Here is a 67,562-nt window from a genome sequence, read left to right on the forward strand (position 1 = left end):
CAATTATCCTGCCTGCTCATGTCCTTTGACCATTTATTAACGGGGGAATGATTTGAAGGTGTCCTTCTTAAAGTCCTGTCTTGTATATCCATTCTTCCAACAGTTCTCAACTGTTGTTGTTGTTCAACAGTCTCCAGTCACTCCTCAGTATACCTTACTCTGGTTCTTTCTCCATCCTGTGGTTTTCATATCCTGCAGTTCTCATTGACTTCTAACTACTCACTCAAAAAATAAATAGGTCATTTAATTTCCCACATACTTAGCTTTGTCTCCAGAACCTGAATATCTATGTCATAGGTCAACAGCATAACTCCACATACCTCTATTTCTAAAGACTTCTCTTGAATTACATTTCCCAGAATTCTAGGTTTTATGCATAAAGGGTCTCCAAAGGGTCAGTAACATCTTTTCCCATATCTCATAGGCAGGCATTTCTTCTTATTGCCTAGTTGCCATATAGTAACTTATTATAATTTGATATGTTTTACCCACCCAGAATTTGGTGGTGTGACTCCCATGGATCAATAGGCTTGGAGACAATCCAATTTCACCCCAAGTTGTCTTATAGTCTATGTTGATTACATGTGAGGCACAAAGGCAAGGTTATTCAAATTACCTAGGGTTGATTAGGAAAACATTGAGAGGGAGTAATGACAAGGCAGAACAATATGTAAATCATGTTCCACTTGTATAAATAATGGTTTTATTAAGCAAAAAAGGGGGGATTTACTTGGTTTTTAAAGGAAGTACTCTGGCATGTATATGGAATGGGAAACTGGACCATGAAATCTTAGGATGTATAAGCATGAAAAGTGTGTTTAACCCAATACGATCCCTGATGCAGACTTGGGGAATGCATAAACATTATATGACTGTTTTCTGGTTTTTTTATTGACTTTTGACTCATAACAACAGCAATTTGTTTTTATAGGGAGTTTTAAAGTTTGCAAAGTGCTTTACAAATATTATATGATCTGATCCTCACAACAACCCTGGGAGAAAGGTGATTAAATTATCTCCATTTTACATATGAAGAAACTGAGGCAGAAAGTGGTTAAGTGACTTGCTTAGGGTTACATAGCTAGTAATTGTCTAAGCTAGATTTGTACTCAAATCATTCTGACTCAAGATTCATCACTTTATCCACTGTGGTACCACCCTGCCTGAAGACACAAAGAAAACACTCTCATGAAGGCAATAATATGTCTTCTTTCTGATGGTTTGTGAAGCAAGAATTGTTATAAGCGAGTGGGAAGAAGTAGTAGCAGTGTCAGCTTTAACCTCCATTGCCAGCTGCCTCTTTCCATGAGCAGACCAATTCACAGTCCTAACCATGACACTGTTTCTTTCACACTCTAGGTTCATTCTTTTCTTTCTCAGGTAAAAGACTATTGAAGATAGAAAGGACTGAACTTTGACCTGTAAGATTTTAAAGAATGAAAGAGCCACAGAAGGTCCAGAAACTGGAGTCCATAGCCAAGCTTATTGGCACTTGGGCCAGGTGAAGCCCCAGTAGTGCCCTGAAAATGACCAGTGAAAGAGTGGATTGACTCGGTGGCCTGTTTTCCAAGGGACTAGACATCCATTGACTCTGTTGCCTAGAATGTCCTCCTTCCTTAGTTCTATTCTTTACAATTTCTAAACTATTTTGAAACACAGTTTAGGTACCACTTCCTACTAGTGGTCTTTCCTGATTCCCCCATTTTTTGAGTTTTCTCTACAAACACCTTCCCTACAAAATTGTATTGCATTTATTTTGCATGTATAGGTGTGTGTGTACACACACACACACACACACAATTAATTTATCAGTATACACTTTGTCCTAGTAAAAACTAATCTCCTATTCTCTACAGACGTGTTTGTTTTTGTCTTTGAATGCCCAGTGCCTATCCCAGGGAGTGTATGGTATGCAGCGAAGGCTTAATAAAGGCTTATTGGATTGAATTGAATACAGAAATTGGAATAATCAATAAACCTGACTCAGACTGTAAGAACCACAAATTCTCACTTACTCAAATAGTACAAAACAAGAAAAAAGAGCATCTAGCTTATAAAAAGTATTCTGATCTAGGGTCTATCCATATTTCACCTAAAATCCGTAGTGGGCTATATATGTATAAACATGTTTGTATATGTGTATGCATATATGGGTACATAAAAACTCTATCTATCTATCTATCTATCTATCTGTCTGTCTGTCTGTCTGTCTGTCTATCTATCTATCTATCATCTATCCATCTATCTATCTTTCTATCTACCTATCTATCTATCTACCTACCTACCTACCTACCTACCTACCTACCTACCTACCTATCTATCTATCTATCTATCTATCTATCTATCTATCTATCTATCTATCTATCTATCTACCTATCTAGTCTACATTTAGGGCACCAACCTGAGGTGAAACAAGCCAGAAGAGCACGGCCTCTAGAATCAGAAGACTCTGGAAGGCAGAAATCCACCGTTGACACTTGTATCTATGACAATGGGCAAGTGAGTGCCCATTCTTCAGTTTTATCGTCTGTAAAATAAGGGGTTTAGAATAGAGGACCTCTGAAATCTACTCTAGATACTCAGATCTATGATCCTCTGAACTTATTATACTTCTTCCAGAGTATCTGGAAATATCCTAGAAACATTTATCATCTATATCAGTATTTAGGTAGAGATAAAACAAAGCAAAACAAAACCTCACTAAAACTTGCAATTTGTATGAAAGGAGATTGATTCTTTATGTTATAGTATAAGGCACGATTTTCTGTACCCAGAATTCTCATGACTCCGTCCTAGATCAAAGATTAGATTTACATTTTGAGATCCAGCGTCAAACTTAAACCTAAGAAGAATAGAAAGTTGGCCATCTTTTGTGATTTGAAGGCCACCATTCAAGGTTCAATGGCCTCCCTTCCCCTGCCTCCAAATAACCCACTAGTTTCTCATTTGTAGCTGAAGTTCAGCTAGTGCTCATTTCATTGAATTAAGTATTGGTCTCTCAAGGTTCTGATTTTGAACTTACAATCATCCTCCATCAACTCTGTGATACACACATACAAATATGTGTGTATGTGTGTGTCATATGTATATATACATGTATTGTGAATATACACAGTAATACATATACACAAACACATCTGCTATGTATATATCCACACATAAAATAGGTATATACAGTGGAGAGAGAGAGAGCACAATTAAGTGGTGTTGTAGATAAGTACCAAGCCTGGAATCAGAAAGACCCTTTCCTAAGTTCAAATCTGACCTTAGACACTTATTAGCTGTTTGTCTCTGGGCAAGTCACTTAATCCTGTTTACCTTGGTTTCCTCATCTGCAAAATCAGCTAGAGAGGGAAATGGCAAACCACTCCAGTACCTTTGTCAAGAACCCCCCCCCAATAAAAAAACAACAGAGTCAGATGTGACTGAAACAACAAAACAAAAAAAATGTAAACCAGGTCCCAGGATCAATTGGTATTGGACTCTTTCCTCTAATTTTGGAGGATTAGAGATCAGTGCCCCACTCCTATACAAGAGGTGAGATAGAGTTGGCAAGACTGAGAGAAAGGAGAGCTCCAACCTCTTTGGACTTTTTTCTTGGAGATACTTACTTTAGGCTCTTTCAGCTGCCATATTAGAGAAAATGAAAGATGCTATCTCCACTTAAGTTTGCTGAAAGGAAAGACTTTTGGAAGAGGCCAGCATGAGAGGAGCTGTCATATATATATATATATATATAAAACCATCTTGCCACAATAGAAACTATAGAAACTTCTAGGAACTTCCCTTCAGGTGAGTTTTAGGACTCTCTTGGCTTAGCTGAATTATGTTACTCCCAGTGGGAGAGCTCCCTTATTCTATATTATTTGGTATGTATTCTCCTATGTATACCATCTATGATTTCTGTTTTGCTATTGACTCAGATTAATGCTTTTCTTTGCTACTTCCTCCATGTTCATTGTCAAATTGGTATTGAATGGGAAAGAAGTCGAATCATAGATATAAAGGGAGTCAAGCCTTGGTATTCTCCTCTCACCTCCCAATATAGAAGCAGTCATCAGTTCAGCTTGAATTTGAAAATCAATCCCCTAGACTAAAAGTATTTGTGGAAGCAGATAGATAAAATTCTAGCCACAAATCCCACTGTCTTTGAAAATAACAGAGAAGCCAAGCCTCTAACCTCAACCTCCTATTTCCTCTCCTGCCAGGAAATCAAGTCTCCATTAGATAAGAAGTGGATTGGGGGGGAAGAGACTAGAGTTGTCTATTCTACCTGCCTTCAAGTAACACAATGAGAACTCCCCACCCCCGGTTGTATTAGCCCTAGAAATATAAGTATATACACAGACACATGCATACCTATACACATGCAATATATACACACATATTGTACATGTGAAATACAGAACAGACTTAGGGCATTAGGTGTAAGTGATACTTGAAGGGGTGAGAGAAGACAATGGAAATGAGAAGTGGAAATGCTGAAGATAAACTTTGCCAACTTCACAGTTTGGCCAGCTCTGATTACAAACCTAATATGTGCCCAACAGCAGTCAATGTACTTAGTGGAATTATTCACACAAGGCAGATTACCTTCTATCAAGTTGCTTGGCACTGGGTTAACACAAATTCCATTATCCACCACACCAGGGAGAGAGAGGAAAACAACAGGACACAGATAAAAAGTAGTGGGGTCTCCAAAGCTAGACAAATTTTTAAAAAGATTTTTTTCCTCCCAGCCCCTGATGGGCTCAGCCACTTTACATGAGACAAGTTTCAGCTGATTCTTATCAGAAGCAAGGCTTTACAAAGGTCCCCATGATGGAATCTTCTTATTCTGTTCTAGTCTGTATCTTGGAAAAGAAAAGTTACTTTCAAGTGATATCAACAAAAATCTCTCCCTGTACCAAAAAATAAGAAGGGGGGAAAAGAGTGAAATTCTATGGAAGTTTTTGACAGATCTCCATAGTACAAGGGCTGACCTCATACACAAGAACAATAGGTATCAGCTACATATTGCAAAATGTAGAAGAGCTTGGATTTGTATTCTTTTTTCTCTGAATCCAAATTCAGTGTTCTTCACTATCTTATACTTCTTTGAGGGCAGAGGCAGAAATATGTTTATATTCTTGTGGTATAATAACTGTTTTTGAAATGTGTGAATTCATTACTGAATGAATAACTGATGAATAACAGCTAGTAATGATTCATACAAAAAGTATGGATGAGGTCAATAACTATATGAAAATACTAAATTTGGACATAGGGGTTGTGGTAGTGGAAGAGGATAGATTATTTTTTCTTTCTCTCTTTTCCTTCCTTCCTTCTTTCTTTTTTTCCTTCCTTTTTTCTTCCCTCCCCTGCCTCCATTTCTTCATTTCTTCCTTCCACCCTTCCTCCCTCTCTCCTTCTTGCCCTCTCTTCTTTCTTTCTCTTTCTGACCTCTCACTCTTCCACTATTGAGGGGAAAAGCCAGAAAAAAACAAAGCCTTTGTTTTTTTTTTTATAACAAATTTTTACATTTATTATTTCTGGATGTGTTTGTCTTACTACTCCTCTTGTAAATTAATACTAATCTTGAAGTCCACTGAAAACCCTAAATCTATAAAACGTGAATTGTGATGTAATCACATCATTCCCATTGTATATTTGCAAATACATATGTGTGTATGTATAATTTGCACTAAGGTATTAATTAATTACACTTGCTTAACATTTATAGCTATTCCCTCTCTCCCCAAAGCATTGATATTTTAAAATGTTCTCTTTAAGATATAACACAATATTGGGGTGGCTAGGTGATGCAGTGAATAGAGCACTGGCCCTGGAGTCAGGAGGAGCTGAGTTCAAATTCGGCCTCTGATACTTAACACTTACTAGCTATGTGACTTTGGGCAAGTCATTTAACCCCAACTGCCCTGCCCTCCCCCCTACAAAAAGAAAAAAAAAAGATATAACACAATAGACCTTTAGATGCTATGCATAGATTCAATGAATGATTTATTTCTTTTTTGGGAGGAAGGTAGTAAACCAGATATCTATTTTATCTCTGCCCAAGAACAGTTCCACTCTCTCTAGAATAGGTGGACCTAGAATATAGCTGAGATTGGTGTGAAAGACAATTGCCATAGAGGATTTGGTTATCTAAACTTCCAGCTATTCAAGTACATTCAGTAGAAAGGAAATAGTTCAAAAGCAAAGAGGCAAGGGAAAACAAAAATGGGAAAAGGGAAGACAACTCAACAATGCAGTATTGGAGAAGAAGTTTTAGCTTGTCACAGAGTAAAGATTTACGTACCCAACATTTCATATAGCTAAGTTTAATTACTCAAAAGAGAGACTGGAGTAAGAGAAAGTATGAGGCAGGGAACCAACAGAGTGTATTGGTATCCTTGCAAGGATGAGTAAATTTAACTGAGTTTGAAGACGTCATTTCTTTCCCTTGGTAGGATGCATGCCTATTGCTGAATGAAGTTGAACCAAATATTTACTTTCAGAATGAAGTGGTCAAGTTATTTGTGCCCTCAGTACCACAACGGCAGTAAAGACCAAACTGAGAATTTCTTTTCTTAGTAATAATGGCAATACCACTCTTGCTGTTATCTGCCTATTCCAAATCCTACATGTCTTTTGAGGTCCAGGGCAAATCAATCCTTCTTTGTCTGTTAATACGTATTTAACTATAACAGCTCTCAGTGATCTCTTTGTCTTCAAAATTCTTTAGTCTCTCTGACCTATACTTTTCATTACTAGATTATATGCTTTAAGTGACTCAGATTTGTTTCTGAATTTACAGTTTTCAAAATGCTTTCCCATACATTATCTTATTTGATCCTTACAGTGTCCTAGTTAGTCAGGCAATACAGGTAATATTTTTCTCCATTTTATCATTGGAGTATTAGAATCATGGTGATTAAGCTACTTGTTCAACATAGTATTTATTGTAAGCAGGAAAGTCAGGTCTAGAACCACATAATCTGACTCCTAGTCAGGGATTCCAACTACTGCAACAATGATAGATCTTTGCTAATCATGGATATTTTAATTTTTTTGAAGACAAGGAAAAAACCTTATACATCTGCATCTCACACAACATTGGCTCATACAGGTTACTTACTACTTATTGAGGGAGGGATGGTACTAATGGGGGTGAGTTTATTCACTAATGGAAGCAAGAGATGGATTTGTAGTAAACTGAGAGGAAGAGTAATGCTATTCAAAGAATAGAGGCTATCCCTATGCACAGTGATACTTTGACCACGGTCCCTTTCTTTTTATTAATCTATGTTTGTTATCTTGTATAAGTGGAAAGGTAAAAGGAAAAAAAAATAAGGCCTCAGCTACATTCCCATAAGCAAACCCATTCTTTGTATTCTCACATCCAAGTATCCCTGGCCCTCGTTTGATTTTCCCAGACACTATCAATAAATGCTATTCCTGCCTCAGTTGAAGACAAACATAGATTGTTTTTAGGACTATATCTTGAGCCTCAGGATACACATGAGTTTCCTAAGGGCTGTTACTGTAGCAGGGTAAAATGAAGTGATAGAAAACATAGTCCTTGCCCTCAGAGAATTAATAATCTACAGGAAAAGCCAATATACAAAGTATATCATATACACGGGCACACACACACACACACACACACCCTTATAGCAAAGAGAAAAATTCCAAGAAAACACAAGCAATGATGTAGCAACCTCTTACAGTCTGTCTACTTAAAGACAGAAGAAATATAAAGTAAGGGGCCAATCAATGTAGTATAGGAGTGCTTGGAGAAGGCTTCTTTTCAAAAATGCCATTCCAGGCAGGTGAGACAGAATGACAGAAAGCATAGGTATAGGACCAAGAGAAATGTATTTGTGTGGATAGGAAAGAACACTCCATTGTGTGCCTGGGTGGGTGGGTGGAGTCTTAAAGAGAGAGGTTTGTAGAGGTATGCTCTGGTGAGTAACTGAGGACTGGGAAGAAGAAGTATGCATTTCATTAACAAGCATAGTCACTGAAGACATCCCTTATTCTCTTTTCAGGGACAGCAATAGACAGTGTGAAACACATACATCAAGCCATTTCCCTGGGTAAAAAAATGACAGTTGTTCAGTGTGGGGTTCATCTCTGGCATTTCGCATTTTCCACCCTACCCCTAGCAGCTGGAGGCTCCTCTGTAACATTCTTCTTTGCCAGTAAGGGTTCTGTTCCAGTGCTGTCCTTATTTGTGCCTTGAAAGGAGAGGCTGCCCTTTAGAATTCCCCCTGCCTTTTCTTATTTCACCCAGAGTTCCTCCCTCCCAATGTCTACCTCCCCACTAATACTTTAGAAAGGAGGAGAGCCATGTTTGTTGTTCTGATCTGGACACAATAAACATAGCCAATTGGAACTCACATGAATAATTTAATCACTCAGCAGAGACTAGGCCAGGATGAGAAGATGCAGCAGCTTCCCCAAATTAATAAAGGCTTTTATGAAACCATAAAATAGCCATAATTCAATCATTTTAAAAAGGGCACCGAATACAATGCTTATTAAATGCTGGGTGTCGCTGAGGTGTGCACAGGGCAAGGAGAGAATGGCTCACTCAGCAGCAATGGGCCAAATACATGTTTTCCCCCTTTTGCTGACAGGTACATAACCTGACCCAAGCATTTAATAAAGCTATATTTACTGATGTGTTTTTTTTCCCCGACTGGCTAGGTCAAGGGAGAGTGCTAATGAAGAAAATGATTGGAACAAGGGAGGATATATATATTTCTATTAAGCATAAGTGCTTCATCTCAGTACAAGAGGGCAGGGCTTTGCTGAGCTCCAATTGCCCTAATACTCCAGACCAGGTAGGACGGATTGTAAAAGAGCTGTATAGAACTCTTCCTTCTCCATCCCTTTGCCTTATTATGCCTTTGTAAAAGGCTCTGACATTCTTCTGAGGCCTATTTACCATAGGTTGATGTCACAGACTTTCCTGATGTCTAGAAACCCCTTCAGGTTCTTATTTTCTTTCCCAAGTTTGCTCTCCATTGCATTGTCAAGGAAACAGATGATGACAAAGAATTATAGAAACATGGAGTTGGAGCTGGAAGGGACTTTAGAGTACATATAATTCAATCACCTTAATTTTACAGATGAGGAAACAGAGTCCCAGAGAGATAGATTGCTTAAGGTCATATAAATAGTAAGTGGCAAAGCTGGGACTCAAATGTAGGTCCTCTGATTCCATTTTCCACCTTCCCTCTGCCCTGTAATTTTCCTCAAGATCATCATCTTCTATTGGAAGGATTCATGATATAACAGAGGGACAATGGATTAATAATTGAGAACCCTGAATTTTAACCCTAGTTAGTTGTAGACCTCAAAAAAGTCCATATCAGTAGCCTCCAGTGGCTTTCTATCACCACTAGGATCAAATCAGAAATCTTTTTTTTAGCATTCAAAGCCCATACATTGTTCTTGATGCCTTTAGAGTATTCTTATAGTTTAAATCTTCCCACCCCATGTACTCCACAATTTAGACATTGGCTTTCTTAATGTTCCTGAAATTCCATCTCCTGATGCTGAGAATTTTACCTGTCTCTTATCTCCCCCACCCCACCCTATCCCACCATTCCTAGAATGGTCTCCCTCATCATCTCTCCTTCCTGACTTCCTTGGCCTCTTTGAAGGCCTAGCTAAAATGCAGACTTTTGCAAGAAACCTTTCAGGATCTCCTTATCCGCTTTAATTCTAGTGCCTTCCCTCTGTAAATTTATGCAGGTATGTATGTATGTATGTGTATGTCCATACACACATGTTGTATATATGCATATATACCGATAACATATGCACACATACATACATACATACAGATAGATAGATACATAGATACATAGATGGATAGATAGATAGTTTTTCTGTAGGCAACATTTGTTGTCTCCCCCCATCATATTTTGTGCTTCATGAGATAATCTTTTGCCTTTTTTTTTAACCCCCAGATTAGAACAGTACCCGACACATAATAGGTACTTCTTCAATGTTTATTCGTTGATTGAATGAATCTCAGTTTCTTTTCCTAAAAAAGAAAAGATAAAATGATATGGTACTTGTTTTGCTGTAATGTTAATAGGAATTTTTTTTCCTGCCCCTTGGCCCCTTGATAGGCTTAAGTGAATTTGAGGACCTTCCATGATTTGAAAATATACTCTGCCCCATAATAGGCTGCATGTGATCACCTGGAGCCTGTGGTAGGAGGCTTGTTTTGCAGAAAGGCACAACTTTTGTTACTTTGTAGTCAAGTGGGTCAGGAGGGTTGTTATATTCTCTGAACCTCGAGAAAGCTATATGTACTCTGAGGTGAGGTTTTGCTTTGGGGATCACTTTGGGAAGAGTTTATGATTGGCCAGATGAAACTCTGGACAGCCCTTGAGCCCCCAAGCTTTGAAAACCCAGATGTTGGTGTTGCTCTCTCTGGTGACTAACTGTATGTATATGATGGTCAGACAGCTGGAAGCCCTGTCTGCTGAATGGTGTTATTTTCTCTGTATTTTTGTCTGCTTGTAACTTCTGTTTGTATTCTCTGAAGTTCAGGATGCTGACCTTTTCCCCTGAAGTAGGTAAATGATATATGTTTGATTGATTAAAGCAAGATTGTTAGCCTTTTTGAGTTGCTTTCCTTTAGAAAAGCAGATCTAAGAACCAGTTCTAGGAGCCATCCTGGGTGTGCTAGGGTGCTTGCTGCTACACTTGATAACATCATAAAATTTCATTTTTCTAATTTCTATGCCAAAGGGAGGAAGAGTAAGGGAGTTCTACAATTCATAATATAGTCAGGCTTGCATGAGAGGGATAATGCATTTGCAGTGATTGGTACATCCATTGCCTTGTGGCAGAGAACAGAGCCTATGCTAATTAAGAGAACCCCCATCTTGGAGTCAGAAGACCTAAGTCCTACATCTAATACCTAAATATAAAAGGCATTATGATATAGTGGAAAGAGGATTGACTTTGGAGGCAAAGTCTTGAGTTTGAATCTAGCCTCCACATTTTTCTACCTGTGTAATCTAAGACAAATCACTTACACTTTTCAGCTGTTCTTTGATCATTTGTAATATTAATAAAGGAGGTACCACATCTCACTGGTCAGATTGGCTAAGATGACAAAACAGGAAAATGACAAATGCTGGAGAGGATGTGGAAAAATTGGAACACTAATGCATTGCTGGTGGAGTTGTGAACTGATTCAAGCATTCTGGAAAGCAATATGGAACTATGCCCAAAGGGCTATAAATAATTTCATACCCTTTGACCCAACAATACCACTTCTAGGGTTGTATCCCAAAGAGATTACAGAAGTGGGAGGAAGACCCATATGTACAAAAATATTTATAGCAGCTCCTTTTGTGGTGGCAAAGAATTGGAAATTATGGGGATGTCCATCAATTGGGGAATGGCTAAACAAATTGCAGTATGAAATGAGGACCAGATGGACTTCATATTTACCTGGAGAGGCTTTTGCAAACTGATCTGAGTGAGAAGAGAAGAACTAGGAGAAATTTGTACACAATTACAGACACAACGTATGTGTGACAACCAACTTTGATAGACTGGACTCTTCTCAGCAATGCAGGGCTATAAGACAACCCCAAAAGACTCATGATGGAGAGAAATGTCTACATTCAGAGAAAGAACTAGAAATAACAGACTTTGATTGCAGATTGAAGAAAACTACCTGCTTTTTTCTTTTTCTTGTTTGGTTTTGTTTCCTCTTTCCCATTGTTCATTCCATCTAATACAATCCTTTAAAACCTGACTAATGTCTAACGTGAAAGTATTTGCAGATTCTATACTTGATTGCATGCTGCCATGGCAGGGGAAGGGGAAGGAGGGGAAGAAAATTTGAAACAAGGAATTGTCTAACTGAATCTTGTAAACTAAAAGTGAACGAACAAATTAATAAAGAGAAAAAAAAAGAATAAAATATGGCAGTTAGGTGTCACTGTGCATAGAGTGCTGGGCCTGGAGTCAGGAAGAGGCATCTTTCTGAGTTCAAATCTGGCCTCTGGCATTTAATAGCTGTGTGACTCTGGGCAAGTCACTTACCCCTAATTGTCTCAGTTTCCTCATCTGTAAAATGAGCTGGAAAAGGAAATGACAAACCACTCTAGTATCTTTGCCAAGAAAACCCCAAGTGGGGTCACAAAGAGTTGGACATGACTGAAAAACAACTGAACACACACAAAATGAATAAAATAATTCCTTTCTCTCATATCTCAAAGAGTACAAAAAGGTAATATATATATAAGAATGCTTTGTAACTCTAAAGTTACATGCCAGTTATCATTATTGTTGTTGTTGTGGTTCTGTTGTTAGAGAATAGAGTTGGACTTTAGAATGAGAAGGGACTTGAAGGACCATTTAGTCCAGATACTTTATTTTAAAGATGAGAAAACTAAGGGACGAAGTGACTTGTCAAACAGTTATTCTTGGAGATACTCAGCTCCTCTTTTTTTTTCAATCCATCTCCCATCTCCCCTTCTCACTACTCCAAAGTGACTAATTTAGATGAGTTCAAGAAGAAAAAGCACCATTTGGGACCATTTTTATGTATGCATGTATGCATGCATGCATGTAGTATTATGTGTATGTATATATATATGTTGTGTGTGCATGCATATGTATATATGATGTATAATATATCCACATATATTTACATATAACTATTTGAATATAATTATACATATTCATATCTTTACAAATATATACATGTTTATATATACATCTATAGATCTACAAATAGATTTAAATAAATATTAATTAAATCAAGAAGATTTACTTCTACAAATATAGACATATATTCTCTGTCATTCTCTGTCTCTACTTCTTTGTCTCTCTATATAATGCAGGTGTATACACACATGCATGCATACACACATACATACATGCACACATACATATGTGTTGTATATTCACTCTTAGAATGTAAGTTCCTTGAGGAAATTAGCAAATGATTTCACTTTAGTCTTTTTAAACATAATGCTTAGTACAAGATAAGTGACTAATAAATGCTTTGCAATAAATTGATTAAAGGAATGATGGAAGCAAACCAAAGACAAATTCCACTTCACAGTCCTGCAGAGGACTGACCCCACACAAGGCCTTTCTGATTGCTTGGCACATGATTTGAAGTACAGTCATACCTTGGGTCTTATCACCACAGTGTCTTCAGAAGCATGAAGGAAGAGGAGGAAGGAAGGGGCCCTTCTGTAAATAGAAGGATAGGTTTCTGATCCAGAGGGTTAGTGATGGCTTACTCAGAGAGTACTGCTTTTTACTCCATTTCTAATTCTGCCATTTATTGGGTTGTGTCCCAGAGCTGCAGAAAAGGATGCATTTTTTGCAAAGGTAATATAAATAAATGATGAGATGTGATTCAGAGATGGGCTCTTAGTGACTTGTGTGACCCATATAGCTCCCCCAACACATTCTGTTCTCCTTTTTTTCTAGCTCCCTGAAACTCCACTGTCATGTCTTGGGGCACTACAGGTGTTAAGTGATCACCACATTTGCCTAACTTCAAGTGACAAACTGTTAACTCTCATCCATCATAATCTTTCTCAGGGAGAGTTAGGTCATTAAGGGACTGAGTTTTGCTAATTTGATAATACATAATCAATAACAGAAAGATGTTATGATGGAAAGCTCAAAGGATTTGGAATTGGAAGACTAGGACTAGAATCCTGGACCTGCTCCTTGATCCCTGTGTGACCTCCCTAAAGCTCAGTTCACAAAATCTAAGAGTTGATTCAAATTTCAAAGGCTATTTAGGCTTATCCAGACCTAAAAAGAATACTTTCTGCAATATCACCAACAGTTGATTGTCTATCTTTTACCTGAAGACCTCCAGGGAGGTGGAACTCATTGGGTCCTGAAGTAATCTATACCATTTTAATAGCTCCAATTACCAGATAGGATATTTCCTCTTGTATAAAAATAAAATGTCTTTTCAATTTCTAATCATTTCCTCTAATTCTTTGGAATTGAGAAGAAGTCTAATCCTCTTTACACATTAATACTCTTTGAATATATAAAGACTGAAAACATGTTCTCCCCATGTCTTCTCTTCTCCAGGCTAAATATCTTCAAGTGAACTTCCTGTGACTCATTAGGAGACCCTCTTTTTTAAAATGATGGGACCGGATCAGATGCTGTAGTAATACCTTGCTTAAAATTGGAGGCTTGTATTAAATTAACACTGTTGACAGAGCGACTTGATGTCTGTCATGTATGCCAACTAGTCATATTCTAATAATGACATATTTTTAGCCTGGGATCAATGGTTCTCTTGCCTCAGGCCAAATTTCTAAGCTACAAATACAGAAAACATATGATGGTGTCTAAACAACTAAGCCAGTTCTATATGAGGCAATCTACCAGATCAACTTTCACAGTTGTTACCTTAATCCTTCCTTCAATTCTGTGTGCCAGCTTCAAGAATTATATGTTATAGCAATGTTTTAAATCACTATTTATTAGAGAAATGAAAATTAAAATATCTCTAAATACTACCTCATACCTATCCAATTGTCTAACATGACAAAAAAGGAAAATGATAAACGTTGAAGAAGATATGGGGAAATTGGAACACTAATCGATTGTTGGTGGAGTTGTGAACTGATGCAAGAGTTCTGAAGAACAATTTGTAACTATACCTAAAGGGATATAAAACTGTGCATACCCTTTCACTAGGTCTGTATCCCAAAGATATCATAAAAAAGAGAAAAAATATGCATATGTTGTAAAGTCAGTCACAAGCAGCTCTCCTGGGGACTGCTGCTGTGAATAATGTTAAGGATCTAATCACATAGTATAGTGAACTCTCTATTCAGCAATAAATTAAAGCAAAACATTCAAGAAATTAAAGCACAACATTCACAAAAATATAGCATAACAACTTATTACTAAGGTGGTCACGTAGTCTTAAAACATATCATTCAATAAGTCACAATCTCCTCAGTCAACATAGAGTACCCAAATAAAGTTTTCTTTCATCTTGACTCTGGGCTGGCTTCCAATTGCCCTTAAGCCAATTATCCTTAAGGGATAGTGGAAAGTATAAAGACCATTCACTCCTAGGTCACAGTAAGTTACAATATCATCAGTTAGCACTGAGTACCCAGGTAAGTCTCCTTTCATCTTAACTCAAGGCTGACTTCCAAACTCCATGGTTCCTCTTCCATGCTCCCAGCTCTTGCCTGGATTCACCTGACTTGTGCCTGGATTCACAGGTAGGTAGGTCTCTGCTCCTGTTCCATATTGCAACTCACAGGGACTGCTTCACTCCAAGTTCTTCACAGTTTCTGTTTATAGGAAAACAAAGCTCAACAGGGATATGATGATATTTATACACATTACTGGTGCTATTATCTCAATTCACTTTCTGTCTGAAAAACCAATACTGAACAACAGGTAGGACTCTTGTCTGAGAAATCGACACAGACAGATAGAGTGCTGAGATAACAAACATTTTCTCTCTCAATTCTGCTTAGTCCCAGCTTATGCTTGAGCTTTTATCTGCTCTGCTTCTTCCTGTTCCATAGTTCTGGTTTTGTCCTTCCTGTTCATCTCTTTCTCCAAGTTCTTCCTGCCATGGGCTTCACGTGATGATGTCAGGCCTATTAAGGCCAGGGAAGGTCTCCAAATTCCCTTAAGCCTATTAAGGGCAGCACAATGTATACTGTTTCCAACAAAGACTTGACACAATCAAAGGCAAGGCTCAAAAGCACTTGAATAGCTGAAGCAACCATCAAAGTACTACTTTGCTTTCCATTACACATGTGCAAAAATATTTATAGCAGTTATTTTTGTGGTGGCAAAGAATTGGAAAATGAGGGGATGCCCATTAATTAGGGAATGGCTGAACAAGTTATGGCATTTGAATGTAATGGAATACTATTGTTCTATAAGAAATGATGAACACACAGATTTCAGAAAAACCTGGAAAGACTTATATGAACTGATACTGAGTGAAGTGAGCAGAACCAGGAAAACATTACATAGTAATACTATTACACAGTAACAGCAACATTGTGCAATGACCAACTTTGATAGACTTAGCTCTTCTCAACAATACAATGACCTAAGACAATTCCAAAAGACTCACAATGGAAAATGCTATCTATATTCAGAGAAATAACTACATTGTTTGAATGCAGATCAAAAAATACTATTTTCTCTTTTTTCATTGTTTTTTTCTTTCCTGTGATTCTCCCATCTTGTTCTGAATCTTCTTTCACAACAGGACTAATGTGGAAATATGTTCAATATGATTGTACATGTATATCCTATATCAGATTGCATATATATATAGTCCAGGGAAGGTGGAACTTCAAAGGAAGGAAAAAGATTGCATGGTAAAATGGAAACAGTCATGAATTTGGAGTCAAGAGAAAGCTGGCTTCAAATCCTGATGGCAACACTCCTTTCCCAGTACTCCTTAAACTTAGTGCCTTCTCTCTGACATCATTGCTATTTTATCTCATATACACTTGTTTACCCATAGTAGTTTGTATGCCAACTCTTCTATTAGATTGTAATCTCCTGATGAGCAAGGGTAATTTCTTCCCTTTTTGCATATCCCTAATGTTAGCACAGTGTCTGTCACATATCAGTCACTTATTAAGTGCTTATTGAGTTGATCTAACTACACTTCTTATTAGTTGTGTGAACAAGGGTCAGTCACTGAACACTTCAGAGGATTGGTTTCTTTATCTATGAAATGGGGATAATAACACCTATGGTGTCTCACCCATTTATGAGGATCAAATGAGATAATATATGAAAAATGTTCTGTAAAACGTGCAGGGTTACATACACAATAAGTATCAGTTATATTTTTAGTTCAGGTTGGGAATGGAAAGATTTCCAGAATGAGAGGATTATAAGAAAATTATGGAAGAAAAATGTAAGTGGTATGGGAACTGAGGGAGCAACAGGTAGACAAGACAGATAAAAGGAAGGAAGGAAGGAAGGAAGGAAGGAAGGAAGGAAGGAAGGAAGGAAGGAAGGAAGGAAGGAAGGAAGGAAGGAAGGAAGAAAAGAAAGAGAAAGAGAGAAAAAGATAGAATATATATTTAAAAACTTACTATGTTCTAGACATTATGCTCAGATCCATTTTTAGTAGATTTGACTAGAGCAGGACATTTTTATTATGGGAATATATATGTGTATATATATATTTATATATATATATATATTCCCAATAGTGGGAAATAATGTTGGAATAGGAGGAGCTTACATTAGAAATATAAGTAAAATTTAGATTGCAGAACACTTACAATGCCTGGTAAATCATACTGGCTGTAATTCTGTAATGTAGACAATGGGGAATTGCTAAAGCATTTTAATCAGAAAAGGGTGGGAACATGATGTAAGGAAGATATTGTTTCAGGAACTTCAGTCTCAAAGTGACAGAATGGATTTGCAGGAAACACAAGGCAAAAAGTCTAAATGAGGTCTTTAAACAATATAACCAGGGATTTTTTTTTTTAGTGCTTAATAAATGATAGACTTCAAGAACTGAGAGGAGGCGCCCTTTGAAGTTGCTTCCTCCTCCTCCTTCTCCTCCTCTTCTTCCTTTTCTTCCTCCTTCTCTTGTTCTTCCTCCTCTTCTTTCTTCTCCCTCATTCTTCATCTAAGCACACTCTTCAGCATTCAGCATCCTGATTCCACAACTCTCCATCACACTGCGATTTTTAGTGATGTCTCCATCTTTGAATTGCATAGCAATCACTTATCCCAGTGCCTGGGGGGCAGGAGCTATTATTTTAATATCCTTGCTATTGTTCATCCTTCATTTTCAAAGAGGCCCAATGACATCACAGAGTGATTTCTTGACTTGCTCATTAACTGGATAGAAGTGAGATAGATTTGTACAAACTTGTCAGGCTCACTTCTCTTCCTGAGTCATCAAAATCCAGTGGCACGACAAAAGTCAAGATGATTTAAGATGACCCAGGATACAATGCATGACCTTGCCATCTTCTGTACATGACCAACCTCTAAGTACTCCACAGCTCTTGCTTCAGTCATTTTCATGGCTGTTGAAACAACTTGCTCTTATCCACCCATTCTTCCATGGAAATTCTTCAGTGATCTCTGTAGAGGTAGGGCTTAAGGAATGGGTACTTAATTGAATCGATGTAAGATCAGCTTGAGCTAAGTAAAGTACAGGGCAGAGAATGATGTTGGCACATGTCAACAGTTGTGAGTATATCAGCCTGACTAGAGTAGAAGGTACAAATCGGAGAAGAAAGGGAGACTAGATTAGATAGGTAGATTACGGATAAATTATAGAAGGTATTTGAGTATCAGGATTGATTTGACTTGATAAAGTGGAAAGTAGTAAATCCTGAGAGATATATTCAAAGTAAAGCAAGCAATGGGCTCAACAAACCCCTTTGACTTGTCACCAGTTTTGACCTCTATTCCAAATGATGACAGACACTTGTAGTGGGAAGAGATCTTAGAGGTTATCCAGTGCATTCCCTTCCTTTTACAGATGAAGAAACAGAAGCACAGAAGGTATTTGTGACCTTGGCCAGGGATGTGTTGTGCTCCTTAGATACCCAGCTTTCCATGAGCACAAGAAGATGTAGAATTTGAAAGGAAGTGATCAAGAATGAAGGAAGTTTGCTAATGAATGAATAGGGTTGGAGAATGCACAATGTAAGGGGAGGTGGGAGGAGGAAAGAAACTGGAGGGGCACTGTAGAACTCAGATAAGGATGCTTGTAAAGTGCTTTAAACATTTTAAAGGGCAAAATACACACCAACTATTAATATTGTTTTTCACACCTGGAATGCTTTCTCTATCTCTTCTAAATCTCAAAATCCAGTGCATCCTTCTGGACCTAGCTCAAATCCAATTTACCATGGTTTTTCATTTTTACCACTCTGATTACTCAAGGGAAAGGCCCGTGCCTTCTTTTTTTCCCAACTCCTCTAGAATAACAACTCTCTGTGAGGTAAACAAAGCTGTGTATTTAAAGAGATCTGAACTACTCTTCACAGAGGTTCTATCCAAGGACAAGCTATTAATTGGCATGATACATAAGCCTAGGTTGTATTTATCCCTTTAATTACAAATGTATTCTTCAAGAGCTATGAGAGAGAAGTTAATAGCTACAAAGTTAATAAAAATCAAATTAATACAAAGGAGAAGATGTCCTAAAAGAGTAACAGAGGGAAAGAGGGACTAGAATTGTCCATTTTTAATTAAGCTTTCTTTTTTTTCAGTCCCTCACTTTCATTGTAAACTATTCTTTTCTTTTTTAGCCCAATCAGTGTGATAGAGGGAGGAGAAGTGTTAGAGGAATAGGGAGGCCTGGATCCCAGTTCTCAGTCTTACCACTACTGTGCTGTGTGACCTTAGACAAATTACATTAAAACTCTCTGGATCTTATTTTCCTTATCCTGAGGTCAGAGGCCACTATAAGGCACTACGTCCCCTGGACCACCTCAGATCCCCTTTAGACATTCCCTAAAAGCTCCACCTTGATCCCTACCCATCCAAAGACCACAAGAAGCAATAAGGGCAGCCTGTCTGACCAGGTAGGAGACTCTCTTGTAACACCATACACCCAGACACCATTGTAATATTGCCTTCCCAACACTGAAACCTAAAGACTATCCAATTGACAAAATTTATTAAACACCTACAATGTTCAAAACAAAATGCTATATGCATAGTTTAGATCAGTGCTTCTTAAACTGTGTGTGGTGACCCTGTATGGGGTTATATAGCCGAATGTGGAGAGTCATGAAAAATTTGGCAACAGTAAAAGGTTTCTGAATACACAGTGACTAAAATATCAGTGTCAAATATTCTGTTGAGATTCAATCATTTTTTTTTAAAGAAATTGGAGTTAAGTAACTTGCTCAAGGTTACACGGCCAGTTATTTCTGGGTGTGGTGCTGTGATAGTAATGGAATATGAAGATCCCCCTGTATTGGCTTGGTTTTCAAATTGATTGTGTTCAAAACCCAGAGCTTGTTAATCCCACTTGTGGGATGGACTTGTTGACATGAAAAGAGAGGGCTCAACTGGGAGGAGCTGGTTATGTAAATTTGGAGAGACACAAGAGAGATGCAAAAGAACTTTTTGGAAGCAGCACCTTTGGAGTCAGAGAGAGACTGAGAGGATTGCTGAGGGCCACTTTGAATTGCCCAGCACTTTTGAGACCTGCCACCCAGAGCTGCCAAGGACTGAGGAGAAATGGCTGTTATGCTGGTACTTTGTCTGTCTGTTTTGATGCTGTTTTGCCAGATTTGTCCATTGGTGAAGGACAGTGCTGTTGTTGCAGAAGTGTTGGAACCTTGCTGTTGGTTCAGAAGCCCTGAAGAAGGATTTTCTTGTTGTATGTTTACAGAAATCCTGGAAGGGGGTTTTGCTAATGTTTTCAGTGGTCCTAGGACTGTTCTGCAGACAGAGAATGAATTAATGAAGAGACTGGCAATATATCTTGTGGCCTTGCTAAGCTTTGTCTCCCCAGGAACAAAGATTGCCGAGAACTTGCCTTGTGTCATGATGAAGAAAAGACCTCCATTTGGGTATTAAGTGCTGTGCTTAAACTTGTTGTAACTCTGGGGTAGATTCAGGTGTGATCCAGGGGTGGGGAACTTTTGACCTTTTTGTGTTCTATGATTGAACAAATGAATGTACTTTACTTATGATTGGAAACTAATCTCCATTTGAGAACAGAGGCTTTGTGATGGACTAAATGAATGTGCAGCCTAGGGGTGGAGTAGTATTTAGAAGAGGGACTTTGTAATTGATTAAGTGAATATAAGGTCCTGGGGTGGGGTAGTACTTGATTAAATCAGGTAGTACTTGGAGATTATTTAATCACACTTAGTAAATGCTGTATTTTGAATGATGTCATATTTTGATCTTCTCTGTTCTTAATTTGTCACTGAATAAAATGGAGAGCACCTATGCTGGTATTTTGAATCTTGGGAAATTGCTTTTGCTTGGCATTACATTACAGGTGCTAAATATCTGAGCCCAGATTCGATCCCCGGGTCATCCCAACACTGGGGCAGGTGCTCTTACTAGCTGAGCCACCTGGCCACCCTGAGATTTAATTCTTTATGTAAAAATAAACAAACAGATCCATATTAATAATATGCAAATTTGTTTTCATCTTTAATAATGGTAAAATAATATATAAAAGAGTTGTTTTAAAATAAATTTATTTATAATTTATTAGTAGTAAATGTTTGATTTGTATACATTTTATATGCCTATATTCCCTGGGTCGTGTAAAAATTTCTTGGGCAAAAAGGAGTACTGAGTAGAAAAAGTTTTAAGAAGCTCAGGTTTAAATAAGAGAGGGGTGTACACCATGTTCTAGAAAGACTAGCGCCTCTGGAATGATGGTTTTTGGAGTCATTTACATGACTGTTTCTCTAACCTTTGGTGTACACCTTTCACAAGCATGTGAAGACTTTTCCCAACAGAATGGGAAGATGAGAAGAATTCGTTCCTGTGGAATCTTAAGCCTGTAGTCAGACATCGAAGACACCAAGTCATCCACTGTGTCCTGGGCTATTGCCAGTTATCCTGACTTAAGGAAATTCCTTATACTGATGACCAACTGCTTTTCTCTGACCTTTCCATTTTCATAATAAAAAAAGTTAATAAATATTGCTTCATATATCTTCTATGTTCTCAGTTAGTGCTAGGTGCCCTTGGAATTCCATACTTGGGAGTAAAAAAGTAAGTCCAAACCCTGGCTAAGCTATTTGCTCCCTATGTTGCCATCATTAAGTTATCTCTCTGAGTATCAGTTCTTTCCTCCTCAAAATGAGGGAGATTATTTCCACAATTCCTTCTAGCCTTGTGATATTTTGAGAATTCACAGGCTTTGCCTACATGGAGTTCAGATAATTGAGCAGATGACACTCATGGGAAATGGGTTTGAGGGCTGGTTAATACTTCCAAAAGTCTTAGTTTCTTCTTAATCTTTTAATAGATTAAAACTACACAAAGCCTTAGTGGAGATCATTATGTTGTTCAGTCGTTTCAGTCATGTCCAACTCTTTGTGACCCTGTGAACATTTTCCTTGGAGTTTTTTTGGCAAAGACACTAGAGTGGTCTACCATTTCCTTCTCCAGTGGTAAATACAGTTTAAATGATTTGCTCAAGGTCCCATTCCTAGGATGCTTCTGAAGCTGGATTTGAACTTAGGCCTCCCTGTCTCTAAGACCAGTGCTCTATCCAATGTACTATCTAGATGCCTCTTTTAGTGGAGATACAGCAGCTTAAAAGAGCTTTGCTGGCTTAAAACTTTACTAAGACTTTTAGAACACCCTAAATATTTCATAGTATAGAACAAGGGTAGTGAATGTGTGGCCTCGAGAGCACATGTAATCTTCTAGGCTGAGTCCAAGTTTTATAGGACAAATCCTTTATTAAGAGGACTTTTCTGTGAAGTTTGGATTCAGTCAAAGGGCTGTACTTGAGGACATAGAAGGCCACAAATGGACAAGACCACTGGTTCACCACCCTTGGTATAGAAAGTCAGAGAGAAGAAGGAATGATTACTGTGGACTGGGAATCTTTAAGAAAGCCCACTCCAGACAGTGGAGTTCCTTGAAGGCAGGAATATTTTCACTTTTACATTTTTATCCTCAGGAAGTAACAAAAAGCAGACACAATAAAAGTTTGTTGTTCAGCTAATTAATTATTTGATTGAAATGGACCTGGAAGGATGAGTAGAACTTTCATCTAGGGAGCAAAACAAAGAATGAATGACCTCCACATAAAAGACAGTTGAGGTGTGGAACAGAGTTTTCCCTGTGATCTAACAGGGATTTCTAACTAACTTGTTGTCAAGTCACTCTAGAAGTGGCCACATTATAAGCCATTGGGGAAAAAAGAGAATATGGGAAAGCTCAATTTTACCTTAGATTATAGAATCCCTTTAGGACAGAGTTTATTAACCTTTCTTGTGTCAGACTCCCTTTGATCATGTGATGAACCTACACCTTTTCTCAGAGTATTTTTTTCATCATGATTTAAAGAAATGATTAATTTTTTAGTTAGAGGTTAGTGAAAATACAGATATTTTTTCCCCATCCAAGTCTACAGGCATCCTGAAAAGTATCCACCAATCCCAGACTAAGAACCACTACTCTGGGACTTATTAAAGCTGTGGACATTGTCATTATCATTGTTATTATCATATGATTTTTTAGTTCTGTGAAGACATCTGGAAATCCTGTAAGGATGGCAAAAGTAGAGATGGCATTTTTGGTCTTTTCCCTGTTCATGACTCCTTTCCATTTCCAAATCTTCATTTCTGTTAGTCACATCTGTATATATGGCTAAAGCCTGCTCAGTTAACATCACCTTTGAGCTTTTCAAATACCTGTTACTATAACTTAGTATTTTATTTCCACCATCATTTCACCTCAGTTGTAGTCCATTTCCTAATCCTGTGATGCCATCAGGACAAATCTATTTAGTAGGCATTCCCTACATCTGCTAATGAGACACAATATTCCCAACTTCTTTCCTACTAGTAGCTTTTTTTAATGACTGCTGTTGATCAAGTTCAACTTCCTGCAAATTATGCCGTATTTTGCAGTCCGAAAAACCAGCCTTTTTTTTAAGTGCATTAACTTTTTGCAATGCTATTTTTACACATATACCCTCAGGAATATTTCTTATCTGAATATATTATGATCAGTAGACCTTAGATGTTTGACTATTTCTGTCTTACATGTAATGCTTGGCCTCTTTCCCCAGACAAAGTCCAGAATAGTTTCTGACTGCACTAGTTGCTAAGTATGAGATAGAAAGGAAGCCTGTTCTTCCATTACAAAACAGGCGCCATACTTCTGTGATCCAAGGACCAGTAGTCAGGTGTTAACAAGGTAATTTAAATTTCTTTTTAATCAATGCTCTATCTTTTTGGATTAGTCTCTTTTATCTGAATGAGAAAGAAAAAGTTGTGCTTTCTGTCCCCGGAATCTTAGACAATAGGACTCCATATCAGTGGCCTAGGATCACTTATAGTTTACACCTCTAGACTTATTTAATCTAAACTGTCTTTGCAGGTGAAATCCAACTGCATACATTACCCCATTTCTTTCTTCAAACAGAATCTTTTCCCTCCTCCATGTTATTATAATCAATCATTGACTGTGTATGTATTGTACGTATATTTCCTGTAGTTCTACAAGCTGTCAGTCACTTGTCATAAGGAAACTGGTCATCAACCTCAAAAGACCTTACTGTCAAGAAATTCTGCTGACAGTTTCTGGGCTTCCCTAAGGGCCTTTGCTCTAAAAACATCTTAAAATACTCACATAGACTCTGCTGGGCCCAGTGTCTTATGTGGGTACTGATTCTTGGCCCCTAGAATCTGTTCAATATTAGTCTAGAATTTCAAATAGAAAACTGCCCATGATGCTGATAAATGGCAGTCCTATAAATCAGATGATTCGCATATAAAGATGGTGTTCAGTTGAGTAAATCATTTAAATTACCCTATCCCACCTAAAGTAAATGATAAAATGCAACACCCTATTACCTCTTTCTTGTGACAAAAATGCCTTGATTGAATAAAAACAATCAAAAGCATTACATAAAAATGTGAAAAAGTTCTTGAATGATTTAGATGCTTCTGATGAACCTTTAGATGACCTGGAAGTGATGCTAGGCAGGCTTGCCTAAGGAAAATTGGTCTAGCAGTAGAGTAATCTCTAAAATATCAAGCTGGTTTTAGAGAGAGTGTTCTCGGTGGCATAATGGAGAGAGAGTCACTTATGAGAAGAAATCAGTGGGGAGGAATTTCCTAAGCTTTGGTCCTTTCTTTCTACAAAACTAATTGTCTCAATGTCTAGTTGATAGCAACTCATAATCATTTTAGGAAGTATAATAATTGGGGCTTGTGAAACATTGCATTTAAAAAGACAATACTGTTACAGCTAGGTGGTGCAGTGATTAGAGCACTGGCCCTGGAGTCAGGAGGACCTGAGTTCAAATCCAGCCTCAGACACTTAACACAAAAACTAGCCATGTGACCTTGGGCAATTCACTTAACCCTCCAAAAAGCAAAAAAAAAAAAAAAAAAGAAAGAAAGAAAAAATAAAAAGACAATACCTCAATTCTCCCCTTAGACACCTGAGGGGACACATTGGATATGTTTTGGTTAGTCAGCTTTCCAATACAAGTCAGAGTTTGGATAGTTGTCCCAGAGCACTGCTACATGTAAATAGCTGGGTATTTACATCTACAAAATGATAGAAGGAACCTGTCTGGATAATAAAGAGGCAAACTTGATTTGAGGCTGGGGAATGAATTAAGGAAGTATTAACAAATGGCAATAATGACAAAAACCTATACTGATTCTAAAGTGGATGAATTAAAAAATAAGTTAAAGCTAATTCTCCTATCCTCTTTTGAAAAATTGCAATGACACTTTTTTGAATGTTCTCTTCCATTTAATTAGTTTTTTCTTTTTTTGATTATGTAATCTTTTCTCTTTTCATCAATTACATGTACAAACAACTTTTAACATTTAAAAAATTTTTTGAATTCCAAATTCTTTCCCTTCCACCCCCCTGTGATGGTAATCACTTTGATATAGGTTATACATATGCAGCCATGCAAAACATACTTACATATCACTCTCTGCTTTTCCCAGTGTTTTCCTCTTTCACACTCCTTAATTTTATTTTTTTAAGATGATCTTCCCATCATATTCAACTCACACCCATTCCTTCTGTCTAAGTAGGCTCCTTTAAATACTCTAATAATGAAAAAAGCTCTTAAGAGTTATCATCTTCCCATGTAGAAATGTAAACAGTTTAATCCCTAATGATTTCTCTTTGCTGTTTACATTTTCATGCTTCTCTTAAGTTTTGTATTTGAAAGTATTATTTTCTATTCACCTCTGGTCTTTTCATAAGGCATGCTTGAAAGTCCTCTATTTCATTTAAATGTCCAAGGTTTTCCATGAAGGATTATATTTAGCTTTGCTAGATAGAAAATTTGTGGTTTAATCTTAGTTTCTCTGCTCTCCATAATATCATATTCCAAGCCATCTGATCTTTTAATGTAGAAGCTACCAAATCTCACATTATCCATAGTGTAGCTCCCTGGTATTTGAATTGTTTCTTTCTGGTTGCTTATAATATTTCTCCTTGACCTGGGATCTATTGAATCTGCATATAATATTCCTGGGAGGTTTAATTTCAGGATCTCTTTCAGTAGGTGATATGATTCATTCAATTTATATTTTACCCTCTGGTTCTAGAATATCAGAGCAATTTTCCTTGATAATTTCTTGAAAGATGATGTCTAGGGTCTTCTTTTGTTCATGGCTTTTAAATTATCTCTCCTCAATCTATTTTGTAAATTAGGTTCCTCCCATCCCCCAAAGTGATTTCACCTTTTCTTCTATGTTTTTTTCATTCTTTTGATTTAGTTTAATTGCTTCTTCATGTCACATAGAATCATTAATGTCCACTTGCCTGATTCTAATTTTTAACGTGTTATTTTCTTCAATGAATTTTAAAAATCTTTTTCCATTTGGCAAACTCTATTTTCTAAGGCATTGTTGTCAGTGGATATTTATACCTCTTTTTTTATTTAAACATTTGATCTATTAACGTGTTATTTTCTTCGACATAGTTTGTGCCTCTTTTCCAAGTTGTTGACGCCTTTTCATGATTTTCTTGGGTCATTTATTTTTATAATTTTTCCTCTTCCTCTCTTATTTGACTTTTAAAAGCTGTCTTGAGCTTTTCTACAAATTCTTTGCAGGTGTGAGTCTAATTCACATTTTTCTTTGAGACTGTAGATGTAATATTTTTGACATTGTTATCTTCTAAATTAATCTTCCATAACTAACTAACTAACTAACTAAATATCTACCAGAATAACTTTCTATCATCAGATCTTTTGTTACTGTTTGGTTTGCTCATTTTCTCTGCCTATTGCTTGACTTTTTTTCCTCTTATTTTATTTTTTTCATTACATGTAAAAAAACTTTAACATATATTTTTTAAGGTTTTGAGTCCCCAAATCTCTCCATCCCTCCTTCTCCTCCCCTCTCTTTGAGAAGTAAAGCAATTTGATATAGATTGTTCATATGTAATCATGCAAAACATATTTTCACATTAACCATATTGCAAAAGAAAATACAGATTAAAAATAAAACAAGAAAAATAAAGAAAATTTTTAAAAAGTATGCTTTGATCTGTATTCAGATTCCTTCAGTTCTTTTTCTGGAGTGGATATCTGTTTTATTTATTTTTAATCTTAAAATCTTCAGAATTTTCTTGGATTGTGTTGTTGAAAATAGTTTGATAATCATACAACATTGCTATTACTGTGTATAACCTTCTCCTGGTTCTGCTCACTTCATTTTTCATCAGCTCATATAAATTTTACAAAATTTTTTTCTGGAACCATCTTTCTTATCATTTCTTTTATCACAATAATATTACATCATAATGTTATAACACAACTTGTTCAGCCATTCCGCAATTGATGGGCAAGAACCACAGTATGTCAAAGACCAATGTTTCCCAGCTGATGTTCTGTTTTTGAAAGTGTGCAGACTGTCAGAAAGGGATTCTGACACATCTGGCCTGTGTTCTGTATACAGACAGAATCCCCCTTCAAAATTCACCCTCTGACATTGGAGTGTATGTTGCCAATATTTTTTCTCTTGCTGATTGTTTTAAACCTTTTGTAATGGCAAGCAAAGAAGTACTTGGCACCTTGTTTCAGCTATTTATTTACTTAGCAGCTTGTTTCAGTTAAAGTTTCTTTTGAGTATTACCCTTTATTATATCATGTCTTTGTTAAGAAATAGAACTTGTTAAACCCATAGTAGGAGGGAATTGCTGACTTGCTAAAGACAGAAATAGGGAGGAGCTAATGACCATATATGTAAGGAGAAACCCAAGGTGAGAGAGAGAGCGGAATTGAGAAGAGGAACTTTGTGGTGGCCTGACACTGTTTGTCTGTTCTATCTGTGTTGATTTTTTTTGGGTGATACTTTGTACAGAAGCCTTGGGACCTTACTGGAAGCCCTGAAAGAGGATTTTCTTGTTGTCTGATTACAGAAGGCCTGGAGGAGGATTTCAGAGGTTCTGGGACTATACTGATTATTTGTGTTGAGTTCTCAGACTTGTTTTGTGGCTCTGTGTTGATTTCACAGACAGAAAGTGAAATGATGATGATGCTGGCAATGTGTATGAGTGTTATTTTGGCTCTGTTAAGCTTTGTCTTCCCAGAAACTGTGAAGTTTTTGGGTTGGACTGGACACTGTGAGTTTCAATATGGAATGGGAACTGGATGAAGAACTGAACAAGGAACTGGACGAGGAGCTGGACAAGGAGTTGAGAGCCGCCTATCTTTGAATCCAGGTGACAGTTGGGTAAATTCAGGCAAAAGCTGGGACCATTGAAGAGGAACCATGGAATTTGGGAGACAGTCTCTAGTAAAGATGAAAAGACCTCTCCTTGGGTATTTAGTACTGGCTGAGAAGATCATGATTTACTGTGGCCTAGGGATGGGAGAACTTTGTCCTCTTGTACATTGTACCTCTTAAGGATGATTGAGTTAATGATTATTGGAAATTAATCTCCAATCAAGAAGAAAGAAGACTTTTTGACTGAGAGATTTAGACAATATGATCTAGGACTGGAGAACTTTGACCAAACCCTTAAGGAGGTTTGCTTCTTAAGGATGATTGAGTTAATGACTTACTGACTGATTGTACTTTATGTCCCTTAAGGTGGCTTACTCCTTAAGGATGACTGAGTTAAGGACTTATTGAATAATATCTTTTACTTATAACTATGTGGTCACCTTGGTGAAAACTTATGCATTCACTTTAGTGATAAGTTGTTATGTTATATCATTGTGAATGCTGTACTTTGCTTTCTGTGAATATTTGTACTTTAATTTATTGCTGAATAAATAGAGAATTCACTATACTATCTGTACCTTACAGCTATTCACACCCGCAGTCCTCTGGAAAGCTGCTCGTGCTTGGTTTTATGCCTTTCTCTTCCCTCTCCCTGCTTTCACCTATTTCCCTCTTGAGTTTAATTTTTCTTTGCTAAACTTTTTTGCATGTGTTTGTGAATATATTCAACTCTCATTTGTATTGTTCAGATGTAAGATTCATATGATGCCCATTCTCCCTGAATCTTCCTTCATGTTTGTATAATCTTTACTTTGTATACCCTAATTATGTGATACAGGAAGTTCCTTTTTATTTCTTCCTCTGTTGCCTCATATATTCATTTATATCTCTCTTTTCTTTAGACCACCCCAACAGAACAAAACTATCCCAAGCCCTCTATTTATCTTATTTAACTCCTCTATGACCTTTGATAACATTATGATTTTAAAGGGCCATTTGTTTCTTCTCCTATCAGAGGAAAAAATAAAAAACAAAACTTATCATCTTGTAGCCCCTCAAACCTTCTGAGTCACTCTGATCTTTTTATAAGCAATGTTGGAAGCTCCCTTATTCTATTAAAACTCTCTTTTTTCCTGTGAGATTATACTCCATTGTATAGGACAAATTATTTGTCATTGTAACTTTTTTTTATTTTATCCTTTGCAATGTCATATTCCAAGATCAGAGATCACAGATCTCTCTTTTATAATGGTAGTTGTGAATCTTATGAGATTCTGCTTGTGGCCCTGGAACTTGAACTCTTTCTTTCTAGCTACTCATGGTAATTTTTCTTTAGCTCCCAAACTCTGGATTTTGGCTAAGAAATTGGTGGAAGGTTTCATTTATGAGTTTTCTTTAGGAGGATTGATGAAGTTTTTCTTTTTTCACTTGACCCTCTGCTTCTAACATATCTGGAAATTTTCATTTATGATATCTTGAAATATGGTATCAGGCACTAGTTTTTGGGGACCAGGAATTAGATTATCTCTCCTTAATCTGCTTCCTAATTCATTTTCTTTTTATAATAATACTTTATTTTATCTTCTTTTTTAATCTTGATTTTTTAAAATATTTTTTACTTCCTCATGGTATCAATGTTTTCTCTTTGGTTCGTTCTAATTACCAAGGATTCCATTTTCCTGGGTAAGTCTTAACACCTTCTGTTCTAAGCTATTAGTTCTTCTTCTAAGTCATTCTTCCCATTTAGAATCTCTTGCTACATTTCTCCCAGGATCCTTTCATAGCTCTTTTCACCAAGTCATCTTCTCTGAGACTCTGCATATAAGTAATTTAGTGTTATTATCAACTTTTGGATTTTCTTTCTGGATGACTCTTGACTCATCATATTTCTTCATAGTATTTAATGTCTTCTTCTATTTACTCATATCTCTAGCCTCACTTCTTGATTTCATATTTAGTGCCTGGCCCCATTTTCTCCCATATTCTTGGATGGGATTAAATTCCATTTGGTCCTGATCTTGCTTTCCTGACTTTCTGCTGCTGGCTTCCACTTTCCTTAATGTGTCTATATATAGAGTCCTGGAAGGTTTCAATGTCGCCAGATTCATAACTCTAAAGTTGAGTTAAGTTGTTTTTTTTTTTTTCTGATCAGGGCAGTGGGAAGTTTTCTTTAACCCTTGGTGCTTTTTTGAGCAATGTATTAACTCCTATGTGTCTGCTGGGACTTTCCATGATCTGAGAGCAGTTGTGTTCAACTGCCCTTCCCCTGGGGTTTCCAAGTCAGAGCACTTTTGCTTCTGTCTCCCTTGAGGACCTCTCTGTGAGGGCTCTATGGATATTGACCCCTCCTCCAGGGTGGTTTTCTGATAAGGGCTATGATGGGGATTTCTGTCCTGTTTACTTGTGTTTATGCTGGTTTCTTTGGCAAGACCCATCTTCCAGCATCTGTAGCTTCTGATTATTTTGTTGTTGTTGTCTACTAGATTATGCTGGGTTTTCTCTGGATTTTTGTTGTTGTTTGTTTTTGCCGTTGTTCCATTTGGTGTTCCTTTTAGATCATGGCTTCTGTTTTTTATGTGCTCCATGCAGTGGTCATTAACTGCCTCCTTTTTGGCTTTTATATTCCCCAGAATTGAGTACAATATAAATGTTTGCTGAGTTGAGCTTCTTCAGATCCCTGCTGTCTGGAAAAAATCAATCTCTCGTAAGAATTCTCAAAAGCTCTCGCAATTCTGATGATCAAAGTGATTTTAAGTGATCAGCTAATCAGGGGTCCCCAACATCCTGTCCAACCCATTGAGTAAGTAGGTATCCACAATGCTGTTGCACAGAATTTCTGCTGCTGTTTCATCCTATTGTAAAGAGTTCCTTTATGCCTGAGCAAATGCTTTTTGACAGACATACTCTTCCTTTTACCTGATTTGTTTGCTAGGTCAAATACTACTACCGTTACTGGTGATGAGAATTGTGAATAAGAACACAACCTCTCCATGACTTAAAGGTAGGCTTCATGAATTGCTCAGTACATGCCAAGTGTTGTTCTTCCAGCCTTTCCCATGAGAACTCTACCTGCAGTTCATGGATGTTAACCTCATAGCGTTGCTGGCATCATAGATCATTGGCCTAATAGCGTTCCTAGATGATCTTACCTGGGCCACAATGATTTCCCAGTTGAATTAGTTGCTGCTCTAGATCAGATGTCATAGAACTTAATCACATGCTTTTTTTTTCTTTTTTGAATGCCTGGTTCAATGGGGAGTTCTCCTTTATTACATGCTATGAGGAGTTTTTGTCTATTGCTTTATTTTTAAGCTTATATTAAAGTTCAGTTCTGCTCCTAGGTTGGAGGGGGCACTGTCCCCCATAGTTCTAGGGTTCTATAAAGTCTCAGTTCTTCCAAGGTATTATGATCTAAAGAAAAGAAAGTTTATTACTCTTCTGGACTGTGCTCTGGTATGTGAGTAACCACAAGCATTCTTTTATGCCCTGGAATTATGACCTGGGTCCACAAACTCTTGTGTGCTAGCTTTACTCTTTGACCTTGGATAGACTTAGGACCATAACCCAGATCTGATTATGGGCAACACACACCAGCAAAGGGACCCCTGTAATCTCCTAGCCATTTGTGCAACTTCTTTACTATCTGGGCTAAAAGATCCAACTTTGATTCAGTAGCTCCCAAAGCCTGCTGCTGGTTTTCTGGGGCACAACCTGCACTCCACTCTCATTCCAGTGTAACAGATCATTCCTGCTGACCTTCCAAGTTGTATTGGGCTATAAGATTCTTTTCCCCCATCCTTTTGTGTGTTTTGCCACTCCAGAAATTGCTTTGAATACTATTTAAAGTTGTTTGGAGGAGATGTTGGATGAGCTCAGATGAGTCCCTGACTTTTTGCCTTTATCTTGGCTCTGTCCTTCTCTTCTACTGTTTTATAAACTCATAGTCTGTAAGTTTGTACTATGTTCTACCCTAGAGAGTTCCCATCTGGAATTTTGTTTGCAATTCTGTCTGTCACACTTTATGAGGTGCATGAGCACACTAGCAGAGTCTGGAAGAGAAGAATCCTCCTATAAGGATTGGGGAGAGTAATTTAACATGTTAGCCTAAAGAAGAGAAAATTTAGGAAAGACAAGGGACCATAATATGTCTTCTAATATGAGAAGGGATTATATTAAAGGGGACACATTAATTATGTCTTACTCTGTAGCATACTAGCTGATATTTATACAGGGCTTTGAGGTCTAAGAAACACTTGGCATACATCATCTTATTTGATCTATTCAAAAATCCTATAATGTTTTATTCTCAGCATGCATCATGGTATTTTATCATTATTGTTGTTGCTGTTTTGGTTGCCTCTTGTTTTTTTGTTCATTTGTTTTAGGAGGAAATTGAGCCTGAGAGATATTAACTGATACCCAGGTTTACACATATAATAAGTCATTGTTCATACTTCATTTTTGAAGAGGACCTCATGGGGTGATGTCTTCACTTTCACATAAATGTGGAAGAAAAGTAAGGATGACTGGTGAAGGCCAGGAATGCAGGGGATGACCTTGACATCTTTGATGTCTGACCAAGCTCTAAACACTCCGCAGTGCCCAACTTTAGCCACTTTTGTGGTAACTGGAAGAAATTGTTCTCATCTATCCATTCTATTAGGAGAAGACTTCACATACTTGGGGTAAACTTCTCCCTAACTCACCTATGGTATTGAGGTCTGTCAGTTAGTATGGGGTGTTCAGGGGGCACTAGTACCTCTGGAGTGAGGGCTGGTCAAGCCCTTTTCAGGGCTTCTCATCCACCTTTGGTGTCCACCTTTCACCTTTGGCTCTAAGAAACTATAGCATGGGCAGCAGCAATTCTCCCATAAAACCATCTAGGTAGATAGGCTAAAAGAGCTAATAAGTAGCAATTCCAAGATGAGAGCTTTTGTCAGGAATTATAATCACAGAATCTCAGAGTTGGAGGGAAATTTAAGTGCCTCTAGATATCCCAGCTTCTTCTCCCTCAGTGTAGGGGTGACTTCTCCAACCTCACTGTCATTTAGCTTCTATTTGAACATTTCTAGTATGAATTTTGACAGAAGAAGGCCAGGTTTTAACTTAATGTAAATAAAAGCATTCTTAAGTCAGAGGATGTTATTGCACAAATTTATGAAGCAGAGTTAGGAAGGATTTAGTTTCCATGTGTTATGCACACGATTGATTCTCAGAAAACCCTTTTTATTGAACCTGTAGGAAGGAAGTTTATCCTCCTATTTGGATAACTAATATTTTCTGTCTGCATATTCACTGTTTTCTTACCAGAATTTAAAAATGCCTTGACTTATTGATTGATAGATAGATCCATTCATTTCTTCATTCAGTTAACCAATCAAAAGCACCAACTAGCCATAGAGTGGACACAAGAGAAAGTGAAGCCACAGTCCTTTACTCTAAAGAGTTTATAGTGTACTTGGAGAGACACAATTAGTGAAGAAAATTTGTGACTGAAGACAGTATGGTATGTGTCAGTTATATCAGGCAAATCCATCATCGTAACCTGCAATAATTTTCATCTTGACCTCAACTACCCACAAGGGCTTAGACCTCCCATTACTCTCAAACTTTTCCTCCTTTCTGACCTTGAATTATGGAAAAATATGGAACTCACCTCTCTGATCATAATCCTCTGTTCTCCCATATGTCCTTCTGTTTCAGTCCTCACAATCTTATTTTTCATCTTTAAAACGACCTAGTCTAGTTCCTTTATCCCTTTGTGTGCTCTGGATTTACTCTTCTCTCTTCGGGATTTTGACCCTTTAATTAACCAATCCAAATATTTAGTCTTCTGTATTTGAATACCTTGCCCCTTTTTTGTTCATTCAATGTACATCACCACCTTGTGTCATTCCTATCATCTGCCTTCACTACTAGTCAAGAGATCCTGAACATTGTTGAGCAAAGTCATAGAATTGTAGCAAGTGTATGCACTACAAATTTATGTTAAGCTATTTCAAAGAGACCTTTATTCCTGCATAGTATTCGTTGAATTCTTCCCTGATTGACTATCCATTGTTGCTTTTGCAGTGATTTGCAAACAATACTGTCTCAGCTTTTAGTCCCTTGACTCCTATCAAATAACCTCTTCTCTTATTGTACTAAGAAAATTGAGACCGTCCTCCATGACTTTTCTCCTGTCACTAACTCTACAACTCAAAATCCCTACACAGCCTCACTTATAGGAGCTTTTTAACCTATAGGAGCCTGATCTCTAAGGAAAAAAAAAATTAATCTTCATCTTTTCTATTCAGGTGCCTACAGGCACCCCTGATCCTATTTCCCTCTTTCTCCTACAGGAGCTTAATACACAATCATTCATCATCTTTCTCATATTCAAACTTTCCTTATCTATAGATAAAGCATTCCATTTCATACCAAAAAAAATTCACAGTCTTCTTTTACTTGACCCTATCATTCCCTTAAGCTTTTGTACTGTATCTCATTTGTTGTCAAACTCATAGACTCCTAAAACAGTAATCTATAGTCTATATTCATTCTCCATTTCCTTATCATTCATGCAATTCTCAAACCCTGAAAATGTAGCTTCACTCCTCATTGTAATGCTTAAATTGTTCTTAACATAATCATAGTGATATTTTAACCGTTAAATCCCAAAGCCTTTTCTTAGACCTCATTTTTTACAACCTCTGTAGATATTCTTCACAATGTTGACCATTCCCACTTTCCTAATTCTATTTGCCATTTTTATTTCCCTTCATTTTTCCCCTTTTACCATCCTAGTTACTGAAGTAGAGGAACTTGGAGCAGGAGGATGGCGGAATTTGCTATTCATATGACAAGGCAATACCAAGTGATTTGGAATACAATGGTTCAGATCAAGGTTGAAGGTTATGGTAATAATAAAGAATGCCACTAGGACTGAGTATTGCATGGTTGGGGGAGTAATTTTCTGCTTTTGTCTTTGTTCCTCACAATTTTTCTAAGAGGCTGGTTTCTAAGTCAGTAGGGTGATTGGTTAAATCAGCTAGAAAACTCATAGGTGATCTCTACACCTTGAAAACATGTGGCCTCTTCATGACATCATCTTTATCTGTAGTAACACTATTGAGGACCTGGGCAAGGGCTGGAAGCTGTGAAGCTGTGTCCATTGCAGTGGTGGTAGTTCCTCTGTTCTTATCCTAATTCATGGAAATCTGACGTCATTGTGCTTTAAAATGGTTATGGTAGGTTTGATCCTACATACTCCAAATCTGAATGACTGAGAGTATATGAAGAATAACTTATTAACATAGGGCAGGCTAGAAATACACTATTCAGTCATTCTCTGACTAGTGGATTTGCTGGTGATGTGAAGAATGGCTTTCTTAGATACCCCTAATTAGTGAAAGCAAGAAAAATAAATTAGAAACTATGAAATCCTAATATCAAAGCTTTTAAGTTTTTTAAAGCCATCTCCTACATAAAACTTCCCTTGACTCTCTTCCCCTTCCAACACAATATCAGAAATGAACTCTATTTCCTATATTATTTTGCATGTATCTTTCTTGATGGTTTTTAACACACACAATATAAATTGAATAGTTTTTATGTATATTATATATATACATATATTTATGCTTTTATGTTGTTTATACATATGTGTATATATGTATGTATGCATATACATATAATGTTGTATCTCTCCTATTTGATTCTAAGTTCCATGAGGGCAGGAAATATATCTTGTATATTAAAGAATTTAAAATTCCTCATAATGTCTATTATATATCTAAAACACATATTCCAAGGATGTTTATTAGGAAGAATGAATGAATGCTTTTTTAGAAGCAAAGGAAATATGAAACAAGAGAAACAAATAAGCAAACTAAGTCACAAAGGACCCTTGAGTTGTCCTTTTTCCCCTTGGAAGCACCTTTCCCCCATCTGTCCTTTCCCTAATGTGACTGCTGGTTTTCAGTAACAATTTGCTTTAAAGATAATATTGCCACGTTTCTTTGAACTGAGAATATTCGACAATTTATGGCCAAATTTAAGTTTGGCATAACAGGCTTAATGCTCAGCTTTCCATCTGTATTCCATGCTTGGCAACAACCCAGGAAAACTTGGTCTTTTATGCTTCTGAATTTTATAAACCAGTAAACACAAAGGTATTGGGACTGTATATCTTAGCATGAAACATTTTATCAAGGGGCCAAAGCAGCCAGTGCATAAGAAGTATCAAATTGGACTGGAGTTTAAGCAACCAAGAGATTTATGCTGCTTTCTCACTTGAGAAATATCCTGATCCAAGAACCAGTGTCAGTGAAAAGTGACAATAAAATAATAACAGAAATAATGATAACCTTACGTTCCTTCAGGGTTTTCCACTTTTCTGACTATTTTCACATTTATTTATATCATTTCATCATCCTAATAATACCTTGTTGTAGATAGGGGTAACGCTGTCATTGTTGGTGTATATAGGGGCAATGAGACCCTGAAAAGTTAAGAGATTTGTGTAATTTAAGAAGGCTACCACAAGATCACAATGTCTCTCTCCCTGTGTGTGTATATATATGTTATTAGTGGTTATCTAAAGACCACACAAGTGGTAAACTTCAGAGGCAAGAATCAAAACCAGATCTTTTATTTTGTTTTTGTTTTTAAAACTTTGAGTTTTAGCCTTTTTTTCCCCTTCTTCCCTCCTTACCCACTCCCACTGGGAAGATAAGCAATTCAATATAGATTGTACATGTGTAGTTACCCACATCATTGCCATAGCAGTTATATTATGAAAGATTAACTATATTTCCCTCCATCCTATCCTACCCCCCCCACTTATTCTATTTTCTCCTTTGACCCTATCCCTTTTCAAAAATGTTTGCTACTAACTACCCTCCCCCCATTCTGCCCTCCCTTCTATCCTCCCCCCCCCATTTTCCTGTAGGGTAAGATACCCTATTGAGTTTGTATGTTATTCCCTCCTTAAGGCAAATTCAATGAGAATCAGCTTTTCCCATTCCTTTTCACTGTCCTGCTCTTTCCCTCCATTGTAAGTTTTCTCTTGCCTCTTTTATATGAGATAATTTAACCTAATCTAACACTCCCTTTCTTCTTCTCCCAATAAATTCTTCTCTCACATCTTAATTTTATTGTTTAGATATCATTCCTGCATATTCAACTCATCCTGTGTCCTCTGTCTATGTATACAGGAAGATACAAATGCCTACACTCACATATATATTTGCATATACATACATACTGCTATATACATATCTATGTATGTATACATACATACCTAGATATGTATATCAGCATATATACATATATATTCCCTTCAACTATCTCCATACTGAGAAAACTCTTATGAGTTACAATTATTGTTTTTCCATGTAGGAATGTAAATAGTTCAATTTTAACAAGTTCCTTATGATTTCTTTTTCCTGTTTACCGTCTCATGCATCTCTCTTTTTTTTTTTTTAGATATTTGAAATACAACTTTATTATGATCTAAACGAAAAGGGAATGGGAATGATAGTAACAAACAAGATTCACCATTGAATATTGTGATGGCACTGCAGCAGTCTTACATTTGAAACTCAAGGGGATGTAATTGCGGTCCAAAAACAGCTAAATATGCAGGTCCAAAATATGAATTATATTTTTAAAACTGCTACAATCACTCAAAGCGCTTTCATTTCCTTCAGCATCCCAAAGATTAAGCACATGTTCTGCTATATAATGAAGTGGCAAACACGCTACACCACTGACATCACAGGACAGTTGCCTATAATACTAGACCTCTTACGCTGGGCTCTAGCTTCATTCCCTTACAGGTCATCATCTTCATCAGGCAGCGCAGTTGTCTGAGAAATCTGTAAGTCCTGCTCATACTGTGCTGCCAGTGCTGGGTCCATGACAACCTCTGGAGGTGCAAGAGCAGGCATGGCAACAAACTCCAAATTAGGGTCTCTAAAAAGTTTTCTAGCAAGCCAAAGGAAGGGCTTCTCAAAGTTGTAATTACTTTTGGCTGAGATGTCATAGTACTGGAGATTCTTCTTCCTTTGGAAGATAATTGATTTTGCCTTGACTTTTCTGTCCTTAATATACACTTTGTTGCCACACAATACTACAGGGATATTTTCACATACTCATACCAGATCTCTATGCCAGTTAGGTACATTCTTGTAAGTAACTCTTGATGTTACATCAAACATTATAATGGCACACTGAGCTTGGATGTAATAAGCATCTCTCAGACCACCAAATTTCTCTTGGCCAGCTGTATCCCATACATTGAATTTAATAGGACCTCTGTTAGAATGGAACACGAGAGGATGGACCTCAACACCCAGCGCGGCTACATACTTCTTCTCAAATTCTCCAGTCAAGTGACGTTTTAAAATGTGGTTTTTCCATTACCTCCATCTCCAACTAAAACAAGTTTGAACTGCAGTTGGGGTTCTCCTTGGGCGGCCATTGCGATGGTTCTTCCAGAAGCGTCTCTGTCTCCGCCTGACTGAATGATCATCTCATGCTTCTCTTGCTTCTTGTATTTCAAAGTCAAATTATAAGTTCATCTCTGGTTTTTTCATCAAGAATGCTTGAAAGTCCTCTATTTCATTGAATTATCATATTTTTCCCTGTAGCATTATACTCAGTTTTGCTGGGTAGATAATTCTTGGTTTTAGTCCTAGCTCCTTTGACCTCCAGAAAATCATATTCCAAGCACTTTGATCACTTAATGTAGAAGCTGCTAGGTCTTGTGTTATCTTTATTGTTTTTCCTTAATACTCAAATTGTTTCTTCCTGACTGCTTGTGGTATTTTCTCCTTGACCTGGGAACTCTGGAATTTGGCTCTAATATTCCTAGGAGTTTTCTTTTGGGGATCTTTTTCAAGAGGTGATTGGTGAATTCTTTCAATTTCTATTTTGCCCTCTGGTTCTAAAATATGAGGGCAATTTCCTTGAGAATTTCTTGAAGGATGATTTCTAGGTTTTTTTTTTTTTTTTACGATGGCTTTCAGGTAGTCCAATCATTTTAAAATTATTTATCCTGGATCTATTTTCCAGGTCAGTGGTTTTTCCAATGAGATATTTTTAGTTTGCCTTCTATTTTTTCATTTGTTTGGATCTTTTTTATAGTATCTTGATTTCTCATAATGTCACTAGCTTCCAATTATTCCAATATAAGATTTTGAAGGAGTTATTCTCTTCAGTGACTTTTTGAAATTTCTTTTCCATCTGGCAAATTCCATTTTTTAAAGCATTCTCCTCCTCATTGGCTTTTCCGTCCTCTTTTGCCATTTGAGTTAGCCTATTTTTTAAGGTGTTATCTTCTTCAGTGTATTTTTGGGTCTCCTTTAGAAGTCTGTTGACTCATTTTTCATGATTTTCTTGCATCATTCTTATTTCTCTTCCCAATTTTTCCTACACTTGATTTTCAAAATCCTTCTTGAACTCCTCCATGGCCTAAAACCAGTTCATAGTTTTCTTGGAGGCCTTTGATGCAGGGGTTCTAATATCATTTCCTTCCTCCTGCTCTATGCCTTGATCCTTTTTGTCCCCCAAAAAGAATTCTATGGTCTCTTTGTGCTTCCTCTGCTTGCTCATATTGGCAGCCAATTACTTGACTTTTGAGTTCTTTGCCACAGTAGAACTCTGCTTCCAGAATGGAGAGAGAGCTATGTCCCAAATCACTAGGGTTTTTGCAGCTGCCAGAGCTGTTAGATGGGTGCCCTCTCTACATCCCTCACATGCTCTGGTTCACTGATCATACATCCCAGCACCACCACCCAAGACTATGATCTGGATCCAAGAAGGTCAAAGCAAGAGCGCTTTGCCTCTGAATGGTTGCTTAGTCCCCCTACAATCTGCAGGCCAGGAGCTCTGAATTGGCCATGTGGCAGCGGCTTCAGCCCTAATATCTCCTCTACTTCTTACTCCAGGGGAGTAGCTGCCAGACTGAACTCTTCTATCCTCTCCTGTACTAACCTAGTTCCACACTGACCTTTTACTTTGTCTTTGGCACTTATGGATTGAAAAGTCTGGAAACCACTACAGCTGCTGGTGATTTACTCTTGTGAAGTCGGCTCTAGCTGAGGCTTGTTGGGGCCTGGGGCTAAAACTGTGGCTCTGTTGTGACTGCCCTAGGCTCCCAACACTCTGCAATGGACCCTTCCTGCTGCCCTGCCAGGCTTCTTTCAGTGGGAATTTGTTTCTCTCTGTCACTTTGTGCTTTCTGTAGCTCTAGAGTTTGTTTAGAGTCATTGTTTTACATGTGTTTGAGGAGGCCGAAGCCAGAGCTACACAGAAGTCCATTTCTACTCCACCATCTTGGCTCCACCCCTTGTGCTAACCAAGTCTTTTCAATTCCAAATCCAGTGCTATTGTCTTTTTACTATCTCAGGGCTGGGGAATGAATCCACCTGTGATCTCAAGGCCACAGGTTTCCCACACCTGCATTAACTTCTGGGTGTCTACAGGTCTAGGCTTCTGTAGAAAAAAAAAAACAGCACAATAAAACAGACTAGTATTCAGAAGATTTGAATTATATTTTTGGCTCTTCTACTACTTTGCGGTTTATACATTAATCATTCCCTTTACCTCCTTGGGACTCAATTTACTCATTGAGGTAATGGTAAAATCAGAGATTGGGAATACATGATTGTAATGGGAATGTAAATTTAAAGATCTTCCCTGCCCCTAGGCTAAAGTGCACCTGGAGCCTGGGGTGGGTGGCTTGTTTTTCAGTTGATACTTCTTGATTGGCCAGTGAGTCAATAAGGTTGTTACATTCTCTGAGCCAGGAAAAGGCTATATAAGTCCTGATGTGTAGCTTTGTTTTGGGGCTCACTTTGAGAAGTTTCTGTGATTTGATCTGGATCCCGGTAAGCCATTGTCCAGAGCCCCCCGGCTTTGAAACCCAGATGTTGTTTGGTATGAATGTAATGGTTGGACAGTTTGGAAACTGTCTACTTGATTGGTTTCTGTCTTGACAATTCTGTCTGTATATTCTGAAGTTCGGGGTGCTGACCTCTTTCCCCTGAACTAGGTAAATGATACATGTTTGAGTGATTAAAGTAAGCTTGTTAACCCATTTTGAGTTGCTTTCCTTTAACAAAGCAAATCCAAGAACCTGTATTGGCAGCCACCCTAGGGACGCTAGGGTGCTTGCTGCTACAATGGTCTCAAAGGTTCCACCTAACATTTATATTTATATGATTAGTTGTGATAGGAAGGCAAGATTTGAGATTAAATAAATATATGTGTGTATGTATATATATACACACATATATACACATATATATACTTACATAACTATACACAAATATGCATGCACATATAATATTAAATATAATATATACATATATAGAGTGAAACAGACACAGAGACAGAGACACAGAGAAAGAGAGACAGAGATACATAAATACGTATAACGTAACATGTATATATGTACATGCATGTAGATCTAGTTCCCTAAATAATAAACCTAAGGCAAATCACATACATCTCTTGCTACTAGAAAGTTTCTGCTTCTTTGTTGTCATTGTTAAGTCATTTCAATCACATCTGATTTTTCATGAACCGATTTAGGCCAAGGATATTGAAGTTATTTTCCATTTCCTTCTCCAGCTCATCTCATTTTATAGATGAAGAACTGAGGCAAAAAGGGTTAAGAGACTTGCCCAGCGTCACACAGCAAGTAATTGTCTGAGGTTGGATTTGAACTAATGAAGATGAGTCTTTTTGATTCCAAGTCCAGTGCTCTATCCACTGCCCCACCTTCTTCCTCCAGGCCACTTTCTTTTTATTTTTTTTTTATTAAGTAATTGGGGTTAAGTAACTTGCTCAAGGTTACACAGCCAGTTATTTCTGGGTGTGGTGCTAAGTATCTGAGTCCGGATTCGATCCCCCAGGTTATCCCGACACTGGGGCCGGTGCTCTTACTCTCTGTGCTACCTTGGCCGCCCCCTCTAGGCCACTTTCAAAGGAACTTTCTCTACATATGGGTAAGGATGGCCATCTTGATGATCATTAGAAAAAAAGTCATTTCTGTGTTGTCAAATGTAAGTGTTCATTATGCACGTGACCTTGAATACCTATCTCCCCTGAGAGACTGTTTTTCAATCATTCCCTTCCTACCACAATGGCACCCTGTGGCTTTCCTTCAACAAAGTTGCAACAGGGAGAGCTCCTAGAACTCATTCCTCACCATCTTTTCCCAAGAGCCCAAGGACACAAGCAGAAATTCAAACTGTTTTCTCTGGGAATTGCCAGCTCCCATCCTTTGTTAAGTCCCAAGACCTTGTAAGGGGGCCCAAAGTAAGGATGTACCACAGACTATCTAGAATGACAATATTGAATCATCGGTGAATGGCAATAAAGATGAAAATATTGGCTCTTAGAAGCCTTATTCCAGGCCATCTAATAATGTCTCCATATTTCTTAATGTTATTATTCTCTCTGGTGTAGAGGAGCCAAGGCAGTTTCTGCAGCACTGATGTTCTGCCTTCCCACCTGTTTACATTTACTATATGGCTGCCTAGGGAACCCTGCAGAAAAGAATGCTTGTGTGAGCCATTTAGTTGACTACATGTCAAAAAGTAATTTGAATCAAAGAGTCACTAACTTAATTGATGGTGATGGCTCCATCCAAAAACAACCAAAGAAATTGATGTTGTGTAAATTGCACATATATTCCTCTTGAATCTGTGAGCACATTCTTGTTTGCTTTGACAGCATTCAAATTATCTTTCGGACAGCTCGACACATTACTTAAGATGTGGCTGTATGTGAATTTTAGCTGCTAAAGGGGGCAATAACAGCCTTCCTGTGAAATTAATTCCCATGACTTCAAGTTCATCTTGCCATTTCTTTCAGGCTAATTCCCAGCACATCCCTTCTGTTACTTACTTCACATTCTGTATTTTTGCCTTCAATCCATTTCAGCCCATCACATAATACAAAGCAGAAGCTAGAAAAATGGCCTGTGGGTGCAGAGAATACAGAGAATCTTTGTGAACTCTTTGGTTTGGGGTCACATCTTGCACTGGTGGAGCTCTAACTGAGAGATCTAACTGACCCTTTGTCAAGATGCCAGCTTAGCACATGTAGGGCCTGAAAAGCAGAGAAGGGAGCTACCTGACAAAGGCAGGATGCAAATGCAGAACTTGTGACTTCAAGCTTGCAGTCATTCTACCAGATCAAGTTGGGATAAGGAAAAGATCACAGCTTCATGAGTCTAGACAGCAGAAGAACTTCATGATCTAATTCCTTAAATTTATAGATGAGGAAACTGAGTTGTAGGGAGGTTAAGTGACTTGCCCAAGGTTATACAAGTTGTGGTTACAGAACACCAAGGCTTGAATTCAGAATGATAGCTTTCTTCTGAGGTTGTTTAAATGCATATGGGAACTGCTCAGAAAAGCATCTAACAGAAGACTCCTGAGGCATACTGCCTTCAGTAGGAATCACTAATAGGAAAGATCCACAGTTATCATTGGAACTGGAGAAATATATACTTCTGTATTTTTACTGATTCTGTTTTCCCATACACATAAGCACTCTCTTCATCAGTACCTATCATAATCAGTACATTCTCAACCAGTATCATTCTTGCCCAAATTCGTCCATAGAGAATTCACCCAACATGCTGGAAGCCTTCCTCTAGGTCTCTTACATTTTATGTGTACAAGTGCTTCAATCTTTATACCCATCTCTTGCCATTTTCTCTTGCTAACTCGATGACTGATTTCTTCCTTTTTCAATCACACACTTTCTCAGTGACATACTTTATGCCATTTCTTGTCTGTAGGTCATCATTGCAAAAATGCTGCAGCTTAATTGTACCCATTGCCTCTTGAGTAGCCTACAGACGAATACTCAGAAACTGTGTCATTCTAGGGGTCACACACATAAAACATCACTAGAAGAACATTTTGAAGTTTGCACAATGGGGATAGGTTGAGATTAATAAAAGCATACACAATCCAGTCTGATCTCTTTCTGCTACTAAATTGTGGACCAAATTACTGCTTGTCTTAAGTTTCTGACCCAGATATATATCTTGATGGTATTAACCCAGTACATTAATTTTGCAAATATATGTCATATTTCTATACCAAAGGTTCTTAACTTTCCCTTCAACAATCTACTGAAACCTAAGGACCTCTTCTTGGAAAGATGATTTTAAATGCATGAAATTAAATAAATAATATAAAGTAATTAAAATATAGTTATCAAAATATCTCTTTTTTCAGGTTTATAGAATCTTGATTTGGAATCCCTAGCCAATACAACTGGCATTTTTTAATCCATTTAAGTTTGTCCAGTAAAGATTATTATCACAATTTTTGTAGTAGTCATGGATAACATTAAAGAAACCCATGAATGTTTAGTGATTTGATGTGATTAGTACTATATTAACCATGAAAAGTAACATATGAAAAATTACATTACCCATAAGATCTTCTTTTTTTTGAACCTTTAACAAAAATATTTACTATGGCAGTGGCACATACTTTTTGTGAGCACATGATTTCCTACCTTGTATTTTTCTTAATTCTCACAATCTTTGTAGAGGTTTTTTGTTTGTTTGTTTGTTTGGGAGTGTTACATTTATTAACTAATAGGGTATAACCTTAGGATATGCAACCAATAAGAGAATCCTTACGGGAAGAGAGTCTGTATGTCTACATTTTTTTCCTTGTCATTTTTAGAGGAAATATGTATGGGGGCAATTCCTACTCTATTGTTATGATTAGTTTATATTAGTTAATCAGTTAGACTTTTGTAGGAAATGATGATAATTAAAGTAAATATTTTGCCCATTTTACATTTATTAGCACTAATGTGTTATTTTATAGATCTAGTTGGATTGTCTTTAGCCTTACTTCTGTTTGATATTGATGTTAGCCTTTACTCTAACTCCTTAAAGATCTGACAGAACAGAAATATTTTAATATGGGGATGGTGTAGTAGAGCTGTGAGCTATTTTTAGATAATTTTACTCTATTTCATGTGGTTTTTTGGTTATATAATGCATTAGAATCATAGCTATAGAGCTGAAAAGACCTTGGATCATTTAGTTCAACCCTGTTATTTTACAGATAAGGAAACTGAGGCTCAGAGAGATTAAGTGAGTTGTATGAATTTCATTGGTAGTGATGGGGTAATGGAACCTGGACCCCAGAAGGAAAAGGCCATGTCCTTGAAAGCAACCCAGTCCCTTAATTTTATCATACATTTCAGTAGCCTAGATCACTGATACCTAGGTCCAAGTTATTTGGCCCACCCCAGCCTACCTAGATCACTTAATTTGCTTACTTGACAGTTCTTTTACACTTGGCCTACCCTAGACTACTTAATATTCCTTTCACTATTGCGCTTGGCTCACCCCAGGCTACTTAGTAACTCTTAATCTCATCCAGATCCTTTCTTTGTCTTTTTTGTACATAAGCATTAGTATCACCTCCATTGTTGCAGATTCCCTAAAAGTTACAATAAACCTTTCAGTCATTTGACTAGAAGATTGTCTGAGTGCTTGAATTCATTTCAGGTGGACCCTGCCCTATATCCTGACATTTTGGGGTTCCCAGCAACCCTAAACCACATCAGCAGCAAGTAAGAAAGCTGGGGTTTATTTCATCAATTCTAACTCCAAAGTCAATGCTCTTTAGTTCCTTTATATTTCACAAAGTTCAGAGCCTACAGTGTGTTTGTATTTTATGATATAATAGAGAGTTGCTACACAATGGGGATATTGAATAAACAAATGGATGAATGAATGAACTACCCTTGGGAACTCCAAGAGAAAGACAGCAGTCACATACATAAAAAACCTGAATGATGTTAACATCTCTATGAAATCACTAAATGAGAGTATTAAGGGGTGGGAGGGGGTGGCAGGAGTGGTAGTATGAGAGAGTTAATTAACAAGAGAATTTATTTTGATGTAGGGGCTTGAATTGGAGAGTAAAGAACAGGGAAGAGAGAAGGTTGTGGCTTTGGACAATCTAGAAGATAAAAAGACACAAATAATGAATGTCTGAGGGTAAAAGTTGGGAAATGAAAAATAAGGAGAGAAAAGAACATAAGGAGATGGGAGTGGGGTGAAAAGGGGATTGGGATGATATAGATCTGTAAGAAACTACCCATATATACTTTCATCAAGTGACATGCTATAAGGTTGGTTCTAGTGAAAATTGAACTAGTAAAGATATGCCTTGTATGTCACCTCTAGCTATATTTTCAACATCTTCCACCTCACCCTTCCCCCACCCTCTATCTTCCTGGCATTTATGTTATCTCTTCTCTTTTGAATGTTCAGAGACACCCATGTCAGATTTCTTCTTTGACTAATCCTTCCCTGTTGAAGAGCTAGAACTTCTTCCTACCTATTTCTCCCTTCCCTAAGCCCTAATTATCATTTCCAAAGAGTACTTCTCTTACCTGCTAGCTGAGATTTAAGAAAACAACCATAGAATCATAGATGTAGAGAGTAAAGGGAACCTCTGTGGATACTTAGCACATACGTCAGATAGATCTTATATCCTGTTTACCGCATAGTTCTGTCAAAAGACTGCGCACAACAAGGACCCCACTCTCTCTTAGGGCAGTCAGTTGTATACTGGGATACTTTTAATTACTTTGAAGTATTTCTTTATATACCACTCCTCTCTATATATACTTTCTTTTAGTATACTTATCAGTTTACACAGGTTTAACTACCATTCTTATGCTGATGTAACACAGATCTCTATGTCTGTCTGTCTGTCTGTCTGTTTCTCCCCTTCTCCCCATATTTCCATTCTTCCAAACTTTGTGTTTTGGATATTTCAAGCTAGATGTCCTGGAGATGTACATAATTCAACATGTCCAAAACAGAAATCACCTCCCCCCTCCCAACTCTCTTCTATATCACACTATTTCTGTAGAAGGAACCACAAACTTTCCAATCTCCCAAATTTGTAAGATCAGCATCATCTTAGACTCTTCACTCTCTGTCATTTCACATATTCAAACAGTTGCCAAGTTTTGCCATTTCTATTTCCACAATATTTGGGTCAGCTAATAATCTTTTATTAAATACTTACTATATGGCAGACACTGGTCTAAAAGCAGGGGTTACGAAGAAATTGAAAAAGGCAATCCCTGCCCTAAAGGAGCTCACAGTCTAATGAGGGAGACAGCATGCAGACAACTAGGGACAAACAAGCAATATGCAGGATAAATAGGAAATAATGAACAGAGTGAAGGCTCTAGAATTACAAGTGATTGGGAATCATTCACCTTAGAAGGCAAGATTTTAGCTAAGATTTGAAGGAATCCAGGGAAGCCAGGAGGTAGAAGAGAGGGGGAATAATATCTAATACATAAGGGGCAACCAATGAAAATAGCTGCAGTTAAGACCTGAAATATCTTGGTAAAGGAACAGCAAGGAGACCAGTGTCACTGGATTGAGAAGTATTGAAAGGGATATAAGTGTTTGAAGATTACAAAGGTGGCAAACTAGGTTATGAAGGGCTTTGAATGTCAAATAGCAAATGTTATTTTTTTATCCTGGAAGTAATAGAATCACTGAAAATTTGATCTCTTGTCTCTGCTCACCACCTCAGTTGAGACCCCTATCACTTCTTTCAGGGCTTTTGTTGCATCACCCTCATAATCTGTCTCACTGGTCAAGTCTCTCACTATTCCACTCCATCCTACATGTTGCTGCCAAAGTAAATTTCCTTAAGCATAAGTCTGATCATGTTTTCCCCTACTCGACTAATACCAGTGGCTTTCTATTGACAAAAGGATCAAATGTAAACTCCTCTATTTAGTTTTTAAAATCCTATATGACTTGGCCTTAGCCTATTTTTTTGTAACCTTGATGGACATAATTCCATTTCCTGAACTCTGTGATTCAGCCAAACTTGCCTTCTCTATTCCTTACAGATTAGTAATAGTTTATCTCTCATTTCTATGTCTTTGCACCAATCCTCCCCCATGCCTGGAATGCAATCCCTCCTTAGTTCTCTGTAATAGACTCCTCTTTTCATGTGAGATGTAGTTCTCCTGCATGAAGCTTCACTGGATTGATGCAACAGTTAGCACCTTTCCTTTCAATCTTTCTTATATTAAATGCATTTTATTTACTTGCATCTTTTTATTTCATATTTGTGGTGCCTATATTTCTTTATGTTCTTGTTTTTATATCAGTAAAAAGTCAGCCTCTTGTAAAAGTAGGTATTATTTCATAAGTTTTACTTGAATATCAAGTGCCTGGAATAGTGCCTGATATTCAAAATAGTATATTCTAAATAAATATCATTTGATTGCCTACTGAATAAAATATTCTTGTATTTTAAAAAATCCTATCTAATCATTCAAGGTTCTCTGCTCTGCTATTCTACCCTACTTTTCAGCCTTTTAAAATAACATTCTTCCCCTTTAACCACTCTATGCTACTGCCATATTCGAGTACTTAGAATTATAGCTACTATGCCATCTACCTTCCTACTTGCCACTTTTCAATCTCCTTTTGATCTCTCCCTCCTCTATAAATTTATGTCCATGACAATTCTCATGCCTGAAATAGCATTCTCACATATTCACCTTTTAAAATTCTCCTATTCCTTTAAGGCTCAATTCAGATCCATATCTGCTTTGTAAAGCCTTCAATTCTCCATTCAGCCAATAATGGTTCCTCTTTCAGATCTCTCATGTTATTCTGTTGAAGTATCTCGACACTTGATCATATTTGTGTTATATGATGATCTTGTATTACAGCTGTTTTAATACAGATTTCAGGCTTCTCCTTGCCCCTAGCAGATTGTAAGCTCTTTGTGGACAGGGTATATGCCTTTATTCAACTTCATAAATTAAATCTCTAGTGCTGTGTGCCTTACACAAAGCCAATATTTCTTAAATATTCAATTTAATGGAATTGAATGTGGTTGAAAAGCAAAGGATTGTGCTGCCCAGCATGTCCAATCACCACCTTTCCAGTGTGGGACAAAACCACAAACATTATATGACAGTGACAGCACATCTCATGCTAAGCAAATTGAAAGTTCTCTGCCTGTGAAAACTTGTCTTTCATTTTCAGGGAAAGTTTGAGGGGAGAAATGAAACCCATTGTAGTTTTTCTCTTTCAAGTGACATCTCCAAAGCACAATTTGCTGTTTTGCCAGGTTTCCTGGCAGTGAAAAATGCCACAGCCCAGATCTAGGCTTTTCACTTTTGAGGTATAAGACCTTTGCTGGGCTCAAACAACACCCCACCACAGAGCAAAGAACATCTTTTCTGCTACTGTCAGCAGGCAACGGCTGCAAGAATTGCCAAGGTTTACATAAGAAAAATCCCAAATGTTAATCTGCTTTTACAACTAAGCTTGACCCAAGACTTTTTTTATGAGCTGCTGAAATACAGAGATAGCTATTTGCTTTTAAAAATTTCATTTTTCTACCACCCATCCTCTCATTGTTGGGCATCTATGAGTTTGAAAGAATGGAATCCAATTCCTTACAAGGAAAAAGAAACAAAATAGAGATGAAAGAGAAGAAGGAAATACTGAAATAAGGAACTGAATTAAAAGTAGGGAATAGTAAAAAAAAATTTAAAAAGGAGTAAATGAGTATTTCTCTGAATGAAGAGAGATGAATAAGGGTATTTTCCAGATCAATATTGAGAGTTTTTTTTAATATAATTTAACAAAAATAAATAGCCTAGAACATCCAATGGTTCCCCACTGCCTACCAAATTTCTTATCTTTGTATTCAAGATGCTCCAAAATCCAGCTCTGACCAATGTTATTATATTTAAAGATGACTCAAAGCTTAGAAAAGCCTACATGTTGTAAGTAAAGACAGGACCCAAATCATTTCAATAGCCTAGAATAATGACTCCAAAAGGAATATGATTTTTCTAGAGAAATGTTTATTTTTAAAAATAATTTGAACTTTAAAAATCAAATGCATGCATTTAAAGAGCAGTTTGTGTGAAAAAGAACTATTGAACTGCAAGGTACAATGAATGAAAATTTTAACCTGGAAGTCAAAATATCTGAATTGAAAAGTACAGTGTTTGGCAGAACAATGATGGCAGAGTAAAGGCAGGAACTTGCTTGAGCTCATTCCCCAATTACCTCTAGTACTTGTAAAAAATGACTCTAAACAAATTTTAGAACTACAGAACCCACAAAATGACAGAGTGAAACAAATTTCCTGCTGAAGACAGCCTGACAGGCCAACAGGAATTGTCTATCCCACCTGGCTGGTAGGAAAGTGCAGGTCCATGTGGGCCCTACAGTCACAGAACAACTGCACAGACCAGGCCAGAGCTGACCTCAGGGGACTGAATCGCTGGCAGTTGTAGTGATTTCCAGACTTCTCAATCCACAAATGCCAAAGACAAGTAAAAGGTCAGTGGGGAATCTCTGTTGGACCTGGGTGAGAGAACAGCACCATTCGGCCCCTGCCCCTGGGATGGGTGGAGGGGGTGGCAGCTGAAGTGGCAGCATCAGCGGCTGTTTCTGAAATTCTAGGCCCACAGATGGTGGGGGGACCAAGCAGTTGATCAGAGGGCAATTGCAAGAATCTCTTTGCTGATGCTGAGGTAGGATTCTTTTGGTTTGCCCTGTTTGGATGTGGTTCACAGTTCACAGGTAGTCTTGGGGTAAGGAGGAACACTGGCATGGCAGAGCTTGTGGCAGTTGTGGAGAGGGAATCCTCCTTACAGTTCTGGGCAGGTACCTTGATGTAGCTCTCACAACTGCTGTGCAAAACCCCAGAAATTTGGGACACAGCTATCTCCACTCTGGAAGCAGAGTTCTACTGTGGCAAAGAGCTCAAAAGTCAAGTAAGTGACCGGAAAAATGAGAAAACAGAGGAAAAGAAATCAGACTACAGAATCCTTCTTTGGTGACAAAGAAGATCAAAACATAGACCCAGAAGAAGACAACAAAGTTGAAACTCCTGCATCAAAAGCCTCCAAGAAAAATATGAATTGGTTGCAGGCCATGGAGGAGTTCAAAAAGAAGTTGGAAAATCAAGTAAGAGAAGTAGAGGAAAACCTGGGAAGACAAATGAGAGTGATGCAAGAAAATTATGAAAAGCAAGTCAACAGCTTGCTAAGGGAAACTCCCCCCAAAATACTGAAGAAAATAACACCTTTAAAAATACACTCAAATGGCAAAAGAGGTCCAAAAAAGCCAATGTGGAGAAGAATGCCTTAAAAAGCTGAACTGGCCATATGGAAAAGAAAATTCTAAAGTTCACTGAACAAAATAATTCCTTCAAAATTAGAATGAAGCAAATGTATCTAATGAATTTATAAGAAATCAAGATACTATAAAACAGATCCAAAAGGATGAAAAAATAGAAAACAATGTGAAATATGTCATTGGAAAAACCACTGACCTGGAAAATAGATCCAGGAGAGACCATTAAAAAATTATTGGAATACCTGAAAGTCATAATAAAAAAAAGAGTCTAGACATAATCTTTCAAGAAATTATCAAGCAAACCTGCCCTGATATTCTAGAACCAGAGGGTAAAAAGGCAATTTAAAGAATTCATCAATCACTTCTTGAAAAATATCCTAAAAAAAATTCTTAGGAGTATTATAGCCAAATTCTAGAGCTCCCAGGTCAACGAAAAAATATTACAAGCAGTCAGAAAGAAACAATTTGTGTACTGTGAAAACACAATCAGGATAACACAAGATCTAGCAGCTTCTATATTAAGGGATCATAGGGCTTAGAATATGATATTCAGGAGTTCAAAGGATCTAGGATTAAAATCAAGAATCACTTACCCAGCAAAACTGAGTATACTACTTCAGGGGAAAATATGGATATTCAATGAAATAGAGTTCTTTCAAATATTCTTGATGAAAAGACCAGAGGTGAACAGAAAAATTGACTTTCAAATACATGAATCAAGAGAAGCACGAAAAGGTAAACAGGAAAGAGAAGTCATGGAAAGATGATATTTATAACTCATGAGACTTTATTTTTAGTATTAGGATAGTTGAAGGGAATATATATATATATTCCCTTCAACTATAGGTATAGGTATGTATGTATATATCTGTGTGTATGTATAGGTGTGTAAATGTATGTATGTGTGTGTATGACATAGACCGCACAGGATCAGTTGAATAAGAAGGGAAGATATCTAAAAAATAAAATTAAGAGGTGAGAGAGTAATATACTGGGAGGAGAAAAGGAGAGTTAGTATAAGCAATAATAAAAGAGGCAAAAGAAAGCTGTTACAATGGAGGGGTAGAGCAGGCAGGTAAAAGGGAATGACTCAATCTTACTCTCATTGAATTTGGCTTAAGGAGGTAATAACATACATACTCAATTGGGTATCTTACCCTACAGGAAAGTAGGGGGGAAGAGAATAAGAGGAGGGAATGATAGAAGGGAGAGCAGATTGGAGGAGGGGTAGTCAGAAGCAAATACCTTTGAAAAGGAACAGGGTCAAAGGAGAAAATAGAATAAATGGGGGCGGGATAGAATGAAGGGAAATATAATTAGTTTTTCACAATATGACTGCTATGGCATATGTATAACCTATATTTAATTGCTTGTCTTTTCAATGGAGGTAAGTGGGGAGGGAACAAGGGAGAGAATCTGGAACTCAAAGTTTTAAACGCAAATGTTTAAAAAATTGTTTTTATATGCAGCTATGAAATAAGATACACAGGCAATGTGGTATAGAAATCCATTTTGCCCTGCAAGAAGGTAAGGGGGAAGGGGCTAAGAGGGGGGAGACATAAGAGAGGGCAGATTAGGGCAAGGGGTACTAAGTATACTTATTATTTTGGGGTGGGGGTAGGGGAGAGATGAGGAAAAAATTTGTAACTCAAAATCATGTGGAAATGAATGTTTAAAACTAAAAATAAAATTTTTAAAAAATAGTTCTTTTCTCATAAGATGCAAATTCCTGGCACATACAGAATGTTGTGAACAAAATTTAATTCACATTTTTATGCACACATACAGTGATTTTATATTAGAGCATATAATAATGAGCCTTTGCCTGGGATACAGTGATCTGGGTGGCTTCATGAAGCTCTTCAAAATCACTATGCTCCCCTGTAACCATTAGATTGTTGAGAGTCCCAGATTTGACTAGCCTCTGGCATTTTTCTGATGTGATAGAGGCTCTCTGTAAGTAGAGCTGTTTGGGTGTTGCCTCCATCCAAGGAAATCACTGGCAACCTTTTTGCCTTGTGTATTTTGTGATTCTTATTTATGTTTTTCTGTCAGTACCTTAAAGAGAATATACCAACTTTTCTTGAAGTCTCATTTTCTTTTGATTTAATATTTTAGGGGTATTCGTGTGACCACTTGGACTCTTCATCAGTCCTGATTTTTCTCTGCAAACATGTCCTTTTCTGATTATCCATGTTTGCAATTCTCCCTTTTAAAACACTTTTGCCACACATGCCATCCTATGTGCTGTGATGTATTGATGCTCACCATGCGTCTTTTCACTATCCTCTGTGCTATTTGTAACTATAATTTTTCCAAGACCGTAGTGTTTTATGAGTCATAGCCATATAAGTTTAAGAAGGGATATTAGAGAGATGGGTTTGTGTAGCAATGAGAAGTTTGGGATCATTGGAACCAATGCAGTTTCCCAATCTCCTCTTACTCTATTTTGACCCTTGTTCATAGTCCATTTGTAGAGACTTCCAAGTTATACATTTAGGTGGATTAATTCAAAAAGTCTTTTGTCCAGCTGCATGCTGCAATCTGGGCAATATTTATTTTTCATCCACTTTGTTTTTCCAAAGTGCATGGTTAAAGAAATTTCACTAACACTGTTTTAGAAGTCACTGAAGGGTTTTTTGGCGGGGCGGGGGGGGCTTGTTTTTGTTTTTTAGTGTTTGGACACTGCATAATTAATAAAGTCCACTTGCAGATAGGAGCATTTGAAGAATTTTACCTCTTTGAATGCTTCTTTTTTTATGCATAGGCCATCTTTCCTGACACTAGCTATTATCTTAGGTAAGCTTATGTATCTCTATTTTTTCTCACTTTATTTCTTTTAAAAAATCTTTTTAAAGAAATTAAATTACTTCTGTGTATCCTTGGGCAAGTTACTTAACCTCAATTGCCCTCCAGAAAGCAAAAAAAAAAAAAAGAAATTAAATCACTTGTCTTTAGTTTTCAACATTCACTTCCATAAGTTTTGTTTTCTCCCCTTCCCTTCTCCTCCCCTCCCCAAGACAACTTGAAATCTGATATTGACTCTACACATACATTCCTATTAAACATATTTTTCACATTATTCATGTTGTATAGAAGAATTTATAATGATTGGGAGGAAACCATAAGAAAGAAAAAAAATTAAACAAAAAAAAAAGTATAGTATTCTTAACTAGAGAAGTGACTTACCTTTTCAGACCCCAACTCCAGTATGATCAAAATATATCTTGAACAGTCTATTTGTTTATAAGGACAGATTTTTAGGAAGGATTCTGACAAATTGTAGAGTATTCATATTAAGAGAGCCAGGATAGTAAATAACCTTGAGGTCTTACCATATTACCATCATTTGAGGGCAACAGGAAGTATAGAGAAGAGTAGATTGGAGGGACCTTGATTGATGCCTTTTAATGTTTAAAAAGCTGCTATGTGAAGGACAAATTAGACTTTTTGGTCTCAGAGAGTGGAAGTGGCAGCAAGAGTTAGTTGTTTCAGAGATTTTTAGTTTGATATGGGTGTGGGGGGGGAACAAACCAAAAGAAAAACAAACACAAAACAAAATCAAAACAAAATGCTTTCTAGCAAGTACAGTTCTTGAAAGGAGGTATAGCCAACTAGCTGTTTTCTTCAAGTCATTATTTTGTCTCTCACCTCTGTGAATTTTTTAAGCTGAACTTCATTCTTAGAATGTACTGCCTCCCCTCTACCTCTCAGTAGCTTTTCTTCTATCAAAACTCAGTCTTCACTCCTCAGTTTATTTATTTATGTTTTGCTTTTTGGAGGGGGGAATGTAGGACAATTGGGGTTAAGTGACTAGCCTAAGGTCACAGGCTAGTTTTTGTGTTAAGTGTCTGAGGCCATATTTGAACTCAGGTCCTCCTGACTCCAGGGCTGGTGCTCTATTCACTGCACCACCTAGGTGCCTCACAGTTTATTTTCCTAGGGCAATTTGCATAACTCCTTTGTCTCCACTACTTCATCTTATCAGTCCCCTTGACTTATCATTTTTCTTTACTCCAGCCCCACTGCAAGACATCTCCTAGAGGGCAAAGACTATTATCATGGTCAATCTTTGTGTCTCCAGTTTGTAAGATAGTATTGTGCACAAACTAGCTCCCAAAGAGATGTTTTGTGAATATATAGCAGCACCCCACACATAGAGAGACTCCCTTAGGGTAAGGGTTAGCTCCCTGAAAGGGAGGAAGAATATATTAATATATTTATATATCTCTATCTTATCTCTTTCTCTCTCTCTCTCTTTCTCTCCCTCTCTCTCTCTCTCTCACTCTCTCTCTCAAATCAAATCAAAGTCGACTGCAAGTCATCATTTCCCTGATGCCATGGTCCTCTGGAAGTTGTATCCCAAGGCCACCATTCTGCTCTTCTCAGAGAGGCAGGGTACCAGGCTAGAATTTTATCTATCTGCTTCCTTAAGTATTATTAGTCTAGTGGATATGATAGGGTTCAAGGTAACTTTTGATCTCTGTGTCATTGTTGGGAGAAAATTGAACCCCAAGCTCTACATCCAAGGCTTTACCACTTTCCCCCAAAAAATACCACCATGGACATATGTAGTAAATCTCAAAGGCATATATCCCTAGGATATATCCTATTGAGAATAAGATAATTCAGTTCAAACAAAAGAGATTTCCTTGATCTCATCCAAGGTAAAAACTCCCCAAAGTCTGTAAAGTAACTAGCTGGGGACAGGGACATGATGAAGACCATCTGCTCCTCGCATGTCTTCCCAGAGTCTTTTCCTTCAGCAACCTGAAGGGGGATTCTTGGCTTTTTCCATCTTCCTTCTCAAAGCAGGAAGAAAGAAGACCTCAAAGAGACTTGCCACTTCAAGAAGTTCAAAGAAGACTAGGGCTCTCTCATTCTCACTGACTCTGCTCTGCCACTCACATAGTTCAGAGTATTCAACTCCAGCAATAGGGAAAGAATTCCATACCAATGGGCCTTGGGAAAGAGGTTACAAATGAATTAATTCGATGGGAGAATGACCACTTTTAACGGGGGATACCAGATCAGGGAGGGCAAGTAAATTAAGACTTGGAGGCAAAAAGAAAAAGATAGGTAGGTAGTAGTTAAACATAGGAGTAGAGATTAGGTTGGAGGCATGAGCTGTGGTAATGTGGGTAGGGAGAAGACAATTGTCATCCAAATATTTCATAATTTAAAAAAATCTAACTTCAAAAGAAAAGAATCCACTGCTCCAACCTATAAATCATATATCTAAATAGCAATTTCAGCTTTCTGTGTGGGTGTTATGGGAATCGAAATTTAAGATCTTTCCTGCCCCTAGGCCCTTTGATACCTTTAAGTGCACCTGGAGCCTGTGGCAGGAGGCTTGGTTTTTGGGAATACTTTTTGATTGGGCAGTGGGTCACGAGGGTTGGGACATTCTCCGAGCCAGGAGAAGACTATATAATCCCTGATATGAGGCTTTATTTTGAGGCTCACTTTGAGAAGTATTGTGTGATTTGACCAGATGAGACTCTGGGTAGTCATTGAGAATCCCCTGGCTTTGAAAACCCAGATGTTGATGCTTCCCTCTCTGGTAACTGACTAGGTATGGATGTAATGGTCAGACAGTTGGAGGCCTGTCTGCTGATATGTTTTTCTGTATTTGTTGTCTGCTTTTAACCTCTGTATTCTCTGAAGTTCAGGGTGCTGACCTTTTTGCTATGAACTTGGTAGATGATATATGTTTGATTAAAGCAAGATTGTTAACCCATTTTGAGTTGCTTTCCTTTAGAAAAGCAGATCTAAGAACCTGTGTTGTCAGCCACCCTGGGTATGCTGGGGTGCTTGCTGCTACAGTAGGCCCTGCTATTTTAATGCATATGTACATGCATATATAATACACATATGTATACACATATACTCATAATTCATACATGTGTGTGAAGGTATGTGTTTTATGTAGGTTTGTATACATGTGCACATATATATAGATACGGAGATAGATAGATATAGACAGACAGACAGAATATGTTTGCCCAAATTCTCTAGTTTTGGCTGTCTCATATATTTGGAAGTTCTACTCCCCCTGGAAATGACACTCTTCAATTCAGATACAGGATAAGAATAGAGAGGAGCTGACTGATATTCAGGAAGTTAGTAAGTTAATTGTTTGGAAATGAGTCCAAATCAGATGGGGGAGAAGGCAGAATGAATTTGGAAACATTTCAGGGCAGAATATAAAGATGGAAAGAAATATAAAATCCATTTTTACTGGGTTGGGGGGGGTCATCACAAAAATTTTAAATTGATATTAACCAATCAGCATCTCTTTAGGCATTGTACTCAAGGGTTTTTATTCTATGTATTACAACAAATCAGAAAATGACAAATAACAGAGAAGTAAAAGATAGATTTTTAAGGTTGTTTGATGTTATTCACAAATGATAGTCTTGAAGTCAGAACACCTGGGTTCCAGTCCTGACACTGTTGTTATCTAGATGCTTGATTTTGGAGAAAAACAAAACCTCTCTAGATTTCTATTTCCTCATCTGTAAAATGAAAGATTTGGTCTGAATGATCTCTAAGGTATCTACCTCTTAAATTCTGCAAATCTATATATAGTATTGTAATTGTTATTTCTCCCCTACAAAGCAAGTTTGGTTTAAAAAAAGAAAAGAAAATATAATCCCTAACACATACTTAAATTTAACTCGATTGGATACAACCATAAAATAATTCATAAACTATTCCTGCAAACATCATAATGTATTAGTTTGGGGCATTAACATGCCTGTTATTGCATCCTGGGTTCCCACAACTCTCCATCTGTTGACAAACTACCACTGCAAGCTATCAGAGCACAACACATTTGAAGGCCTTGGAGGCAGCTGTGAGACATTAATGCCCATTTCACATGTCTAAACTCCATGCCGGATTCCTCTGCAAAGTGACTACTGGGCTATTTCCTTCCAGATGTCTCAGCATGGAGCTATGTTTGTTTATGTTATTTAAAGAAATCTTCTTCTTTGGCAGGGCACTCCTTTGAATCTATCCTATTCTGTGTGAGTGTGTGTGAGAGAGAGGAGGGGAGGACAGACAGGCAAAGAAAGAAACAGAGTGAGAGAGAGAAAAGGGGAAAAAAAGAAAAAAAAAGGAGGATATGGTTAAATGAACATAATCATGGGGTATTTTCCCCCTTCTCTTTAAAGGGAAAATAAATATGTAATGATCTAACTTTTTATTGTGTTTTGCTTTTTGTTTTAATCTGAAATTCAGCAGTTGTCAATGACAGCTTGGCATTTGGAACCAGGGAACTTAATTCACTGATCAATGTGATCTTTAGCCATAACATTGATTTGCACTTTGACTAGTTGTTAATTAAACTCATTGCTATGTAAGTGTCCCTTTTCTGTGCAACAGGGTATAAGATCCATTTCCCAGGGATGTGAGAAGTTAATCACAACCTATTAGGGAATGGGACCAGGAAGCCATAGTTCTCTTCACACTAGACAATGTCATATGAGTGTTAGATCCACAGCCTATCCAACTCAGAATTCTGATATCAAGAAGGGCCCTGCCTCATAGGATGTGTTGTGCTTGGGTATGGTTGAAAACCTCGACAGCAATTGCCAGAAAACTGTCTATGATCTCCCCAGTCACTAATAAGTCCACCTCAGTCCATCCTGAATTGGTGATTTGTACCTTGTCTGCTCTTTCCGCATCATATGGAATGCAGTGATTCGTGCTTGATCTATTTCCCAACCAGACCCTTAGCTAGCTCCAAGATCACAGAGTCACAGCTTTAGATATGGAGGGGACTTTAGAAGTCTTTAACTCTACCTGCTCATGTTGGGAAGGAGAATGAGGCCCTGAGAAGGCAAAGGATTGGGTCTAGGTCACAGAAGCAGGAAGTAACAGGGCTGAAATCTGAGCTTCCAAATTGAGAGTAATTTTCACTCGACGAAGCTGCTCTTAAAGGGGTCTTATATCATAAGATCATAATACCCCCGTGTCCACAATAGGCTCTTAATAAATGCTAATTGACTTAAATTGACATTAGCTTAAAAGTCTACTGAGACTGGATTTCAGCTTTATTTCATAGGGAATTATGACTGTGTTTATAAAGTTAGCCAAATCATTTATAGTGATAGTCAAATAGTTTTTGAATTTACTTAGCTTTTGGGCCTAAGCAAGTTCTTGAGGTTCATAAGATTATTATATGTCGCCCAATTGCAATGCGGTGAGCAAATCATGCTACCCATATTGCCATAGAAAAATAATGGATTCAGGGATTCAGAATGCAGATCGAGACTTTTAAAATTTTATTTTTATGGTCAATGTGGCAATTACTTTTGTTTGACTGTATATTTGTTGCAAGAACTTGTTTTGTTATTGTTGGTGGTGGTTTTTTCTGTTTGTTTTGTTTTGTTTTCTTACTTCCACTTCCTATCCCCAAAGGACAGAGGCAGGTGAGGAGATATAATTTATTTTTGTTAATGGAAAAAACATAATTAAAATATTACTATCTTTGGTTTGTTATAAAATTTATTCAAGTTCCAAGGAGTAACTTCTTCATCCTAATATTAGGGGATTTGTGGGTTAAGTCTGTGCTTAGATCAGTTAGTCAATAAACATTCATTAAAGCATTTATTAAGTACTTACTATGTACCAAGCATTGGGCAGACCAGATTCTGTCTGTGGAAAATCACATTTATTCTGAAATTCAAGATTTATAAATGCAAAAACAGTAAGAGACAACAGGAAGCTTTCGATCACTCAACGCAGCCAGCCGCTCATATTTAACAGCAAATTCAAAATATTCACTGAACGTCTACAATGTTTAGCAGGCTGAACTGTTGTAGTTACCAAGTTTGGATAAAACCTAGTCCCTACTCACATGCAACTTACAGTCTCCTAAGGAGATATAGCCCATAAGCAGATAACTATTTTAGACAATAATCTGTGATAAGTACATCACAGAGGCACAAAACAGGTATGATGAGAGATACAAGGAGAGAGGCTTTTCACTGAGTGGAGGGGGGGAGCAGGCTGGTCGGAGAAGGGAAATAAAAATCAGTCTTTATGGAGGAGGTGACATTGGAGCTGACCTTAAATGAAGGAAAGGAATTCAACAGCTGAGGTAGCAGAAATACAGAAAAGGTACAGGAAAGATTTTAAGTAAAGCCAGAGAGACAGGAAAAAGGAAGCCTTCTGCAGATTGTAAGCAGAAGCTTGGAGTTTCAATGACCCCAATATTGCCAATGAAAGAGACAACAGATATGAAACCACAAAGTATTTTACAGTAGCTTCTATGTATGCCTGAGTCTTTGTGATATTATCTCAAATAATATCCATAAATTTAGTGCAGTGCCTGGTATGAAATAGGTACTTCATAAAAACTTGTCCCCTTGCACCTCCTCCCTGCCTTGTACAGTCTTGTAGCATTTACTTAATTCTGTTACAGAAGTCCATCACTATTAAAAAACCATGAGTTCCAAAGGTCTTAGCTTGGTTTTAAGCTATTTGAGATTAAAATTACACTGAGATTTTGGAACACCCTGTATAGTATACAAATATGTTGATACATACTATATTTTATACTAATATAAGTGGTTAACATTCCTGAAACGTTAAAATTATAAACAAGTCACCCTATCTCAGTGCAAAAAATAAAAAAAATAAAAATAAAAAAAACACAAATAAAAAATAAAAGGCAAAAACCAAAACCTCAAGGACAGTATCAGGTCTTTAATTTGCTTTATTGTATTTTCAATCCTGTAATGGGAATGTAAATTTTAAAGATCTTCCCTGCCCCTAGGCTAAAGTGCACCTGAAGCCTGGGGTGGGAGGCTTGTTTTTCAGTAGATACTTCTTGACTTGCCAGTGAGTCAATAAGGTTGTTACATTCTCTGAGCGAGGAGAAGGCTGTATAAGCCCTGATGTGTAACTTTGTTTTGGGGCTCACTCTGAGAAGTGTTCTGTGATTTGATCTGGATTCTGGGAAGCCTTGTCCAGAGCCCCCGGCTTTGAAAAACCCAGATGTTGATTTGGTATGAATGTAATGGTTGGACAGTTTGGAAATCTATCTACTTGATCTGTTTCACTGACTTGATAATTCTGTGTATTCTGAAGTTCGGGGTGCTGACCTTTTTCCCCCGAACTAGGTAAATGATACATGTTTGACTGATTAAAGTAAGCTTGTTAACCCATTTTGAGTTGCTTTCCTTTATCAAAGCAGATCCAAGAACCTGTGTTGGCAGACGCCCCTGGGGATGCTGGGGTGCTTGCCACTACAAATCCTTAAGAAACATTAACAATCAAATTGGATAATTAATCCATTACATATGTTATCATCCATTCCCTCCCACCTAAAAATAAGGACTTTATAAGGCATTAGTCAAATCGAGAAATTATGTGTGTATGTATATATGCATGTGTATGTGCATGTGTGTATGTGCCCATATATATACACGTGTGTACATGCATATATGTTTATGTGTATACGCACATATATTCTCACACATGTATTTGTTTCAGGGACAACCAAGGCTTTCTTATGACTCACATATTTTCCATGGAGCTGGATTTAACTTGGATACCCGGGTTCAGATTGCAGCTCAGCTGTTTACTACTTGCATGATCATGGGGAAATTGAGTACAGTCCCTGGCCCTTACTTTGCTAAAGAGTAAAACAAGGTTAGATGATCTATAAGGTTTGTTTAACATTCTAATTCCTATGATTTGGTGTCTTGTTCCTTCTGGTATGGAGGGATCCTCATTCACATACAGGAGTTCAAGAAAGAGCCACATAATGACTCTCATAAACACATTACAATTCATCCCAGTTTTTCTTCAGAAAGAAGGTGCCAACTTCCTCTAACTCCCTATCTCTTCAGATATATTGCCATAGATTTTTAAAAAATGGAATTGACATTTATAAAAAATGATAAAGGAATTTAAATACATTACCTCGTTGGAGCCCCATGGAAGCTTAGCGAGGAAGGTATAAGTATTGTTATCTCCATTTTATGGGGAGGAAACTGAGGCTCACAGAGTCCTACTCGTTTGCTCGTCACTTAGCTATCATCAAAGGCAGAATTTTAACTTAGTTATTTTCCACCAACATACACTATTCCATGCTGATTCTTACTACTTAACTCCTATTGTGTAGAAGAACCATGAATTATATGCATTAAGAAATCAAAGGCTTTTTCAATAAAATTGGTAAAAATGTGATAAAATACTTGCATGTTTCATATTCTCTTTTTTTAAAGATTTTTTTAAGCTATTTTTTTTAAGATTATCTAGTATCACAGTATTATAGATTTCAGAGCTAAAAGATATCATCTGGCCCACTCATTTTACCTATAAAGAAACTGAGGCCCAGAAAGATGAAGCAATTTCCCTAGGGTCACATAAATATTCAGTAGGCAAGTTGGGAGTGGGTATAGCTCTGAGCTTGCCTATCTGTTCCCTGATATTTTGCAGCTGTCCAAAGCTAGGGCACATGGCTTAAGGATTTAGTGAAGCACAACTTCAAAGCTTTTCCTCTAACCTTCCCTTTGGCTTGCTTAAGGGATTCCTTTTCAGCTCAATTTAGGGACTCCATCATTTCAGCTTGCTTTCGATATCGTGCTGTCATCCATTCTTTTGCACATGTCCAGCCCAGTGGGGTGGTGTTCTGATGAGCATTTCTTCAATGCAGGGAGACTGGCTACACTCCAGGAACGGGTTGTTGGTAATCTTATCCTGACATGATATTCAGGAGGTCTCAGAAACATTCTCGGGAACACTGACTGCACAGCTGGGGTGGGAGCTGAAGGGATAGGAGTGTGTCTAATAAACCCTTTAGACCCTTGCACTCGGGGTTAATTCAGGGAGGCCCACCAAAAATCTTTGTGTTTTTAATTTTTTTTTCTTTTCCTGCCAGGACTAAAAGCTAAGGAGGATGGATAGCTCCTTGGGAGATGTAGCCCTTGCAGATGGACTGTTTGATTGCCACTATTGACTTCTGAAACTCTTTTATTGACTATCTACGTAGATTAATTAGATGATTTCCAGTTTTGCATTTTGTGATGTCACTTTGGCTCAACAAACAAGAGAGCTTTGGTAAAAATTTGTCCCAGAAATCTCAGTGCAAGTGGAGAAGGGTATCTTCTGAGGGCAGTAACAGAAAGTACAGGAAAACAATACCCACACTGAAATCTTAGACCTGCAAACTTAGGTGATACTTTGTTTACTATTAATTTGATCATTCTTTCCTTCACTTGTTCAACCTTTTTCTGAATTTCTCTCCCCAAAGTTGATGAATATTCATTAATCTAATAGTGTGTATGTTCACTTGAACCTCTGAAGCTTACTTTCAATCCCAACCCTCCACCCCCTTATTCTGGAATAAACTTCATCCTCTTCATCACTATCTCAATTTATTGACCGCCATCAAAATCTCTTCTTGAGAATTCCCTACCTAAAGAAATCCTTTCAAACTCAGCACTGAACACTACATAATATTTCAGAGTTCAAGTCACTCTTAGATAAGAGCAGTCATAACAATAGCCATATTTGAATAATATATCTCATTTCTTTAGAATCTTACTATTTACAAGAGCACTTTGGAAGGAATTCTTTATATGTACTTTTAAAAAATTTTATTGATGTATTTTTCACTTTCATTTGCAAATGTGTATGTTCCCCCTACCTCAAAATAGAAAGCCATTCTGTGCAATAAAAATACAAAAAAGAAAAAGAAAAGTTCATAAAAACTAATGAAGACACTAAGAGTGAGATAATATGCAATGTTTCACACATGGAGTTACCGACCTCTACAAAGAAAGGAGGAAAGGAAGTACATTTTCTAACTTTTATTCCAGGATCACGATGGTATATGATATGTTCCTGGTCTCACCCCACTCTGCATCAAATCAGTTAAGTTTTCCCATGCTTTTCTGCAATTTTTAAGATTCATCATTTCTTATATAACAGTTATATGACATTGCAAACTACAATGCACTTCATAATACAAGAAGGTATTGGTATCTTGATTTTACCAAGGAAGAAGTGATATCTATTGGAGTTACAAAACTAGAAAGTAACAGTGCTAAGATTCCAACGTAAGATTCTAACCTATGTTTGGATGCTGTTTGGCCCTTTTCCAACTTTTTTTTTAAAAGATATTTTTGTAAATATTTTCTCCCTCCCACTCCTCACCTGGGTTTGCTTTTAAAACAAATCTCCTTGGTAATTAAATACATAAATAAACACTTAAATAATATTTGAATAATTAAATAATAATCAAAACAAATCCTCTTAATAAAAGAATTTGTTCTGTGAAGTTTGGATTCAGTCATTCAGTCAAAGGGCCACACTTGAGGACCTGAAGGGCCGCATGTAGCTTTGAGGCTTCGGGTTCCCCACCCCTGGTAGTATTCTCTGAGGCAGGCAGTTGTCTTCTGTTTCTCTTTCACCCCCTCATGCTTATTTCAGAATTCTACATATATCTAGTGTTCGGTGAAACTGCTGATTAACTAAGCAATAAAAAGTACCATAATCATGAGTGAGATTAGACAGAAGGAGATCTCTTTTTCCTTTGTTGAACAACTTGGGTGTTGGGGTTTAAAAGAAGTGACTAAGAGACTTTGTGTGTGTGTATGTTTCTGTTTCTCATTCTATTACAGAAGCATGGACAACAGTACCCTTTTCGATGAGTGTGGAGGCCAGAGTCTCTTCTACATTATTCAGTCCAGCCCCAGTGGCTTCTGAGAGGAAAATAAACAACTTCAGTGAGGCTTCACTGGTCTGCATCTCTTGCACAAGCATGAAGAATTTCTTTGCTGTCAAGCCTGTGGATGGCAGTGAAATCCCCGTTCTGAGCCCTGTTGCTCACCATGGCACTTAAGATATGGCTTGGCACACTGAGTGCTAGTCATTTCTGAGCCAGCCACCTTCTCTTCTATGGCCCTGTAGCTCAGGCAGCAACAATAAATGTAATTCTACATCTATCTACCAACGACTGCAGTAGGTTGAAGGAATGGGATAGCAACTTGCTCTGACATAGTCTACGTCTACTTCTACTGACAAAACGCTCTTCTTCATGCTAGCAGAATATTCATTCTACATTCTGTTTGTAGGAGAAGAAATGGGTTTCAGGGATTTGTCAGTGTTACAAAATATATAGATAGATTGGTAGATAGAGAGACAGATCCTCATTGTTTAAAAGGATTTCAAAAGTTACTTACATTTACCCTCTACTTGGATTATGAATTTCATTTACAATATCACTCTACTTAGAAACCTCCAGTGACTGTGAACTCACTACCCACCTAAGCATCTAATTCTACATTTCAAAAACTCTAATTCTTAGGAAATGTCTCCCTATAAATAACTTAAATCAATCTTTTGAAAAAAAAAATCTATCCATTGTTCTTAGTCTGGTCTTTTAGGGCTTCAAAGAACAAGTCTAATTTTTCTTCAATTTCTTATATATATATATGAAAACTGTTACCATGTCAACCCTATCTTCTCTTTTTTCAGGCTAAACTTGTCTATCTCATTGAACCAACCCTTTCATGATGATATGACTCTTAGTACAATCACTATCTTGCTTATGTGTAGTGGAGATTCAGGGGTATAATATACATTCTTTCCCCTTGGGGAACTTAATATAATGTTGGTCATACAGAATCTATACATAAGAAGAGAGAAAAGGATATATGCTTATTATAAGTGTTAGTGGATATGTGCTTTTTAAAAAACACTGCCTAAATTTCTACACATGATCTATTAAGAGAATTCCTTTCTTTTCTTCAAAGCTCTTTGGTTTTCCCAGGTTTCCCTACAAAATTTGTTAGAGTCTGATGAACTTTTTACTTGGGAATCTTTTGTGCAATGAATAATAGGATACTTTGCAAGTTTACTCAAATCAGGAAAAGACCATCAGCACAATGGTAATGGAATCAGGTTCCAGAAACATCTTGAGAGGCAACAAGAATGAACTAAATGTAATTAGATTGAGTTTAATAGGGATAAATATTAAGTCTTACATTTGGCATTAAAAAAACAACCTTCGGGGGTGGCTAGGTGGCACAGTGAATAGAACACCAACTCTAGAGTCAGGAGGACCTGAGATCAAATCCAGCCTCAGACACGTGACACACTTACTAGCCATGTGACCTTGGGCAATTCAATTAACCCCAGTTGCCCTGCCCTCCCCCCTCCAAAAAGCAAAAAAAAAAAAAAAAAACAACATATATATATATATATATATAAAGCAGGAGACATGATTAGGGAACTTTTTGTCTCAAAAAATCTGGGAATTTTAATGCACTTTAAGCTCAGTCTGAGTCAAATGTGTGATATAACAATAAAAAAATTAATACAAGTATTCAAAGGATTGTAATGCAGAAAAAGGATTAGAATTGTTCTGCTAGACCCCAGAGGGTGAGGGTGGGGGAAGAAGCATGGAGGAGAAATAGCAAAAAAACAGCTTTAGGTTTGGTATAAAAAGGAGAAGGAGCTATCTAACAGAATGTTCTAAAAGTGTCAAGGGTTGCCTTGGGAGGTGATGGAATTTCTTCTCTCTCTCAATGTGAGGTCTTCAAGCAAAATCTGGATAGCCAACTGTTTCATAGTTTTAAAGGAGATTATTTTGGGGGTATAACTTGAGCTACATTGCAAGGCCTCTGAGATCTTCCAACCCTGACATTCTGTAATTCTGTAAATAAGCAAACAACATAGAGAGAAGATTTAATGAGGAACGTTGAATACATGGATTATAAGAAAATATCTAGCTCAACATAAACATCCGTTTAAACATTAAAATGAATTATATAAACTTTAAATAAACTTAAAAGTAACCCAAAGATATTAGACATGAATATATTGTCATAAGTAGAATGGAATTTTGATAAGATCTCCCGGTTGCATGCATGTTGATGTAAAATCATGAAAGAGAGAGAGAGAGAGAGACAGAGAGAGAGAGA

The 67,562-nt window shown here is 37.4% G+C and overlaps 1 pseudogene; it reads right to left on the minus strand.

Annotated features, from left to right (window-relative positions):
* Positions 1-37,871: 37,871 nt before the first annotated feature.
* On the minus strand, positions 37,872-38,883 carry LOC138153730 (GTP-binding nuclear protein Ran pseudogene; annotated as a pseudogene).
* Positions 38,884-67,562: the final 28,679 nt, after the last annotated feature.

This window comes from Petaurus breviceps, unplaced genomic scaffold (genome assembly GCF_028583685.1).
Source record: "Petaurus breviceps papuanus isolate PSGF00001 unplaced genomic scaffold, PetGlider_PUasm1.0 151, whole genome shotgun sequence".
In the NCBI taxonomy this organism is placed as follows: Eukaryota; Metazoa; Chordata; class Mammalia; order Diprotodontia; family Petauridae; genus Petaurus; species Petaurus breviceps.